Source organism: Rattus norvegicus, chromosome 8, assembly GCF_036323735.1.
Source record: "Rattus norvegicus strain BN/NHsdMcwi chromosome 8, GRCr8, whole genome shotgun sequence".
Taxonomy (NCBI): Eukaryota; Metazoa; Chordata; class Mammalia; order Rodentia; family Muridae; genus Rattus; species Rattus norvegicus.
Genome location: NC_086026.1, coordinates 4452430 through 4524518, shown reverse-complemented (window position 1 = coordinate 4524518; position 72089 = coordinate 4452430).

The following is a 72089-nucleotide window of genomic DNA, read 5'->3' as shown; positions in this document are numbered from 1 at the left end:
TTCATGATATAGAAAAATGTTCACGAATGGAATCAAAATTTCTAGGCAAAATCAGTGATTTCCCATGGGACATGCTTGTATGAGTGTGCTTTTCAATATATAGCAACAATTTAAGAAACGGAATATAAGTATCATGGTGAATTCAGTAGGTTCCCAATGAGATTCGCATGTAATAAGATTGTTATTCAAGATAGAGCAACGTTTAACGAACTGAAACACTGTTTCTTTGTGAATTCAGTTAGTTCCCAGTAGCAGGCTCTTGTAATATGTGTACTTTTAAAGATTTATCAAAATTTCCTGAGCACAATCTCAGTAACTGGGTGAATTCGGTTAGTCCCAATAGGCCGCAGTAGTAATAATTGGACTGTTCGGGATATAGAAAAATTTTCACAAATGGAATCAAAATTTCTAGTCAAATTCAGTGAGTTCCCAATTGGACATGCTTGTATGAGTGTGCTTTTCAATATATAGCAACATTTTAAGGAACGGAATCTAAGTATCATGGTGAATTCAGTAGGTTCCCAGTAGGATTCGTCTGTAATAAGCTTGTTATTCAAGATAGAGCAACGATTTAACGAGCTGAAACACTGTTTCTTTGTGAATTCAGTTAGTTGCCAGTAGCAGGCTCTTGTAATATGTGTCCTTTTCAAGATTTATCAAAATTTGGTGAGCCGAATCTGAGAAACTTATTGAATTCGGTTAGTTCCCTGTAGGCCGCAGTAGTAATAAGTTAACAGGTCGAGATATAGAAAAATTTTCAAGAATGGATTGAAAATTTCTAGGCGAATTCCGTGAGTTCCCAAAGGGACATGCTTGTAAGAGTGTGCTTTTCAATATATAGCCACATTTTAAGGAACGGAATCTAAGTATCATGGTGAATTCAGGAGTTTCCCAAGAGGATTCATATGTAATATGATTGTTATTCAAGATAGAGCAACGTTTTAACGAACTGAAACACTGTTTCTTTGTGAATTCCGTTAGTTCCCAGTAGGAGGCTCTTGTAATATGTGTACTTTTAAAGATTTATCAAAATTGGTGAGCCGAGTCTGAGTAACTTTTTCAATTCAGTTAGTTCCCTATAGGCCGCAGTAGTAATATGTGGAATTTTCGGCTTATAGAAAAATTTTCACGAATGGAATCAAAATTTCTAGGCGAATTCAGTGAGTTCCCAATGGGACATGCTTGTATGAGTGTGCTTTTCAATATACAGCAACATTTTAAGGAACGGAATCTGAGTATCATGGTGAATTCAGTAGGTTCCCAATAGGATTCGCATGTAATAAGCTGGTTATTCAATATAGAGCAAGGTTTTAACGAACTGAAACACTGTTTCTTTGTGAATTCAGTTAGTTGCCAGTAGCAGGCTCTTGAAATATGTGTACTTTTAATGATTTATCAAAATTTGGTGAGCCGATTCTCAGTAAGTTGGTGAATTCGGTTACTTCCCAATAGGCCGCAGTAGTAATAAGTGAACTGTTCATGATATAGAAAAATGTTCACGAATGGAATCAAAATTTCTAGGCAAAATCAGTGATTTCCCATGGGACATGCTTGTATGAGTGTGCTTTTCAATATATAGCAACAATTTAAGAAACGGAATATAAGTATCATGGTGAATTCAGTAGGTTCCCAATGAGATTCGCATGTAATAAGATTGTTATTCAAGATAGAGCAACGTTTAACGAACTGAAACACTGTTTCTTTGTGAATTCAGTTAGTTCCCAGTAGCAGGCTCTTGTAATATGTGTACTTTTAAAGATTTATCAAAATTTCCTGAGCACAATCTCAGTAACTTGGTGAATTCGGTTAGTCCCAATAGGCCGCAGTAGTAATAATTGGACTGTTCGGGATATAGAAAAATTTTCACAAATGGAATCAAAATTTCTAGTCAAATTCAGTGAGTTCCCAATTGGACATGCTTGTATGAGTGTGCTTTTCAATATATAGCAACATTTTAAGGAACGGAATCTAAGTATCATGGTGAATTCAGTAGGTTCCCAGTAGGATTCGCATGTAATAAGCTTGTTATTCAAGATAGAGCAACGATTTAACGAGCTGAAACACTGTTTCTTTGTGAATTCAGTTAGTTGCCAGTAGCAGGCTCTTGTAATATGTGTCCTTTTCAAGATTTATCAAAATTTGGTGAGCCGAATCTGAGAAACTTATTGAATTCGGTTAGTTCCCTGTAGGCCGCTGTAGTAATAAGTTAACAGGTCGAGATATAGAAAAATTTTCAAGAATGGATTGAAAATTTCTAGGCGAATTCCGTGAGTTCCCTAAGGGACATGCTTGTAAGAGTGTGCTTTTCAATATATAGCCACATTTTAAGGAACGGAATCTAAGTATCATGGTGAATTCAGGAGTTTCCCAAGAGGATTCATATGTAATATGATTGTTATTCAAGATAGAGCAACGTTTTAACGAACTGAAACACTGTTTCTTTGTGAATTCCGTTAGTTCCCAGTAGGAGGCTCTTGTAATATGTGTACTTTTAAAGATTTATCAAAATTGGTGAGCCGAGTCTGAGTAACTTTTTCAATTCAGTTAGTTCCCTATAGGCCGCAGTAGTAATATGTGGAATTTTCGGCTTATAGAAAAATTTTCACGAATGGAATCAAAATTTCTAGGCGAATTCAGTGAGTTCCCAATGGGACATGCTTGTATGAGTGTGCTTTTCAATATACAGCAACATTTTAAGGAACGGAATCTGAGTATCATGGTGAATTCAGTAGGTTCCCAATAGGATTCGCATGTAATAAGCTGGTTATTCAATATAGAGCAAGGTTTTAACGAACTGAAACACTGTTTCTTTGTGAATTCAGTTAGTTGCCAGTAGCAGGCTCTTGAAATATGTGTACTTTTAAAGAATTATCAAAATTTGGTGAACCGAATCTCAGGAACTTGGTGAATTCCGTTAGTTCCCAAAAGGCCGCAGTCGTAATAAGTGGTCTGTTCGGGATATAGAAAAATTTTCACGAATGGAATCAAAATTTCTAGGCAAATTCAGTGAGTTCCCAATGGTACATGCTTGTATGAGTGTTCTTTTCAATATATAGCAACATTTGAAGGAACGGAATCTAACTATCATGGTGAATTCAGTAGGTTCCCAATAGGATTCGCATGTAATAAGCTTGTAATTCATGATAGAGCAACGTTTTAATGACCTGAAACACTGTTTCATTGTGAATTCAGTTAGTTCCCAGTACCAGGCTCTAGTAACATGTGTACTCTTAAAGATTTATCAAAATTTCCTGAGCCGAATCTCAGTAACTTGGCGAATTCGATTAGTTCCCAGTAGGCCGCAGTAGTAATAAGTGGACTGTTCAGGATATAGAAAAATTTTCACAAATGGAATCAAAATTTCTAGGCGAATTCAGTGAGTTCCCAATGGGACATGCTTGTATTAGTGTGCTTTGCAATATATAGCAACAATTTAAGGAACGATATCTATGTATCATGGTGAATTCAGTAGTTCCCAATAGGATTCGAATGTAATAAGCTTGTAATTCAAGATAGAGCAACGTTTTAACGAACTGAAACAGTGTTTCATTGTGAATTCAGTAAGTTCCCAGTACCAGGCTCTTGTAATATGTGTACTTTTAAAGATTTATCAAAATTTCCTGAGCCGAATCTCAGTAACTTGGTGAATTTTAGTTCCCAACAGGCCGCAATAGTAATAATTGGACTGTTCGGGATATAGAAAAATTTTCACAAATGGAATCAAAATTTCTAGGCAAATTCAGTGAGCTCCCAATGGGACATGCTTGTATGAGTGTGCTTTGCAATATATAGCAACATTTTAAGGAACGGAATCTGAGTATCATGGTGAATTCAGTAGGTTCCCAGTAGGATTCGAATGTAATAGGCTGATAATTCAATATAGAGCAAGGATTTAACGAACTGAAACACAGTTTCATTGTGAATTCAGTTAGTTCCCAGTACCTGCTCTTGTAATATGTGTACTTTGAAGATTTATCAAAATTTCCTGAGCCTAATCTGAGTAACTTGGTGAATTCTGTTAGTTCCCAATAGGTCACAGTAGTAATAAGTGGACTGTTCCGGATATAGAAAAATTTTCACGAATGGAATCAACATTTCTAGTCGAATTCAGTGACTTCCCATGGGACATGCTTGTATGAGTGTGCTTTTCAATTTATAGCAACATTTAAGGAACGGAATCTAAGTATCATGGTGAATTCAGTAGGTTCCCAATAGGATTCGCATGTAATAAGATTGTTATTCAAGATAGAGTAACGTTTTAACGAACTGAAACACTGTTTCTTTGTGAATTCAGTTAGTTGCCAGAAGCAGGCTCTTGTAATATGTGTCCTTTTCAAGATATATCAAAATTTGGTGAGCCGAATCTGTGTAACTTATTCAATTCGGTTAGTTCCCTATAGGCCGCAGTAGTAATAAGTGGATTTTTCGGGCTATAGAAAAATTTTCATAGAGAATCAAAATTTCTAGGCGAATTCAGTGAGTTCCCAATGGGACATGCTTGTACGAGTGTGCTTTTCAATATACAGCAACATTTTAAGGAACGGAATCTAAGTATCATTGTGAATTCAGTAGGTTCCCAATAGGATTCGCATGTAATAAGATTGTTATTCAAGATAGTGTAACGTTTTAACGAACTGAAACACTGTTTCTTTGTGAATTCAGTTAGTTGCCAGAAGCAGGCTCTTGTAATATGTGTCCTTTTCAAGATTTATCAAAATTTGTAGAGCCGAATCACAGGAACTTTGTGAATTCGGTTAGTTCCCAATAGGCCGCAGTAGTAATAAGTGGCCTGTTCGGGATATAGAAAAATTTTCACGAATGGAATCAAAATTTCTAGGCGAATTCAGTGAGTTCCCAATGGTACATGCATGTATGAGTGTGCTTTTCAATATATAGCAACATTTGAAGGAACGGAATCTAAGTAGCACGGTGAAATCAGTAGGTTCCCAATAGGATTCGAATGTAATAAGCTTGTAATTCATGATAGAGCAACGTTTTAACGACCTGAAACACTGTTTCATTGTGAATTCAGTTAGTTCCCAGTAGCAGGCTCTTGTAATATGTGTACTTTTAAATATATATCAAAATTTGGTGAGCCGAATCTGGGTAAGTTATTCAATTCGGTTAGTTCCCTATAGGCCGCAGTAGTAATAAGTGGAATTTTCGGGTTATAGAAAAATTTTCATGAATGGAATCAAAATTTCTAGGCGAATTCAGTGAGTTCCCAATGGGACATGCTTGTACGAGTGTGCTTTTCAATATATAGCAACATTTTAAGGAACGGAATCTAAGTATCGTGGTGAAATCAGTAGCTACCCAATAGTATTCGCATGTAATAAGCTAGTTATTCAAGAGAGAGCAACGTGTTAATGAACTGAAACACTGTTTCTTAGTGAATTCAGTTAGTTCCCAGTAGCAGGCTCTTGAAATATGTGTACTTTAAAAGATTTATCAAAATTTGGTGAACCGAATCTGAGTAACTTATTGAATTCGGTTAGTTCCCTGTAGGCCGCAGTAGTAATAAGTTAACAGGTCGAGATATAGAAAAATTTTCACGAACGGAATGAAAATTTCTAGGCGAATTCCGTGAGTTCCCAAAGGGACATGCTTGTATGAGTGTGCTTTTCAATATATAGCAACATTTTAAGGAACGGAATCTAAGTTTCATGGTGAATTCAGGAGGTTCCCAAGAGGATTCATATGTAATATGATTGTTATTCAAGATAGAGCAACGTTTTAACGAACTGAAACACTGTTTCTTTGTGAATTCCGTTAGTTCCCAGTAGGAGGCTCTTGTAATATGTGTACTTTTAAAGATTTATCAAAATTGGTGAGCCGAATCTGAGTAACTTATTCAATTCAGTTAGTTCCCTATAGGCCGCAGTAGTAATAAGTGGAATTTTCGGCTTATAGAAAATTTTTCACGAATGAATGAAAATATCTAGGCGTATTCAGTGAGTTCCCAATGGGACATGCTTGAATGAGTGTGCTTTTCAATATATAGCAACATTTGAAGGAACGGATTATAAGTATCATGGTGAATTCAGTAGGTTCCCAATAGGATTCGCATGTATTAAGCTTCTTATTCAATATAGAGCAAAGTTTTAACGAACTGAAACACTGTTTCTTTGTGAATTCAGGTAGTTCCCAGTAGCAGGCTCTTGTAATATGTGTACTTTTAAAGATTTATCAAAATTTCCTGAGCCTAATCTGAGTATTTTATTCAATTCGGTTAGTTCCCTATATGCCGCTGTTGTAATAAGTGGAATTTTCGGGTTATAGAAAAATTGTCAAGAATGTAATGAACATTTCTAGGCGAATTCAGTGAATTTCCAATGGGACATGCTTGTATGAGTTTGCTTTTCAATATATAGCAACATTTTAAGGGACGGAGTCTAAGTATTATGGTGAATTCAGTAGGTTCCCAATAGGTTTCGCATGTAATAAGCTTGTTATTCAAGATAGAGCATAGTTTTAACGAACTGAAACACTGTTTCATTGTCAATTCAGTTAGTTCCAGTAGCAGGCTCGTGTAATATGTGTACTTTTAAAGATTTATCAAAATTTGTTGAGCCGAATATCAGTAACTTGGTGAATTCGGTTAGTTCCCAATAGGCCACAGAAGTAATAAGTGGACTCTTCGGAATATTGAAAAATTTTCACGAATGGAATCAAAATTTATATACGATTTCAGTGAGTTCCCAATGGGAAATGTTTGTTTGAGTGTGCTTTTCAATATATAGCATCATTTTAAGGAACGGAATCTAAGTATCATGGTGAATTCAGTAGGTTCCCAATAGGATTCGCATGTAGTAACCTTGTTATTCAAGATAGAGCAACGTTTTAACGAAGTGAAACACTGTTTCTTTGTGAATTCCGTTAGTTCCCAGTAGCAGGCTCTTGTAATGTGTGTACTTTTAATGATTTATCAAAATTTGGTGAGCCGATTCTCAGTAAGTTGGTGAATTCGGTTACTTCCCAATAGGCCGCAGTAGTAATAAGTGAACTGTTCATGATATAGAAAAATGTTCACGAATGGAATCAAAATTTCTAGGCAAAATCAGTGATTTCCCATGGGACATGCTTGTATGAGTGTGCTTTTCAATATATAGCAACAATTTAAGAAACGGAATATAAGTATCATGGTGAATTCAGTAGGTTCCCAATGAGATTCGCATGTAATAAGATTGTTATTCAAGATAGAGCAACGTTTAACGAACTGAAACACTGTTTCTTTGTGAATTCAGTTAGTTCCCAGTAGCAGGCTCTTGTAATATGTGTACTTTTAAAGATTTATCAAAATTTCCTGAGCACAATCTCAGTAACTTGGTGAATTCGGTTAGTCCCAATAGGCCGCAGTAGTAATAATTGGACTGTTCGGGATATAGAAAAATTTTCACAAATGGAATCAAAATTTCTAGTCAAATTCAGTGAGTTCCCAATTGGACATGCTTGTATGAGTGTGCTTTTCAATATATAGCAACATTTTAAGGAACGGAATCTAAGTATCATGGTGAATTCAGTAGGTTCCCAGTAGGATTCGCATGTAATAAGCTTGTTATTCAAGATAGAGCAACGATTTAACGAGCTGAAACACTGTTTCTTTGTGAATTCAGTTAGTTGCCAGTAGCAGGCTCTTGTAATATGTGTCCTTTTCAAGATTTATCAAAATTTGGTGAGCCGAATCTGAGAAACTTATTGAATTCGGTTAGTTCCCTGTAGGCCGCTGTAGTAATAAGTTAACAGGTCGAGATATAGAAAAATTTTCAAGAATGGATTGAAAATTTCTAGGCGAATTCCGTGAGTTCCCAAAGGGACATGCTTGTAAGAGTGTGCTTTTCAATATATAGCCACATTTTAAGGAACGGAATCTAAGTATCATGGTGAATTCAGGAGTTTCCCAAGAGGATTCATATGTAATATGATTGTTATTCAAGATAGAGCAACGTTTTAACGAACTGAAACACAGTTTCTTTGTGAATTCCGTTAGTTCCCAGTAGGAGGCTCTTGTAATATGTGTACTTTTAAAGATTTATCAAAATTGGTGAGCCGAGTCTGAGTAACTTTTTCAATTCAGTTAGTTCCCTATAGGCCGCAGTAGTAATATGTGGAATTTTCGGCTTATAGAAAAATTTTCACGAATGGAATCAAAATTTCTAGGCGAATTCAGTGAGTTCCCAATGGGACATGCTTGTATGAGTGTGCTTTTCAATATACAGCAACATTTTAAGGAACGGAATCTGAGTATCATGGTGAATTCAGTAGGTTCCCAATAGGATTCGCATGTAATGAGCTGGTTATTCAATATAGAGCAAGGTTTTAACGAACTGAAACACTGTTTCTTTGTGAATTCAGTTAGTTGCCAGTAGCAGGCTCTTGAAATATGTGTACTTTTAAAGAATTATCAAAATTTGGTGAACCGAATCTCAGGAACTTGGTGAATTCCGTTAGTTCCCAAAAGGCCGCAGTCGTAATAAGTGGTCTGTTCGGGATATAGAAAAATTTTCACGAATGGAATCAAAATTTCTAGGCAAATTCAGTGAGTTCCCAATGGTACATGCTTGTATGAGTGTTCTTTTCAATATATAGCAACATTTGAAGGAACGGAATCTAACTATCATGGTGAATTCAGTAGGTTCCCAATAGGATTCGCATGTAATAAGCTTGTAATTCAAGATAGAGCAACGTTTTAACGAACTGAAACAGTGTTTCATTGTGAATTCAGTAAGTTCCCAGTACCAGGCTCTTGTAATATGTGTACTTTTAAAGATTTATCAAAATTTCCTGAGCCGAATCTCAGTAACTTGGTGAATTTTAGTTCCCAACAGGCCGCAATAGTAATAATTGGACTGTTCGGGATATAGAAAAATTTTCACAAATGGAATCAAAATTTCTAGGCAAATTCAGTGAGCTCCCAATGGGACATGCTTGTATGAGTGTGCTTTGCAATATATAGCAACATTTTAAGGAACGGAATCTGAGTATCATGGTGAATTCAGTAGGTTCCCAGTAGGATTCGAATGTAATAGGCTGATAATTCAATATAGAGCAAGGATTTAACGAACTGAAACACAGTTTCATTGTGAATTCAGTTAGTTCCCAGTACCTGCTCTTGTAATATGTGTACTTTGAAGATTTATCAAAATTTCCTGAGCCTAATCTGAGTAACTTGGTGAATTCTGTTAGTTCCCAATAGGTCACAGTAGTAATAAGTGGACTGTTCCGGATATAGAAAAATTTTCACGAATGGAATCAACATTTCTAGTCGAATTCAGTGACTTCCCATGGGACATGCTTGTATGAGTGTGCTTTTCAATTTATAGCAACATTTAAGGAACGGAATCTAAGTATCATGGTGAATTCAGTAGGTTCCCAATAGGATTCGCATGTAATAAGATTGTTATTCAAGATAGAGTAACGTTTTAACGAACTGAAACACTGTTTCTTTGTGAATTCAGTTAGTTGCCAGAAGCAGGCTCTTGTAATATGTGTCCTTTTCAAGATATATCAAAATTTGGTGAGCCGAATCTGTGTAACTTATTCAATTCGGTTAGTTCCCTATAGGCCGCAGTAGTAATAAGTGGATTTTTCGGGCTATAGAAAAATTTTCATGAATGGAATCAAAATTTCTAGGCGAATTCAGTGAGTTCCCAATGGGACATGCTTGTACGAGTGTGCTTTTCAATATACAGCAACATTTTAAGGAACGGAATCTAAGTATCATGGTGAATTCAGTAGCTACCCAATAGGATTCGCATGTAATAAGCTTGTTATTCAAGATAGAACAACGTGTTAACGAACTGAAACACTGTTTCTTAGTGAATTCAGTTAGTTCCCAGTAGCAGGCTTTTGAAATATGTGTACTTTAAAAGATTTATCAAAATTTGGTGAACCGAATCTGAGTAACTTATTGAATTCGGTTAGTTCCCTGTAGGCCGCAGTAGTAATAAGTTAACAGGTCGAGATATAGAAAAATTTTCACGAACGGAATGAAAATTTCTAGGCGAATTCCGTGAGTTCCCAAAGGGACATGCTTGTATGAGTGTGCTTTTCAATATATAGCAACATTTTAAGGAACGGAATCTAAGTTTCATGGTGAATTCAGGAGGTTCCCAAGAGGATTCATATGTAATATGATTGTTATTCAAGATAGAGCAACGATTTAACGAACTGAAACACTGTTTCTTTGTGAATTCCGTTAGTTCCCAGTAGGAGGCTCTTGTAATATGTGTACTTTTAAAGATTTATCAAAATTGGTGAGCCGAATCTGAGTAACTTATTCAATTCAGTTAGTTCCCTATAGGCCGCAGTAGTAATAAGTGGAATTTTCGGCTTATAGAAAATTTTTCACGAATGAATGAAAATATCTAGGCGTATTCAGTGAGTTCCCAATGGGTCATGCTTGAATGAGTGTGCTTTTCAATATATAGCAACATTTGAAGGAACGGATTATAAGTATCATGGTGAATTCAGTAGGTTCCCAATAGGATTCGCATGTATTAAGCTTCTTATTCAAGATAGAGCAAAGTTTTAACGAACTGAAACACTGTTTCTTTGTGAATTCAGGTAGTTCCCAGTAGCAGGCTCTTGTAATATGTGTACTTTTAAAGATTTATCAAAATTTCCTGAGCCTAATCTGAGTATTTTATTTAATTCGGTTAGTTCCCTATATGCCGCTGTTGTAATAAGTGTAATTTTCGGGTTATAGAAAAATTGTCAAGAATGTAATGAACATTTCTAGGCGAATTCAGTGAGTTTCCAATGGGACATGCTTGTATGAGTTTGCTTTTCAATATATAGCAACATTTTAAGGGAAGGAGTCTAAGTATTATGGTGAATTCAGTAGGTTCCCAATAGGTTTCGCATGTAATAAGCTTGTTATTCAAGATAGAGCATAGTTTTAACGAACTGGAACACTGTTTCTTTGTCAATTCAGTTAGTTCCAGTAGCAGGCTCGTGTAATATGTGTACTTTTAAAGATTTATCAAAATTTGTTGAGCCGAATATCAGTAACTTGGTGAATTCGGTTAGTTCCCAATAGGCCACAGAAGTAATAAGTGGACTCTTCGGAATATTGAAAAATTTTCACGAATGGAATCAAAATTTATATACGATTTCAGTGAGTTCCCAATGGGAAATGTTTGTTTGAGTGTGCTTTTCAATATATAGCATCATTTTAAGGAACGGAATCTAAGTATCATGGTGAATTCAGTAGGTTCCCAATAGGATTCGCATGTAGTAACCTTGTTATTCAAGATAGAGCAACGTTTTAACGAAGTGAAACACTGTTTCTTTGTGAATTCCGTTAGTTCCCAGTAGCAGGCTCTTGTAATGTGTGTACTTTTAATGATTTATCAAAATTTGGTGAGCCGATTCTCAGTAAGTTGGTGAATTCAGCTAGTTCCCAATAGGCCGCAGTAGTAATAAGTGGACTGTTCGGGATATAGAAAAATTTTTATGAATGGAATCAGAATTTCTAGGCGAATTCAGTAAGTTCCCAATGGGACATGCTTGCATAAGTGTGCTTTTCAATATATAGCAACATTTCAAGGAAGGGAATCTAAGTATCATCGTGAGTTCATTAGGGTCCCAATAGGATTCGCATGTATTAAGCTTGTTATTCAATTTAGAGCAACGTTTTAACGAAGTGAAACACTGTCTCTTTGTGAATTTTTGTATTTCCCAGTAGCAGGCTCTTGTAATATGTGTACTTTTATAGATTTATCAAAATATCCTGAGCCGAATCTCAGTAACTTGGTGAATTCGGTTACTTCCCAATAGGCCGCAGTAGTAATAAGTGAACTGTTCATGATATAGAAAAATGTTCACGAATGGAATCAAAATTTCTAGGCAAAATCAGTGATTTCCCATGGGACATGCTTGTATGAGTGTGCTTTTCAATATATAGCAACAATTTAAGAAACGGAATATAAGTATCATGGTGAATTCAGTAGGTTCCCAATGAGATTCGCATGTAATAAGATTGTTATTCAAGAAAGAGCAAAGTTTAACGAACTGAAACACTGTTTCTTTGTGAATTCAGTTAGTTCCCAGTAGCAGGCTCTTGTAATATGTGTACTTTTAAAGATTTATCAAAATTTCCTGAGCACAATCTCAGTAACTGGGTGAATTCGGTTAGTCCCAATAGGCCGCAGTAGTAATAATTGGACTGTTCGGGATATAGAAAAATTTTCACAAATGGAATCAAAATTTCTAGTCAAATTCAGTGAGTTCCCAATTGGACATGCTTGTATGAGTGTGCTTTTCAATATATAGCAACATTTTAAGGAACGGAATCTAAGTATCATGGTGAATTCAGTAGGTTCCCAGTAGGATTCGCCTGTAATAAGCTTGTTATTCAAGATAGAGCAACGATTTAACGAGCTGAAACACTGTTTCTTTGTGAATTCAGTTAGTTGCCAGTAGCAGGCTCTTGTAATATGTGTCCTTTTCAAGATTTATCAAAATTTGGTGAGCCGAATCTGAGAAACTTATTGAATTCGGTTAGTTCCCTGTAGGCCGCAGTAGTAATAAGTTAACAGGTCGAGATATAGAAAAATTTTCAAGAATGGATTGAAAATTTCTAGGCGAATTCCGTGAGTTCCCAAAGGGACATGCTTGTAAGAGTGTGCTTTTCAATATATAGCCACATTTTAAGGAACGGAATCTAAGTATCATGGTGAATTCAGGAGTTTCCCAAGAGGATTCATATGTAATATGATTGTTATTCAAGATAGAGCAACGTTTTAACGAACTGAAACACTGTTTCTTTGTGAATTCCGTTAGTTCCCAGTAGGAGGCTCTTGTAATATGTGTACTTTTAAAGATTTATCAAAATTGGTGAGCCGAGTCTGAGTAACTTTTTCAATTCAGTTAGTTCCCTATAGGCCGCAGTAGTAATATGTGGAATTTTCGGCTTATAGAAAAATTTTCACGAATGGAATCAAAATTTCTAGGCGAATTCAGTGAGTTCCCAATGGGACATGCTTGTATGAGTGTGCTTTTCAATATACAGCAACATTTTAAGGAACGGAATCTGAGTATCATGGTGAATTCAGTAGGTTCCCAATAGGATTCGCATGTAATAAGCTGGTTATTCAATATAGAGCAAGGTTTTAACGAACTGAAACACTGTTTCTTTGTGAATTCAGTTAGGTGCCAGTAGCAGACTCTTGAAATATGTGTACTTTTAAAGAATTATCAAAATTTGGTGAACCGAATCTCAGGAACTTGGTGAATTCCGTTAGTTCCCAAAAGGCCGCAGTCGTAATAAGTGGTTTGTTCGGGATATAGAAAAATTTTCACGAATGGAATCAAAATTTCTAGGCGAATTCAGTGAGTTCCCAATGGTACATGCTTGTATGAGTGTTCTTTTCAATATATAGCAACATTTGAAGGAACGGAATCTAACTATCATGGTGAATTCAGTAGGTTCCCAATAGGATTCGCATGTAATAAGCTTGTAATTCATGATAGAGCAACGTTTTAATGACCTGAAACACTGTTTCATTGTGAATTCAGTTAGTTCCCAGTACCAGGCTCTAGTAACATGTGTACTCTTAAAGATTTATCAAAATTTCCTGAGCCGAATCTCAGTAACTTGGCGAATTCGATTAGTTCCCAGTAGGCCGCAGTAGTAATAAGTGGACTGTTCAGGATATAGAAAAATTTTCACAAATGGAATCAAAATTTCTAGGCGAATTCAGTGAGTTCCCAATGGGACATGCTTGTATTAGTGTGCTTTGCAATATATAGCAACAATTTAAGGAACGATATCTATGTATCATGGTGAATTCAGTAGTTCCCAATAGGATTCGAATGTAATAAGCTTGTAATTCAAGATAGAGCAACGTTTTAACGAACTGAAACAGTGTTTCATTGTGAATTCAGTAAGTTCCCAGTACCAGGCTCTTGTAATATGTGTACTTTTAAAGATTTATCAAAATTTCCTGAGCCGAATCTCAGTAACTTGGTGAATTTTAGTTCCCAACAGGCCGCAATAGTAATAATTGGACTGTTCGGGATATAGAAAAATTTTCACAAATGGAATCAAAATTTCTAGGCAAATTCAGTGAGCTCCCAATGGGACATGCTTGTATGAGTGTGCTTTGCAATATATAGCAACATTTTAAGGAACGGAATCTGAGTATCATGGTGAATTCAGTAGGTTCCCAGTAGGATTCGAATGTAATAGGCTGATAATTCAATATAGAGCAAGGATTTAACGAACTGAAACACAGTTTCATTGTGAATTCAGTTAGTTCCCAGTACCTGCTCTTGTAATATGTGTACTTTGAAGATTTATCAAAATTTCCTGAGCCTAATCTGAGTAACTTGGTGAATTCTGTTAGTTCCCAATAGGTCACAGTAGTAATAAGTGGACTGTTCCGGATATAGAAAAATTTTCACGAATGGAATCAACATTTCTAGTCGAATTCAGTGACTTCCCATGGGACATGCTTGTATGAGTGTGCTTTTCAATTTATAGCAACATTTAAGGAACGGAATCTAAGTATCATGGTGAATTCAGTAGGTTCCCAATAGGATTCGCATGTAATAAGATTGTTATTCAAGATAGAGTAACGTTTTAACGAACTGAAACACTGTTTCTTTGTGAATTCAGTTAGTTGCCAGAAGCAGGCTCTTGTAATATGTGTCCTTTTCAAGATATATCAAAATTTGGTGAGCCGAATCTGTGTAACTTATTCAATTCGGTTAGTTCCCTATAGGCCGCAGTAGTAATAAGTGGATTTTTCGGGCTATAGAAAAATTTTCATGAATGGAATCAAAATTTCTAGGCGAATTCAGTGAGTTCCCAATGGGACATGCTTGTACGAGTGTGCTTTTCAATATACAGCAACATTTTAAGGAACGGAATCTAAGTATCATGGTGAATTCAGTAGCTACCCAATAGGATTCGCATGTAATAAGCTTGTTATTCAAGATAGAACAACGTGTTAACGAACTGAAACACTGTTTCTTTGTGAATTCAGTTAGTTCCCAGTAGCAGGCTTTTGAAATATGTGTACTTTAAAAGATTTATCAAAATTTGGTGAACCGAATCTGAGTAACTTATTGAATTCGGTTAGTTCCCTGTAGGCCGCAGTAGTAATAAGTTAACAGGTCGAGATATAGAAAAATTTTCACGAACGGAATGAAAATTTCTAGGCGAATTCCGTGAGTTCCCAAAGGGACATGCTTGTATGAGTGTGCTTTTCAATATATAGCAACATTTTAAGGAACGGAATCTAAGTTTCATGGTGAATTCAGGAGGTTCCCAAGAGGATTCATATGTAATATGATTGTTATTCAAGATAGAGCAACGATTTAACGAACTGAAACACTGTTTCTTTGTGAATTCCGTTAGTTCCCAGTAGGAGGCTCTTGTAATATGTGTACTTTTAAAGATTTATCAAAATTGGTGAGCCGAATCTGAGTAACTTATTCAATTCAGTTAGTTCCCTATAGGCCGCAGTAGTAATAAGTGGAATTTTCGGCTTATAGAAAATTTTTCACGAATGAATGAAAATATCTAGGCGTATTCAGTGAGTTCCCAATGGGTCATGCTTGAATGAGTGTGCTTTTCAATATATAGCAACATTTGAAGGAACGGATTATAAGTATCATGGTGAATTCAGTAGGTTCCCAATAGGATTCGCATGTATTAAGCTTCTTATTCAATATAGAGCAAAGTTTTAACGAACTGAAACACTGTTTCTTTGTGAATTCAGGTAGTTCCCAGTAGCAGGCTCTTGTAATATGTGTACTTTTAAAGATTTATCAAAATTTCCTGAGCCTAATCTGAGTATTTTATTCAATTCGGTTAGTTCCCTATATGCCGCTGTTGTAATAAGTGGAATTTTCGGGTTATAGAAAAATTGTCAAGAATGTAATGAACATTTCTAGGCGAATTCAGTGAGTTTCCAATGGGACATGCTTGTATGAGTTTGCTTTTCAATATATAGCAACATTTTAAGGGACGGAGTCTAAGTATTATGGTGAATTCAGTAGGTTCCCAATAGGTTTCGCATGTAATAAGCTTGTTATTCAAGATAGAGCATAGTTTTAACGAACTGGAACACTGTTTCTTTGTCAATTCAGTTAGTTCCAGTAGCAGGCTCGTGTAATATGTGTACTTTTAAAGATTTATCAAAATTTGTTGAGCCGAATATCAGTAACTTGGTGAATTCGGTTAGTTCCCAATAGGCCACAGAAGTAATAAGTGGACTCTTCGGAATATTGAAAAATTTTCACGAATGGAATCAAAATTTATATACGATTTCAGTGAGTTCCCAATGGGAAATGTTTGTTTGAGTGTGCTTTTCAATATATAGCATCATTTTAAGGAACGGAATCTAAGTATCATGGTGAATTCAGTAGGTTCCCAATAGGATTCGCATGTAGTAACCTTGTTATTCAAGATAGAGCAACGTTTTAACGAAGTGAAACACTGTTTCTTTGTGAATTCCGTTAGTTCCCAGTAGCAGGCTCTTGTAATGTGTGTACTTTTAATGATTTATCAAAATTTGGTGAGCCGATTCTCAGTAAGTTGGTGAATTCAGCTAGTTCCCAATAGGCCGCAGTAGTAATAAGTGGACTGTTCGGGATATAGAAAAATTTTTATGAATGGAATCAGAATTTCTAGGCGAATTCAGTAAGTTCCCAATGGGACATGCTTGCATAAGTGTGCTTTTCAATATATAGCAACATTTCAAGGAAGGGAATCTAAGTATCATCGTGAGTTCATTAGGGTCCCAATAGGATTCGCATGTATTAAGCTTGTTATTCAATTTAGAGCAACGTTTTAACGAAGTGAAACACTGTTTCTTTGTGAATTTTTGTATTTCCCAGTAGCAGGCTCTTGTAATATGTGTACTTTTATAGATTTATCAAAATATCCTGAGCCGAATCTCAGTAACTTGGTGAATTCGGTTACTTCCCAATAGGCCGCAGTAGTAATAAGTGAACTGTTCATGATATAGAAAAATGTTCACGAATGGAATCAAAATTTCTAGGCAAAATCAGTGATTTCCCATGGGACATGCTTGTATGAGTGTGCTTTTCAATATATAGCAACAATTTAAGAAACGGAATATAAGTATCATGGTGAATTCAGTAGGTTCCCAATGAGATTCGCATGTAATAAGATTGTTATTCAAGATAGAGCAACGTTTAACGAACTGAAACACTGTTTCTTTGTGAATTCAGTTAGTTCCCAGTAGCAGGCTCTTGTAATATGTGTACTTTTAAAGATTTATCAAAATTTCCTGAGCACAATCTCAGTAACTGGGTGAATTCGGTTAGTCCCAATAGGCCGCAGTAGTAATAATTGGACTGTTCGGGATATAGAAAAATTTTCACAAATGGAATCAAAATTTCTAGTCAAATTCAGTGAGTTCCCAATTGGACATGCTTGTATGAGTGTGCTTTTCAATATATAGCAACATTTTAAGGAACGGAATCTAAGTATCATGGTGAATTCAGTAGGTTCCCAGTAGGATTCGCCTGTAATAAGCTTGTTATTCAAGATAGAGCAACGATTTAACGAGCTGAAACACTGTTTCTTTGTGAATTCAGTTAGTTGCCAGTAGCAGGCTCTTGTAATATGTGTCCTTTTCAAGATTTATCAAAATTTGGTGAGCCGAATCTGAGAAACTTATTGAATTCGGTTAGTTCCCTGTAGGCCGCAGTAGTAATAAGTTAACAGGTCGAGATATAGAAAAATTTTCAAGAATGGATTGAAAATTTCTAGGCGAATTCCGTGAGTTCCCAAAGGGACATGCTTGTAAGAGTGTGCTTTTCAATATATAGCCACATTTTAAGGAACGGAATCTAAGTATCATGGTGAATTCAGGAGTTTCCCAAGAGGATTCATATGTAATATGATTGTTATTCAAGATAGAGCAACGTTTAACGAACTGAAACACTGTTTCTTTGTGAATTCCGTTAGTTCCCAGTAGGAGGCTCTTGTAATATGTGTACTTTTAAAGATTTATCAAAATTGGTGAGCCGAGTCTGAGTAACTTTTTCAATTCAGTTAGTTCCCTATAGGCCGCAGTAGTAATATGTGGAATTTTCGGCTTATAGAAAAATTTTCACGAATGGAATCAAAATTTCTAGGCGAATTCAGTGAGTTCCCAATGGGACATGCTTGTATGAGTGTGCTTTTCAATATACAGCAACATTTTAAGGAACGGAATCTGAGTATCATGGTGAATTCAGTAGGTTCCCAATAGGATTCGCATGTAATAAGCTGGTTATTCAATATAGAGCAAGGTTTTAACGAACTGAAACACTGTTTCTTTGTGAATTCAGTTAGTTGCCAGTAGCAGGCTCTTGAAATATGTGTACTTTTAATGAATTATCAAAATTTGGTGAACCGAATCTCAGGAACTTGGTGAATTCCGTTAGTTCCCAAAAGGCCGCAGTCGTAATAAGTGGTCTGTTCGGGATATAGAAAAATTTTCACGAATGGAATCAAAATTTCTAGGCGAATTCAGTGAGTTCCCAATGGTACATGCTTGTATGAGTGTTCTTTTCAATATATAGCAACATTTGAAGGAACGGAATCTAACTATCATGGTGAATTCAGTAGGTTCCCAATAGGATTCGCATGTAATAAGCTTGTAATTCATGATAGAGCAACGTTTTAATGACCTGAAACACTGTTTCATTGTGAATTCAGTTAGTTCCCAGTACCAGGCTCTAGTAATATGTGTACTCTTAAAGATTTATCAAAATTTCCTGAGCCGAATCTCAGTAACTTGGCGAATTCGATTAGTTCCCAGTAGGCCGCAGTAGTAATAAGTGGACTGTTCAGGATATAGAAAAATTTTCACAAATGGAATCAAAATTTCTAGGCGAATTCAGTGAGTTCCCAATGGGACATGCTTGTATTAGTGTGCTTTGCAATATATAGCAACAATTTAAGGAACGATATCTATGTATCATGGTGAATTCAGTAGTTCCCAATAGGATTCGAATGTAATAAGCTTGTAATTCAAGATAGAGCAACGTTTTAACGAACTGAAACAGTGTTTCATTATGAATTCAGTAAGTTCCCAGTACCAGGCTCTTGTAATATGTGTACTTTTAAAGATTTATCAAAATTTCCTGAGCCGAATCTCAGTAACTTGGTGAATTTTAGTTCCCAACAGGCCGCAATAGTAATAATTGGACTGTTCGGGATATAGAAAAATTTTCACAAATGGAATCAAAATTTCTAGGCAAATTCAGTGAGCTCCCAATGGGACATGCTTGTATGAGTGTGCTTTGCAATATATAGCAACATTTTAAGGAACGGAATCTGAGTATCATGGTGAATTCAGTAGGTTCCCAGTAGGATTCGAATGTAATAGGCTGGTAATTCAATATAGAGCAAGGATTTAACGAACTGAAACACAGTTTCATTGTGAATTCAGTTAGTTCCCAGAACCTGCTCTTGTAATATGTGTACTTTGAAGATTTATCAAAATTTCCTGAGCCTAATCTGAGTAACTTGGAGAATTCTGTTAGTTCCCAATAGGTCACAGTAGTAATAAGTGGACTGTTCCGGATATAGAAAAATTTTCACGAATGGAATCAACATTTCTAGGCGAATTCAGTGACTTCCCATGGGACATGCTTGTATGAGTGTGCTTTTCAATTTATAGCAACATTTAAGGAACGGAATCTAAGTATCATGGTGAATTCAGTAGGTTCCCAATAGGATTCGCATGTAATAAGATTGTTATTCAAGATAGAGTAACGTTTTAACGAACTGAAACACTGTTTCTTTGTGAATTCAGTTAGTTGCCAGAAGCAGGCTCTTGTAATATGTGTCCTTTTCAAGATATATCAAAATTTGGTGAGCCGAATCTGTGTAACTTATTCAATTCGGTTAGTTCCCTATAGGCCGCAGTAGTAATAAGTGGAATTTTCGGGCTATAGAAAAATTTTCATGAATGGAATCAAAATTTCTAGGCGAATTCAGTGAGTTCCCAATGGGACATGCTTGTACGAGTGTGCTTTTCAATATACAGCAACATTTTAAGGAACGGAATCTAAGTATCATTGTGAATTCAGTAGCTACGCAATAGGATTCGCATGTAATAAGCTTGTTATTCAAGATAGAACAACGTGTTAACGAACTGAAACACTGTTTCTTAGTGAATTCAGTTAGTTCCCAGTAGCAGGCTTTTGAAATATGTGTACTTTAAAAGATTTATCAAAATTTGGTGAACCGAATCTGAGTAACTTATTGAATTCTGTTAGTTCCCTGTAGGCCGCAGTAGTAATAAGTTAACAGGTCGAGATATAGAAAAATTTTCACGAACGGAATGAAAATTTCTAGGCGAATTCCGTGAGTTCCCAAAGGGACATGCTTGTATGAGTGTGCTTTTCAATATATAGCAACATTTTAAGGAACGGAATCTAAGTATCATGGTGAATTCATGAGGTTCCCAAGAGGATTCAGATGTAATATGATTGTTATTCAAGATTGAGCAACGTTTTAACGAACTGAAACACTGTTTCTTTGTGAATTCTGCTAGTTCCCAGTAAGAGGCTCTTGTAATATGTGTACTTTTAAAGATTTATCAAAATTGGTGAGCCGAGTCTGAGTAACTTTTTCAATTCAGTTAGTTCCCTATAGGCCGCAGTAGTAATATGTGGAATTTTCGGCTTATAGAAAAATTTTCACGAATGGAATCAAAATTTCTAGGCGAATTCAGTAAGTTCCCAATGGGACATGCTTGCATAAGTGTGCTTTTCAATATATAGCAACATTTCAAGGAAGGGAATCTAAGTATCATCGTGAGTTCATTAGGGTCCCAATAGGATTCGCATGTATTAAGCTTGTTATTCAATTTAGAGCAACGTTTTAACGAAGTGAAACACTGTTTCTTTGTGAATTTTTGTATTTCCCAGTAGCAGGCTCTTGTAATATGTGTACTTTTATAGATTTATCAAAATATCCTGAGCCGAATCTCAGTAACTTGGTGAATTCGGTTACTTCCCAATAGGCCGCAGTAGTAATAAGTGAACTGTTCATGATATAGAAAAATGTTCACGAATGGAATCAAAATTTCTAGGCAAAATCAGTGATTTCCCATGGGACATGCTTGTATGAGTGTGCTTTTCAATATATAGCAACAATTTAAGAAACGGAATATAAGTATCATGGTGAATTCAGTAGGTTCCCAATGAGATTCGCATGTAATAAGATTGTTATTCAAGATAGAGCAACGTTTAACGAACTGAAACACTGTTTCTTTGTGAATTCAGTTAGTTCCCAGTAGCAGGCTCTTGTAATATGTGTACTTTTAAAGATTTATCAAAATTTCCTGAGCACAATCTCAGTAACTGGGTGAATTCGGTTAGTCCCAATAGGCCGCAGTAGTAATAATTGGACTGTTCGGGATATAGAAAAATTTTCCCAAATGGAATCAAAATTTCTATTCAAATTCAGTGAGTTCCCAATTGGACATGCTTGTATGAGTGTGCTTTTCAATATATAGCAACATTTTAAGGAACGGAATCTAAGTATCATGGTGAATTCAGTAGGTTCCCAGTAGGATTCGCCTGTAATAAGCTTGTTATTCAAGATAGAGCAACGATTTAACGAGCTGAAACACTGTTTCTTTGTGAATTCAGTTAGTTGCCAGTAGCAGGCTCTTGTAATATGTGTCCTTTTCAAGATTTATCAAAATTTGGTGAGCCGAATCTGAGAAACTTATTGAATTCGGTTAGTTCCCTGTAGGCCGCAGTAGTAATAAGTTAACAGGTCGAGATATAGAAAAATTTTCAAGAATGGATTGAAAATTTCTAGGCGAATTCCGTGAGTTCCCAAAGGGACATGCTTGTAAGAGTGTGCTTTTCAATATATAGCCACATTTTAAGGAACGGAATCTAAGTATCATGGTGAATTCAGGAGTTTCCCAAGAGGATTCATATGTAATATGATTGTTATTCAAGATAGAGCAACGTTTTAACGAACTGAAACACTGTTTCTTTGTGAATTTCGTTAGTTCCCAGTAGGAGGCTCTTGTAATATGTGTACTTTTAAAGATTTATCAAAATTGGTGAGCCGAGTCTGAGTAACTTTTTCAATTCAGTTAGTTCCCTATAGGCCGCAGTAGTAATATGTGGAATTTTCGGCTTATAGAAAAATTTTCACGAATGGAATCAAAATTTCTAGGCGAATTCAGTGAGTTCCCAATGGGACATGCTTGTATGAGTGTGCTTTTCAATATACAGCAACATTTTAAGGAACGGAATCTGAGTATCATGGTGAATTCAGTAGGTTCCCAATAGGATTCGCATGTAATAAGCTGGTTATTCAATATAGAGCAAGGTTTTAACGAACTGAAACACTGTTTCTTTGTGAATTCAGTTAGTTGCCAGTAGCAGGCTCTTGAAATATGTGTACTTTTAATGAATTATCAAAATTTGGTGAACCGAATCTCAGGAACTTGGTGAATTCCGTTAGTTCCCAAAAGGCCGCAGTCGTAATAAGTGGTCTGTTCGGGATATAGAAAAATTTTCACGAATGGAATCAAAATTTCTAGGCGAATTCAGTGAGTTCCCAATGGTACATGCTTGTATGAGTGTTCTTTTCAATATATAGCAACATTTGAAGGAACGGAATCTAACTATCATGGTGAATTCAGTAGGTTCCCAATAGGATTCGCATGTAATAAGCTTGTAATTCATGATAGAGCAACGTTTTAATGACCTGAAACACTGTTTCATTGTGAATTCAGTTAGTTCCCAGTACCAGGCTCTAGTAATATGTGTACTCTTAAAGATTTATCAAAATTTCCTGAGCCGAATCTCAGTAACTTGGCGAATTCGATTAGTTCCCAGTAGGCCGCAGTAGTAATAAGTGGACTGTTCAGGATATAGAAAAATTTTCACAAATGGAATCAAAATTTCTAGGCGAATTCAGTGAGTTCCCAATGGGACATGCTTGTATTAGTGTGCTTTGCAATATATAGCAACAATTTAAGGAACGATATCTATGTATCATGGTGAATTCAGTAGTTCCCAATAGGATTCGAATGTAATAAGCTTGTAATTCAAGATAGAGCAACGTTTTAACGAACTGAAACAGTGTTTCATTGTGAATTCAGTAAGTTCCCAGTACCAGGCTCTTGTAATATGTGTACTTTTAAAGATTTATCAAAATTTCCTGAGCCGAATCTCAGTAACTTGGTGAATTTTAGTTCCCAACAGGCCGCAATAGTAATAATTGGACTGTTCGGGATATAGAAAAATTTTCACAAATGGAATCAAAATTTCTAGGCAAATTCAGTGAGCTCCCAATGGGACATGCTTGTATGAGTGTGCTTTGCAATATATAGCAACATTTTAAGGAACGGAATCTGAGTATCATGGTGAATTCAGTAGGTTCCCAGTAGGATTCGAATGTAATAGGCTGGTAATTCAATATAGAGCAAGGATTTAACGAACTGAAACACAGTTTCATTGTGAATTCAGTTAGTTCCCAGAACCTGCTCTTGTAATATGTGTACTTTGAAGATTTATCAAAATTTCCTGAGCCTAATCTGAGTAACTTGGAGAATTCTGTTAGTTCCCAATAGGTCACAGTAGTAATAAGTGGACTGTTCCGGATATAGAAAAATTTTCACGAATGGAATCAACATTTCTAGGCGAATTCAGTGACTTCCCATGGGACATGCTTGTATGAGTGTGCTTTTCAATTTATAGCAACATTTAAGGAACGGAATCTAAGTATCATGGTGAATTCAGTAGGTTCCCAATAGGATTCGCATGTAATAAGATTGTTATTCAAGATAGAGTAACGTTTTAAAAAACTGAAACACTGTTTCTTTGTGAATTCAGTTAGTTGCCAGAAGCAGGCTCTTGTAATATGTGTCCTTTTCAAGATATATCAAAATTTGGTGAGCCGAATCTGTGTAACTTATTCAATTCGGTTAGTTCCCTATAGGCCGCAGTAGTAATAAGTGGAATTTTCGGGCTATAGAAAAATTTTCATGAATGGAATCAAAATTTCTAGGCGAATTCAGTGAGTTCCCAATGGGACATGCTTGTACGAGTGTGCTTTTCAATATACAGCAACATTTTAAGGAACGGAATCTAAGTATCATTGTGAATTCAGTAGCTACCCAATAGGATTCGCATGTAATAAGCTTGTTATTCAAGATAGAACAACGTGTTAACGAACTGAAACACTGTTTCTTAGTGAATTCAGTTAGTTCCCAGTAGCAGGCTTTTGAAATATGTGTACTTTAAAAGATTTATCAAAATTTGGTGAACCGAATCTGAGTAACTTATTGAATTCTGTTAGTTCCCTGTAGGCCGCAGTAGTAATAAGTTAACAGGTCGAGATATAGAAAAATTTTCACGAACGGAATGAAAATTTCTAGGCGAATTCCGTGAGTTCCCAAAGGGACATGCTTGTATGAGTGTGCTTTTCAATATATAGCAACATTTTAAGGAACGGAATCTAAGTATCATGGTGAATTCATGAGGTTCCCAAGAGGATTCAGATGTAATATGATTGTTATTCAAGATTGAGCAACGTTTTAACGAACTGAAACACTGTTTCTTTGTGAATTCCGCTAGTTCCCAGTAAGAGGCTCTTGTAATATGTGTACTTTTAAAGATTTATCAAAATTGGTGAGCCGAATCTGAGTAACTTATTCAATTCAGTTCGTTCCCTATAGGCCGCAGAAGTAATAAGTGGATTTTTCGGCTTATAGAAAAATTTTCACGAATGAATGAAAATTTCTAGGCGTATTCAGTGAGTTCCCAATGGGACATGCTTGTATGAGTGTGCTTTTCAATATATAGCAACATTTGAAGGAACAGAATCTAAGTATCATGGTGAATTCAGTAGGTTCCCAATAGGATTCGCATGTATTAAGTTTGTTATTCAATATAGAGCAAAGTTTTAACGAACTGAAACACTGTTTCTTTGTGAATTCAGGTAGTTCCCAGTAGCAGGCTCTTGTAATATGTGTACTTTTAAAGATTTATCAAAATATCCTGAGCCGAATCTCAGTAACTTCGTGAATTCGGTTACTTCCCAATAGGCCGCTGTAGTAATAAGTGGACTGTTTGTGATATAGAAAAATGTTCACGAATGGAATCAAATTTCTAGGCAAAATCAGTGATTTCCCATGGGACATGCTTGTATGAGTATGCTTTTCAATATATAGCAACTATTTAAGGAACGGAATATAAGTATCATGGTGAATTCAGTAGGTTCCCAATAGGATTCGCATGTAATAAGATTGTTATTGAAGATAGAGCAACGTTTTAACGAACTGAAACACTGTTTCTTTGTGAATTCAGTTAGTTCCCAGTAGCAGGCTCTTGTAATATGTGTACTTTTAAAGATTTATCAAAATTTCCTGAGCCTAATCTGAATAAATTATTCAATTCGGTTAGTTCCCTATATGCCGCTGTTTTAGTAAGTGGAATTTTTGGGTTATAGAAAAATTGTCAAGAATGTAATGAAAATTTCTAGGCGAATTCAGTGAGTTTCCAATGGGACATGCTTGTATGAGTTTGCTTTTCAATATATAGCAACATTTTAAGGGACGGAATCTAAGTATTATGGTGAATTCAGTAGGTTCCCAAAAGGATTCGCATGTAATAAGCTTGTTTTTCAAGATAGAGCATAGTTTTAACGAACTGAAACACTGTTTCTTTGTGAATTCAGTTAGTTCCAGTAGCAGGCTCATGTAATATGTGTACTTTTAAAGATTTATCAAAATTTGTTGAGCCGAATCTCAGTAATTTGGTGAATTCGGTTACTTCCCAGTAGGCCACAGAAGTAATAAGTGGACTCTACGGAATATTGAATAATTTACACGAATCGAATCAAAATTTCTAGACGAAATCTGTGAGTTCCCATGGGATAGGCTTGTATGATTGTGCTTTTCAATAGGTAGCAACATTTTAAGGAACGGAATCAAAGTATCATGGTGAATTCAGTAGGTTCCAAATAGGATTTGCATGTAATAAGGTTGTTATACAACATAGAGCAACGTTTTAACGAACTGAAACACTGTTTCTTTGTGAACTCAGTTAGTTTCCAGTAGCAAGCTCTTGTAATATGTGTATTTTTAATGATTTATCAAAATTTGGTGAGCCGAATCTGAGTAACTTATTGAATTCGGTTAGTTCCCTATAGGCCGCAGTAGTAATAAGTGGACTGTTCGGGGTATAGAAATATTTTCACGAATGGAATGAAAATTTCTAGGCGAATTCAATGAGTTCCCAATGGGACATGCTTGTATGAGTTTGCTTTTAATATAGAACAACATTTTAAGGAACGGAATCTAAGTATCATGGTGAATTCAGTAGGTTCCCAATAGGATTCGCATGTAATAAGCTTGTTATTCAAAAAGAGCAACGTTTAAAGGAACTGAAATCCTGTTTCTTTGTGAATTCAGTTAGTTCCCAGTAGCAGGCTCGTGTAATATGTGTACTTTTAAAGATTTATCAAAATTTGGTGAGCTGAATCTCAGTAACTTGGTGAAATCGGTTAGTTCCAAATAGGCCACAGAGGTAATAAGTGGAGTGTTCGTGATATAGAAAAATTTACACGAATGGAATCAAAATTTCTAGGCAAAATCAGTGAATTCCCAATGGGACATGCTTGTATGAGTGTGCTTTTCAATACATGGCAACATTTTAAGGAACGGAATCTAAGTAACCTGGTGAATTCTGTACGTTCCCAATAGGATTTGCATGTAATAAGCTTGTTATTCAACATAGAGCAAGGTTTTAACGAACTGAAACACTTTTTCTTTGTGAATTCCGTTAGTTCCCAGAAGCAGGCTCTTGTAATATGTGTACTTTTAAAGATTTATCAAAATTTCCCGAGCCGAATCTGAGTAACTTGTTGAATTCGGTTAGTTCCCAGTAGGCCGCAGTAGTAATAAGTGGACTCTTCGGGATATAGATAATTTGTCACGAATGGAATAAAAATTTCTAGGCGAATTCAGTGAGTTCCCAATGGGACAAGCTTGTATAAGTGTGCTTTTCAATATATAACATTTGTATATATAAAATATTTATAGATATATAATATATATATATATATATATCTGTATCCGTATTAATTTGCCAATGACTGACAGAGGCATAAGCAGTGGGATAGAGTGAATACCATGATTTTAGATAATGGTGCTGCAACACCTGGACATCCATGTACAAATAGAGAAACCGAGATACAGGTCTTGTTATAATCATCACCGAAGTTAACTCAGACCAACTATAAGGCTCTAAGAAGCTAAAAGAGAAAGCCATGACCTTCGATAGCTGATGACCTTTCAGCTGTGTAACACTAAGGCAAGATATGTACAAGAATTAATAAGCTGGAGTTTATTGAAATGAGAGCTGTGCTCTGCAGAGGATGTCACTAAAGGAATGAGTAGACAAACCACGGAATTTGTATATATATATAAAATATATATACAAATATATAACATTTGTATATATAAAATATGAACATTTTAAGGAACGGAATCTAAGTATCATGGTGAATTCAGTAGGTTTCCAATAGGATTCGCACGTATTAAGCTTTTTATTCAAGATAGAGCAACGTTTTAACGAACTGAAACACTGTTTCTTTGTGAACTCAGTTAGTTCCCAGTAGCAGGCTCTTGTAATATGTGTACTTTTAAAGATTTATAATAATTTCCTGAGCCGAATCTCAGTAACTTTGTGAATTCGGTTAGTTCCCAATAGGCCGCAGTAGTAATAAGTGGACTGTTCGGGATATAGAAAAATTTTCACGAATGGAATCAAAATTTCTAGGCGAATTCAGTGAGTTCCCAATGGGACATGCTTGAATGAGTGTGCTTTGCAATATATAGCAACATTTTAAGGAACGGAATCTGAGTGCCATTGTGATTTAGTAGGTTCCCAGTAGGATTCGCATATAATAAGGTGGTTATTCAATATAGAGCAAGGTTATAACGAACTGAAACACTGTTTCTTTGTGAATTCATTATTTCCCAGTAGCCTGCTCTTGTAATATGTGTACTTTTAAAGATTTATCAAAATTTCCTGAGCCTAATCTGAGTAACTTGGTGAATTCGGTTAGTTCCCAATAGGCAGCAGTAGTAATAAATGGACTGTTCGGGATATAGAAAAATTTTCACGAATGGAATCAAAATTTCTAGGCGAATTCAGTGAGTTCCCATGGGACATGCTTGTATGAGTGTGCTTTTCAATTCATAGCAACATTTAAGGAACGGAATCTAAGTATCATGGTGAATTCAGTAGGTTCCCAGTAGGATTCGCTTGTAATAAGCTTGTTATTACAGATAGAGCAACGTTTTGACGAACTGAAACACTGTTTCTTTGTGAATTCAGTTAGTTGCCAGTAGCAGGCTCTTGTAATATATGTCCTTTTCAAGATTTATCAAAATTTGTTGAGCCGAATCTCAGGAACTTGGTGAATTCGGTTAGTTCCCAATAGGCCACAGTCGTAATAAGTGGACTGTTCGGGATATAGAAAAATTTTCACGAATGGAATCAAAATTTCTAGGCGAATTCAGTGAGTTCCCAATGGGACATGCTTGTATGAGTGTGCTTTTCATTATATAGCAACATTTTAAGGAACGGAATCTAAGTATCATGGTGAATTCAGTAGGTTCCCCATAGGATTCGCATGTAATAAGCTTGTAATTCATGATAGAGCAACGTTTTAACGAACTGAAACACTGTTTCATTGTGAATTCAGTTAGTTGCCAGTAGCAGGCTCTTGAAATATGTGTACTTTTAAAGATTTATCAAAATTTCCTGAGCCGAATCTCAGTAACTTTGTGAATTCGGTTAGTTCCCAGTAGGCGACAGTCGTAATAAGTGGACTGTCCGGGATATAGAAAAATTCTCACGAATGGAATCAAAATTTCTAGGCGAATTCAGTGAGTTCACAATGGGACATGCTTGTATGAGTGTGCTTTTCAATATATAGCAACATTTGAAGGAACGGTATCTAAGTATCATGGTGAATTCAGTAGGTTCCCAATTGGATTCGCATGTAATAAGCTTGTAATTCAAGATAGAGCAACGTTTTAACGAACTGAAACACTGTTTCTTTGTGAATTCAGTTAGTTCCCATTAGCCTGCTATTGTAATATGTGTACTTTTAAAGATTTATCAAAATTTCCTGAGCCTAATCTGAGTAACTTGGTGAATTCGGTTAGTTTCCAATAGGCCGCAGTAGTAATAAGTGGACTGTTCGGGTTATAGAAAAATTTTCAAGAATGGAATCAAAATTTCTAGGCGAATTCAGTGAGTTCCCAATGGGACATGCTTGAATGAGTGTGCTTTGCAATATATAGCAACATTTTAAGGAACGGATTCTGAGTGCCATTGTGATTTAGTAGGTTCCCAGTAGGATTCGCATATAATAAGGTGGTTATTCAATATAGAGCAAGGTTATAACGAACTGAAACACTGTTTCTTTGTGAATTCATTATTTCCCAGTAGCCTGCTCTTGTAATATGTGTACTTTTAAAGATTTATCAAAATTTCATGAGCCTAATCTGAGTAACTTGGTGAATTCGGTTAGTTCCCAATAGGCAGCAGTAGTAATAAATGGACTGTTCGGGATATAGAAAAATTTTCACGAATGGAATCAAAATTTCTAGGCGAATTCAGTGAGTTCCCATGGGACATGCTTGTATGAGTGTGCTTTTCAATTCATAGCAACATTTAAGGAACGGAATCTAAGTATCATGGTGAATTCAGTAGGTTCCCAGTAGGATTCGCTTGTAATAAGCTTGTTATTACAGATAGAGCAACGTTTTGACGAACTGAAACACTGTTTCTTTGTGAATTCAGTTAGTTGCCAGTAGCAGGCTCTTGTAATATATGTCCTTTTCAAGATTTATCAAAATTTGTTGAGCCGAATTTCAGGAACTTGGTGAATTCGGTTAGTTCCCAATAGGCCACAGTCGTAATAAGTGGACTGTTCGGGATATAAAAAAATTTTCACGAATGGAATCAAAATTTCTAGGCGAATTCAGTGAGTTCCCAATGGGACATGCTTGTATGAGTGTGCTTTTCAATATATAGCAACATTTGAAGGAACGGAATCTAAGTATCATGGTGAATTCAGTAGGTTCCCCTAGGATTCGCATGTAATAAGCTTGTAATTCATGATAGAGCAACGTTTTAACGAACTGAAACACTGTTTCATTGTGAATTCAGTTAGTTGCCAGTAGCAGGCTCTTGAAATATGTGTACTTTTAAAGATTTATCAAAATTTCCTGAGCCGAATCTCAGTAACTTTGTGAATTCGGTTAGTTCCCAGTAGGCGACAGTCGTAATAAGTGGACTGTCCGGGATATAGAAAAATTCTCACGAATGGAATCAAAATTTCTAGGCGAATTCAGTGAGTTCACAATGGGACATGCTTGTATGAGTGTGCTTTTCAATATATAGCAACATTTGAAGGAACGGTATCTAAGTATCATGGTGAATTCAGTAGGTTCCCAATAGGATTCGTATGTAATAAGCTTGTTATTCAAGATAGAGAAACGTTTTAACGAACTGAAACACTGTTTCTTTGTGAATTCAGTTAGTTCCCATTAGCCTGCTATTGTAATATGTGTACTTTTAAAGATTTATCAAAATTTCCTGAGCCTAATCTGAGTAACTTGGTGAATTCGGTTAGTTTCCAATAGGCCGCAGTAGTAATAAGTGGACTGTTCGGGTTATAGAAAAATTTTCACGAATGGAATCAAAATTTCTAGGCGAATTCAGTGAGTTCCCATAGGACATGCTTGTATGAGTGTGCTTTTCAATTTATAGCAACATTTAAGGAACGGAATCTAAGTATCATGGTGAATTCAGTAGGTTCCCAATAGGATTCGCACGTATTAAGCTTGTTATTCAAGATAGAGCAACGTTTTAACGAACTGAAACACTGTTTCTTTGTGAATTCAGTTAGTTCCCAGTAGCAGGCTCTAGGAATATGTGTACTTTTAAAGATTTATAATAATTTCCTGAGCCGAATCTCAGTAACTTTGTGAATTCGGTTAGTTCCCAATAGGCCGCAGTAGTAATAAGTGGACTGTTCGGGATATAGAAAAATTTTCACGAATGGAATCAAAATTTCTAGGCGAATTCAGTGAGTTCCCAATGGGACATGCTTGAATGAGTGTGCTTTGCAATATATAGCAACATTTTAAGGAACGGAATCTGAGTGCCATTGTGATTTAGTAGGTTCCCAGTAGGATTCGCATATAATAAGGTGGTTATTCAATATAGAGCAAGGTTATAACGAACTGAAACACTGTTTCTTTGTGAATTCATTATTTCCCAGTAGCCTGCTCTTGTAATATGTGTACTTTTAAAGATTTATCAAAATTTCCTGAGCCTAATCTGAGTAACTTGGTGAATTCGGTTAGTTCCCAATAGGCAGCAGTAGTAATAAATGGACTGTTCGGGATATAGAAAAATTTTCACGAATGGAATCAAAATTTCTAGGCGAATTCAGTGAGTTCCCATGGGACATGCTTGTATGAGTGTGCTTTTCAATTCATAGCAACATTTAAGGAACGGAATCTAAGTATCATGGTGAATTCAGTAGGTTCCCAGTAGGATTCGCTTGTAATAAGCTTGTTATTACAGATAGAGCAACGTTTTGACGAACTGAAACACTGTTTCTTTGTGAATTCAGTTAGTTGCCAGTAGCAGGCTCTTGTAATATATGTCCTTTTCAAGATTTATCAAAATTTGTTGAGCCGAATCTCAGGAACTTGGTGAATTCGGTTAGTTCCCTATAGGCCGCAGTATTAATAAGTGGACTGTTCGGGATATAGAAAAATTTTCACGAATGGAATCAAAATTTCTAGGCGAATTCAGTGAGTTCCCAATGGGACATGCTTGTACGAGTGTGCTTTTCAATATACAGCAACATTTTAAGGAACGGAATCTAAGTATCATGGTGAATTCAGTAGCTACCCAATAGGATTCGCATGTAATAAGCTTGTTATTCAAGATAGAACAACGTGTTAACGAACTGAAACACTGTTTCTTAGTGAATTCAGTTAGTTCCCAGTAGCAGGCTTTTGAAATATGTGTACTTTAAAAGATTTATCAAAATTTGGTGAACCGAATCTGAGTAACTTATTGAATTCGGTTAGTTCCCTGTAGGCCGCAGTAGTAATAAGTTAACAGGTCGAGATATAGAAAAATTTTCACGAACGGAATGAAAATTTCTAGGCGAATTCCGTGAGTTCCCAAAGGGACATGCTTGTATGAGTGTGCTTTTCAATATATAGCAACATTTTAAGGAACGGAATCTAAGTTTCATGGTGAATTCAGGAGGTTCCCAAGAGGATTCATATGTAATATGATTGTTATTCAAGATAGAGCAACGATTTAACGAACTGAAACACTGTTTCTTTGTGAATTCCGTTAGTTCCCAGTAGGAGGCTCTTGTAATATGTGTACTTTTAAAGATTTATCAAAATTGGTGAGCCGAATCTGAGTAACTTATTCAATTCAGTTAGTTCCCTATAGGCCGCAGTAGTAATAAGTGGAATTTTCGGCTTATAGAAAAATTTTCACGAATGAATGAAAATATCTAGGCGTATTCAGTGAGTTCCCAATGGGTCATGCTTGAATGAGTGTGCTTTTCAATATATAGCAACATTTGAAGGAACGGATTATAAGTATCATGGTGAATTCAGTAGGTTCCCAATAGGATTCGCATGTATTAAGCTTCTTATTCAATATAGAGCAAAGTTTTAACGAACTGAAACACTGTTTCTTTGTGAATTCAGGTAGTTCCCAGTAGCAGGCTCTTGTAATATGTGTACTTTTAAAGATTTATCAAAATTTCCTGAGCCTAATCTGAGTATTTTATTCAATTCGGTTAGTTCCCTATATGCCGCTGTTGTAATAAGTGGAATTTTCGGGTTATAGAAAAATTGTCAAGAATGTAATGAACATTTCTAGGCGAATTCAGTGAGTTTCCAATGGGACATGCTTGTATGAGTTTGCTTTTCAATATATAGCAACATTGTAAGGGACGGAGTCTAAGTATTATGGTGAATTCAGTAGGTTCCCAATAGGTTTCGCATGTAATAAGCTTGTTATTCAAGATAGAGCATAGTTTTAACGAACTGGAACACTGTTTCTTTGTCAATTCAGTTAGTTCCAGTAGCAGGCTCGTGTAATATGTGTACTTTTAAAGATTTATCAAAATTTGTTGAGCCGAATATCAGTAACTTGGTGAATTCGGTTAGTTCCCAATAGGCCACAGAAGTAATAAGTGGACTCTTCGGAATATTGAAAAATTTTCACGAATGGAATCAAAATTTATATACGATTTCAGTGAGTTCCCAATGGGAAATGTTTGTTTGAGTGTGCTTTTCAATATATAGCATCATTTTAAGGAACGGAATCTAAGTATCATGGTGAATTCAGTAGGTTCCCAATAGGATTCGCATGTAGTAACCTTGTTATTCAAGATAGAGCAACGTTTTAACGAAGTGAAACACTGTTTCTTTGTGAATTCCGTTAGTTCCCAGTAGCAGGCTCTTGTAATGTGTGTACTTTTAATGATTTATCAAAATTTGGTGAGCCGATTCTCAGTAAGTTGGTGAATTCAGCTAGTTCCCAATAGGCCGCAGTAGTAATAAGTGGACTGTTCGGGATATAGAAAAATTTTTATGAATGGAATCAGAATTTCTAGGCGAATTCAGTAAGTTCCCAATGGGACATGCTTGCATAAGTGTGCTTTTCAATATATAGCAACATTTCAAGGAAGGGAATCTAAGTATCATCGTGAGTTCATTAGGGTCCCAATAGGATTCGCATGTATTAAGCTTGTTATTCAATTTAGAGCAACGTTTTAACGAAGTGAAACACTGTTTCTTTGTGAATTTTTGTATTTCCCAGTAGCAGGCTCTTGTAATATGTGTACTTTTATAGATTTATCAAAATATCCTGAGCCGAATCTCAGTAACTTGGTGAATTCGGTTACTTCCCAATAGGCCGCAGTAGTAATAAGTGAACTGTTCATGATATAGAAAAATGTTCACGAATGGAATCAAAATTTCTAGGCAAAATCAGTGATTTCCCATGGGACATGCTTGTATGAGTGTGCTTTTCAATATATAGCAACAATTTAAGAAACGGAATATAAGTATCATGGTGAATTCAGTAGGTTCCCAATGAGATTCGCATGTAATAAGATTGTTATTCAAGATAGAGCAACGTTTAACGAACTGAAACACTGTTTCTTTGTGAATTCAGTTAGTTCCCAGTAGCAGGCTCTTGTAATATGTGTACTTTTAAAGATTTATCAAAATTTCCTGAGCACAATCTCAGTAACTGGGTGAATTCGGTTAGTCCCAATAGGCCGCAGTAGTAATAATTGGACTGTTCGGGATATAGAAAAATTTTCACGAATGGAATCAAAATTTCTAGTCAAATTCAGTGAGTTCCCAATTGGACATGCTTGTATGAGTGTGCTTTTCAATATATAGCAACATTTTAAGGATCGGAATCTAAGTATCATGGTGAATTCAGTAGGTTCCCAGTAGGATTCGCCTGTAATAAGCTTGTTATTCAAGATAGAGCAACGATTTAACGAGCTGAAACACTGTTTCTTTGTGAATTCAGTTAGTTGCCAGTAGCAGGCTCTTGTAATATGTGTCCTTTTCAAGATTTATCAAAATTTGGTGAGCCGAATCTGAGAAACTTATTGAATTCGGTTAGTTCCCTGTAGGCCGCAGTAGTAATAAGTTAACAGGTCGAGATATAGAAAAATTTTCAAGAATGGATTGAAAATTTCTAGGCGAATTCCGTGAGTTCCCAAAGGGACATGCTTGTAAGAGTGTGCTTTTCAATATATAGCCACATTTTAAGGAACGGAATCTAAGTATCATGGTGAATTCAGGAGTTTCCCAAGAGGATTCATATGTAATATGATTGTTATTCAAGATAGAGCAACGTTTTAACGAACTGAAACACTGTTTCTTTGTGAATTCCGTTAGTTCCCAGTAGGAGGCTCTTGTAATATGTGTACTTTTAAAGATTTATCAAAATTGGTGAGCCGAGTCTGAGTAACTTTTTCAATTCAGTTAGTTCCCTATAGGCCGCAGTAGTAATATGTGGAATTTTCGGCTTATAGAAAAATTTTCACGAATGGAATCAAAATTTCTAGGCGAATTCAGTGAGTTCCCAATGGGACATGCTTGTATGAGTGTGCTTTTCAATATACAGCAACATTTTAAGGAACGGAATCTGAGTATCATGGTGAATTCAGTAGGTTCCCAATAGGATTTGCATGTAATAAGCTGGTTATTCAATATAGAGCAAGGTTTTAACGAACTGAAACACTGTTTCTTTGTGAATTCAGTTAGTTGCCAGTAGCAGGCTCTTGAAATATGTGTACTTTTAATGAATTATCAAAATTTGGTGAACCGAATCTCAGGAACTTGGTGAATTCCGTTAGTTCCCAAAAGGCCGCAGTCGTAATAAGTGGTCTGTTCGGGATATAGAAAAATTTTCACGAATGGAATCAAAATTTCTAGGCGAATTCAGTGAGTTCCCAATGGTACATGCTTGTATGAGTGTTCTTTTCAATATATAGCAACATTTGAAGGAACGGAATCTAACTATCATGGTGAATTCAGTAGGTTCCCAATAGGATTCGCATGTAATAAGCTTGTAATTCATGATAGAGCAACGTTTTAACGAACTGAAACACTGTTTCATTGTGAATTCAGTTAGTTCCCAGTACCAGGCTCTAGTAATATGTGTACTCTTAAAGATTTATCAAAATTTCCTGAGCCGAATCTCAGTAACTTGGCCAATTCGATTAGTTCCCAGTAGGCCGCAGTAGTAATAAGTGGACTGTTCAGGATATAGAAAAATTTTCACAAATGGAATCAAAATTTCTAGGCGAATTCAGTGAGTTCCCAATGGGACATGCTTGTATTAGTGTGCTTTGCAATATATAGCAACAATTTAAGGAACGATATCTATGTATCATGGTGAATTCAGTAGTTCCCAATAGGATTCGAATGTAATAAGCTTGTAATTCAAGATAGAGCAACGTTTTAACGAACTGAAACAGTGTTTCATTGTGAATTCAGTAAGTTCCCAGTACCAGGCTCTTGTAATATGTGTACTTTTAAAGATTTATCAAAATTTCCTGAGCCGAATCTCAGTAACTTGGTGAATTTTAGTTCCCAACAGGCCGCAATAGTAATAATTGGACTGTTCGGGATATAGAAAAATTTTCACAAATGGAATCAAAATTTCTAGGCAAATTCAGTGAGCTCCCAATGGGACATGCTTGTATGAGTGTGCTTTGCAATATATAGCAACATTTTAAGGAACGGAATCTGAGTATCATGGTGAATTCAGTAGGTTCCCAGTAGGATTCGAATGTAATAGGCTGGTAATTCAATATAGAGCAAGGATTTAACGAACTGAAACACAGTTTCATTGTGAATTCAGTTAGTTCCCAGTACCTGCTCTTGTAATATGTGTACTTTGAAGATTTATCAAAATTTCCTGAGCCTAATCTGAGTAACTTGGAGAATTCTGTTAGTTCCCAATAGGTCACAGTAGTAATAAGTGGACTGTTCCGGATATAGAAAAATTTTCACGAATGGAATCAACATTTCTAGGCGAATTCAGTGACTTCCCATGGGACATGCTTGTATGAGTGTGCTTTTCAATTTATAGCAACATTTAAGGAACGGAATCTAAGTATCATGGTGAATTCAGTAGGTTCCCAATAGGATTCGCATGTAATAAGATTGTTATTCAAGATAGAGTAACGTTTTAACGAACTGAAACACTGTTTCTTTGTGAATTCAGTTAGTTGCCAGAAGCAGGCTCTTGTAATATGTGTCCTTTTCAAGATATATCAAAATTTGGTGAGCCGAATCTGTGTAACTTATTCAATTCGGTTAGTTCCCTATAGGCCGCAGTAGTAATAAGTGGAATTTTCGGGCTATAGAAAAATTTTCATGAATGGAATCAAAATTTCTAGGCGAATTCAGTGAGTTCCCAACGGGACATGCTTGTACGAGTGTGCTTTTCAATATACAGCAACATTTTAAGGAACTGAATCTAAGTATCATTGTGAATTCAGTAGCTACCCAATAGGATTCGCATGTAATAAGCTTGTTATTCAAGATAGAACAACGTGTTAACGAACTGAAACACTGTTTCTTAGTGAATTCAGTTAGTTCCCAGTAGCAGGCTTTTGAAATATGTGTACTTTAAAAGATTTATCAAAATTTGGTGAACCGAATCTGAGTAACTTATTGAATTCTGTTAGTTCCCTGTAGGCCGCAGTAGTAATAAGTTAACAGGTCGAGATATAGAAAAATTTTCACGAACGGAATGAAAATTTCTAGGCGAATTCCGTGAGTTCCCAAAGGGACATGCTTGTATGAGTGTGCTTTTCAATATATAGCAACATTTTAAGGAACGGAATCTAAGTTTCATGGTGAATTCATGAGGTTCCCAAGAGGATTCAGATGTAATATGATTGTTATTCAAGATTGAGCAACGTTTTAACGAACTGAAACACTGTTTCTTTGTGAATTCCGCTAGTTCCCAGTAAGAGGCTCTTGTAATATGTGTACTTTTAAAGATTTATCAAAATTGGTGAGCCGAATCTGAGTAACTTATTCAATTCAGTTCGTTCCCTATAGGCCGCAGAAGTAATAAGTGGATTTTTCGGCTTACAGAAAAATTTTCACGAATGAATGAAAATTTCTAGGCGTATTCAGTGAGTTCCCAATGGGACATGCTTGTATGAGTGTGCTTTTCAATATATAGCAACATTTGAAGGAACAGAATCTAAGTATCATGGTGAATTCAGTAGGTTCCCAATAGGATTCGCATGTATTAAGCTTTTTATTCAATATAGAGCAAAGTTTTAACGAACTGAAACACTGTTTCTTTGTGAATTCAGGTAGTTCCCAGTAGCAGGCTCTTGTAATATGTGTACTTTTAAAGATTTATCAAAATATCCTGAGCCGAATCTCAGTAACTTCGTGAATTCGGTTACTTCCCAATAGGCCGCAGTAGTAATAAGTGGACTGTTCTTGATATAGAAAAATGTTCACGAATGGAATCAAATTTCTAGGCAAAATCAGTGATTTCCCATGGGACATGCTTGTATGAGTATGCTTTTCAATATATAGCAACTATTTAAGGAACGGAATATAATTATCATGGTGAATTCAGTAGGTTCCCAATAGGATTCGCATGTAATAAGATTGTTATTGAAGATAGAGCAACGTTTTAACGAACTGAAACACTGTTTCTTTGTGAATTCAGTTAGTTCCCAGTAGCAGGCTCTTGTAATATGTGTACTTTTAAAGATTTATCAAAATTTCCTGAGCCTAATCTGAATAAATTATTCAATTCGGTTAGTTCCCTATATGCCGCTGTTTTAGTAAGTGGAATTTTTGGGTTATAGAAAAATTGTCAAGAATGTAATGAAAATTTCTAGGCGAATTCAGTGAGTTTCCAATGGGACATGCTTGTATGAGTTTGCTTTTCAATATATAGCAACATTTTAAGGGACGGAATATAAGTATTATGGTGAATTCAGTAGGTTCCCAAAAGGATTCGCATGTAATAAGCTTGTTTTTCAAGATAGAGCAACGTTTTAACGAACTGAAACACTGTTTCTTTGTGAATTCAGTTAGTTCCAGTAGCAGGCTCATGTAATATGTGTACTTTTAAAGATTTATCAAAATTTGTTGAGCCGAATCTCAGTAACTTGGTGAATTCGGTTACTTCCCAGTAGGCCACAGAAGTAATAAGTGGACTCTACGGAATATTGAATAATTTACACGAATCGAATCAAAATTTCTAGACGAAATCTGTGAGTTCCCATGGGATAGGCTTGTATGATTGTGCTTTTCAATAGGTAGCAACATTTTAAGGAACGGAATCAAAGAATCATGGTGAATTCAGTAGGTTCCAAATAGGATTTGCATGTAATAAGGTTGTTATACAACATAGAGCAACGTTTTAACGAACTGAAACACTGTTTCTTTGTGAACTCAGTTAGTTTCCAGTAGCAAGCTCTTGTAATATGTGTATTTTTAATGATTTATCAAAATTTGGTGAGCCGAATCTGAGTAACTTATTGAATTCGGTTAGTTCCCTATAGGCCGCAGTAGTAATAAGTGGACTGTTCGGGGTATAGAAATATTTTCACGAATGGAATGAAAATTTCTAGGCGAATTCAATGAGTTCCCAATGGGACATGCTTGTATGAGTTTGCTTTTAATATAGAACAACATTTTAAGGAACGGAATCTAAGTATCATGGTGAATTCAGTAGGTTCCCAATAGGATTCGCATGTAATAAGCTTGTTATTCAAGAAAGAGCAACGTTTAAAGGAACTGAAATCCTGTTTCTTTGTGAATTCAGTTAGTTCCCAGTAGCAGGCTCGTGTAATATGTGTACTTTTAAAGATTTATCAAAATTTGGTGAGCTGAATCTCAGTAACTTGGTGAAATCGGTTAGTTCCAAATAGGCCACAGAGGTAATAAGTGGAGTGTTCGTGATATAGAAAAATTTACACGAATGGAATCAAAATTTCTAGGCAAAATCAGTGAATTCCCAATGGGACATGCTTGTATGAGTGTGCTTTTCAATATATGGCAACATTTTAAGGAACGGAATCTAAGTAACCTGGTGAATTCTGTACGTTCCCAATAGGATTTGCATGTAATAAGCTTGTTATTCAACATAGAGCAAGGTTTTAACGAACTGAAACACTTTTTCTTTGTGAATTCCGTTAGTTCCCAGAAGCAGGCTCTTGTAATATGTGTACTTTTAAAGATTTATCAAAATTTCCCGAGCCGAATCTGAGTAACTTGTTGAATTCGGTTAGTTCCCAGTAGGCCGCAGTAGTAATAAGTGGACTCTTCGGGATATAGATAATTTGTCACGAATGGAATAAAAATTTCTAGGCGAATTCAGTGAGTTCCCAATGGGACAAGCTTGTATAAGTGTGCTTTTCAATATATAACATTTGTATATATAAAATATTTATAGATATATAATATATATATATATATATATATATCTGTATCCGTATTAATTTGCCAATGACTGACAGAGGCATAAGCAGTGGGATAGAGTGAAGACCATGATTTTAGATAATGGTGCTGCAACACCTGGACATCCATGTACAAATAGAGAAACCGAGATACAGGTCTTGTTATAATCATCACCGAAGTTAACTCAGACCAACTATAAGGCTCTAAGAAGCTAAAAGAGAAAGCCATGACCTTCGATAGCTGATGACCTTTCAGCTGTGTAACACTAAGGCAAGATATGTACAAGAATTAATAAGCTGGAGTTTATTGAAATGAGAGCTGTGCTCTGCAGAGGATGTCACTAAAGGAATGAGTAGACAAACCACGGAATTTGTATATATATATAAAATATATATACAAATATATAACATTTGTATATATAAAATATGAACATTTTAAGGAACGGAATCTAAGTATCATGGTGAATTCAGTAGGTTTCCAATAGGATTCGCACGTATTAAGCTTGTTATTCAAGATAGAGCAACGTTTTAACGAACTGAAACACTGTTTCTTTGTGAACTCAGTTCCCAGTAGCAGGCTCTTGTAATATGTGTACTTTTAAAGATTTATAATAATTTCCTGAGCCGAATCTCAGTAACTTTGTGAATTCGGTTAGTTCCCAATAGGCCGCAGTAGTAATAAGTGGACTGTTCGGGATATAGAAAAATTTTCACGAATGGAATCAAAATTTCTAGGCGAATTCAGTGAGTTCCCAATGGGACATGCTTGAATGAGTGTGCTTTGCAATATATAGCAACATTTTAAGGAACGGAATCTGAGTGCCATTGTGATTTAGTAGGTTCCCAGTAGGATTCGCATATAATAAGGTGGTTATTCAATATAGAGCAAGGTTATAACGAACTGAAACACTGTTTCTTTGTGAATTCATTATTTCCCAGTAGCCTGCTCTTGTAATATGTGTACTTTTAAAGATTTATCAAAATTTCCTGAGCCTAATCTGAGTAACTTGGTGAATTCGGTTAGTTCCCAATAGGCAGCAGTAGTAATAAATGGACTGTTCGGGATATAGAAAAATTTTCACGAATGGAATCAAAATTTCTAGGCGAATTCAGTGAGTTCCCATGGGACATGCTTGTATGAGTGTGCTTTTCAATTCATAGCAACATTTAAGGAACGGAATCTAAGTATCATGGTGAATTCAGTAGGTTCCCAGTAGGATTCGCTTGTAATAAGCTTGTTATTACAGATAGAGCAACGTTTTGACGAACTGAAACACTGTTTCTTTGTGAATTCAGTTAGTTGCCAGTAGCAGGCTCTTGTAATATATGTCCTTTTCAAGATTTATCAAAATTTGTTGAGCCGAATCTCAGGAACTTGGTGAATTCGGTTAGTTCCCAATAGGCCACAGTCGTAATAAGTGGACTGTTCGGGATATAGAAAAATTTTCACGAATGGAATCAAAATTTCTAGGCGAATTCAGTGAGTTCCCAATGGGACATGCTTGTATGAGTGTGCTTTTCATTATATAGCAACATTTTAAGGAACGGAATCTAAGTATCATGGTGAATTCAGTAGGTTCCCCATAGGATTCGCATGTAATAAGCTTGTAATTCATGATAGAGCAACGTTTTAACGAACTGAAACACTGTTTCATTGTGAATTCAGTTAGTTGCCAGTAGCAGGCTCTTGAAATATGTGTACTTTTAAAGATTTATCAAAATTTCCTGAGCCGAATCTCAGTAACTTTGTGAATTCGGTTAGTTCCCAGTAGGCGACAGTCGTAATAAGTGGACTGTCCGGGATATAGAAAAATTCTCACGAATGGAATCAAAATTTCTAGGCGAATTCAGTGAGTTCACAATGGGACATGCTTGTATGAGTGTGCTTTTCAATATATAGCAACATTTGAAGGAACGGTATCTAAGTATCATGGTGAATTCAGTAGGTTCCCAATTGGATTCGCATGTAATAAGCTTGTAATTCAAGATAGAGCAACGTTTTAACGAACTGAAACACTGTTTCTTTGTGAATTCAGTTAGTTCCCATTAGCCTGCTATTGTAATATGTGTACTTTTAAAGATTTATCAAAATTTCCTGAGCCTAATCTGAGTAACTTGGTGAATTCGGTTAGTTTCCAATAGGCCGCAGTAGTAATAAGTGGACTGTTCGGGTTATAGAAAAATTTTCAAGAATGGAATCAAAATTTCTAGGCGAATTCAGTGAGTTCCCAATGGGACATGCTTGAATGAGTGTGCTTTGCAATATATAGCAACATTTTAAGGAACGGATTCTGAGTGCCATTGTGATTTAGTAGGTTCCCAGTAGGATTCGCATATAATAAGGTGGTTATTCAATATAGAGCAAGGTTATAACGAACTGAAACACTGTTTCTTTGTGAATTCATTATTTCCCAGTAGCCTGCTCTTGTAATATGTGTACTTTTAAAGATTTATCAAAATTTCATGAGCCTAATCTGAGTAACTTGGTGAATTCGGTTAGTTCCCAATAGGCAGCAGTAGTAATAAATGGACTGTTCGGGATATAGAAAAATTTTCACGAATGGAATCAAAATTTCTAGGCGAATTCAGTGAGTTCCCATGGGACATGCTTGTATGAGTGTGCTTTTCAATTCATAGCAACATTTAAGGAACGGAATCTAAGTATCATGGTGAATTCAGTAGGTTCCCAGTAGGATTCGCTTGTAATAAGCTTGTTATTACAGATAGAGCAACGTTTTGACGAACTGAAACACTGTTTCTTTGTGAATTCAGTTAGTTGCCAGTAGCAGGCTCTTGTAATATATGTCCTTTTCAAGATTTATCAAAATTTGTTGAGCCGAATTTCAGGAACTTGGTGAATTCGGTTAGTTCCCAATAGGCCACAGTCGTAATAAGTGGACTGTTCGGGATATAAAAAAATTTTCACGAATGGAATCAAAATTTCTAGGCGAATTCAGTGAGTTCCCAATGGGACATGCTTGTATGAGTGTGCTTTTCAATATATAGCAACATTTGAAGGAACGGAATCTAAGTATCATGGTGAATTCAGTAGGTTCCCCTAGGATTCGCATGTAATAAGCTTGTAATTCATGATAGAGCAACGTTTTAACGAACTGAAACACTGTTTCATTGTGAATTCAGTTAGTTGCCAGTAGCAGGCTCTTGAAATATGTGTACTTTTAAAGATTTATCAAAATTTCCTGAGCCGAATCTCAGTAACTTTGTGAATTCGGTTAGTTCCCAGTAGGCGACAGTCGTAATAAGTGGACTGTCCGGGATATAGAAAAATTCTCACGAATGGAATCAAAATTTCTAGGCGAATTCAGTGAGTTCACAATGGGACATGCTTGTATGAGTGTGCTTTTCAATATATAGCAACATTTGAAGGAACGGTATCTAAGTATCATGGTGAATTCAGTAGGTTCCCAATAGGATTCGTATGTAATAAGCTTGTTATTCAAGATAGAGAAACGTTTTAACGAACTGAAACACTGTTTCTTTGTGAATTCAGTTAGTTCCCATTAGCCTGCTATTGTAATATGTGTACTTTTAAAGATTTATCAAAATTTCCTGAGCCTAATCTGAGTAACTTGGTGAATTCGGTTAGTTTCCAATAGGCCGCAGTAGTAATAAGTGGACTGTTCGGGTTATAGAAAAATTTTCACGAATGGAATCAAAATTTCTAGGCGAATTCAGTGAGTTCCCATAGGACATGCTTGTATGAGTGTGCTTTTCAATTTATAGCAACATTTAAGGAACGGAATCTAAGTATCATGGTGAATTCAGTAGGTTCCCAATAGGATTCGCACGTATTAAGCTTGTTATTCAAGATAGAGCAACGTTTTAACGAACTGAAACACTGTTTCTTTGTGAATTCAGTTAGTTCCCAGTAGCAGGCTCTAGGAATATGTGTACTTTTAAAGATTTATAATAATTTCCTGAGCCGAATCTCAGTAACTTTGTGAATTCGGTTAGTTCCCAATAGGCCGCAGTAGTAATAAGTGGACTGTTCGGGATATAGAAAAATTTTCACGAATGGAATCAAAATTTCTAGGCGAATTCAGTGAGTTCCCAATGGGACATGCTTGAATGAGTGTGCTTTGCAATATATAGCAACATTTTAAGGAACGGAATCTGAGTGCCATTGTGATTTAGTAGGTTCCCAGTAGGATTCGCATATAATAAGGTGGTTATTCAATATAGAGCAAGGTTATAACGAACTGAAACACTGTTTCTTTGTGAATTCATTATTTCCCAGTAGCCTGCTCTTGTAATATGTGTACTTTTAAAGATTTATCAAAATTTCCTGAGCCTAATCTGAGTAACTTGGTGAATTCGGTTAGTTCCCAATAGGCAGCAGTAGTAATAAATGGACTGTTCGGGATATAGAAAAATTTTCACGAATGGAATCAAAATTTCTAGGCGAATTCAGTGAGTTCCCATGGGACATGCTTGTATGAGTGTGCTTTTCAATTCATAGCAACATTTAAGGAACGGAATCTAAGTATCATGGTGAATTCAGTAGGTTCCCAGTAGGATTCGCTTGTAATAAGCTTGTTATTACAGATAGAGCAACGTTTTGACGAACTGAAACACTGTTTCTTTGTGAATTCAGTTAGTTGCCAGTAGCAGGCTCTTGTAATATATGTCCTTTTCAAGATTTATCAAAATTTGTTGAGCCGAATCTCAGGAACTTGGTGAATTCGGTTAGTTCCCTATAGGCCGCAGTATTAATAAGTGGACTGTTCGGGATATAGAAAAATTTTCACGAATGGAATCAAAATTTCTAGGCGAATTCAGTGAGTTCCCAATGGGACATGCTTGTACGAGTGTGCTTTTCAATATACAGCAACATTTTAAGGAACGGAATCTAAGTATCATGGTGAATTCAGTAGCTACCCAATAGGATTCGCATGTAATAAGCTTGTTATTCAAGATAGAACAACGTGTTAACGAACTGAAACACTGTTTCTTAGTGAATTCAGTTAGTTCCCAGTAGCAGGCTTTTGAAATATGTGTACTTTAAAAGATTTATCAAAATTTGGTGAACCGAATCTGAGTAACTTATTGAATTCGGTTAGTTCCCTGTAGGCCGCAGTAGTAATAAGTTAACAGGTCGAGATATAGAAAAATTTTCACGAACGGAATGAAAATTTCTAGGCGAATTCCGTGAGTTCCCAAAGGGACATGCTTGTATGAGTGTGCTTTTCAATATATAGCAACATTTTAAGGAACGGAATCTAAGTTTCATGGTGAATTCAGGAGGTTCCCAAGAGGATTCATATGTAATATGATTGTTATTCAAGATAGAGCAACGATTTAACGAACTGAAACACTGTTTCTTTGTGAATTCCGTTAGTTCCCAGTAGGAGGCTCTTGTAATATGTGTACTTTTAAAGATTTATCAAAATTGGTGAGCCGAATCTGAGTAACTTATTCAATTCAGTTAGTTCCCTATAGGCCGCAGTAGTAATAAGTGGAATTTTCGGCTTATAGAAAATTTTTCACGAATGAATGAAAATATCTAGGCGTATTCAGTGAGTTCCCAATGGGTCATGCTTGAATGAGTGTGCTTTTCAATATATAGCAACATTTGAAGGAACGGATTATAAGTATCATGGTGAATTCAGTAGGTTCCCAATAGGATTCGCATGTATTAAGCTTCTTATTCAATATAGAGCAAAGTTTTAACGAACTGAAACACTGTTTCTTTGTGAATTCAGGTAGTTCCCAGTAGCAGGCTCTTGTAATATGTGTACTTTTAAAGATTTATCAAAATTTCCTGAGCCTAATCTGAGTATTTTATTCAATTCGGTTAGTTCCCTATATGCCGCTGTTGTAATAAGTGGAATTTTCGGGTTATAGAAAAATTGTCAAGAATGTAATGAACATTTCTAGGCGAATTCAGTGAGTTTCCAATGGGACATGCTTGTATGAGTTTGCTTTTCAATATATAGCAACATTGTAAGGGACGGAGTCTAAGTATTATGGTGAATTCAGTAGGTTCCCAATAGGTTTCGCATGTAATAAGCTTGTTATTCAAGATAGAGCATAGTTTTAACGAACTGGAACACTGTTTCTTTGTCAATTCAGTTAGTTCCAGTAGCAGGCTCGTGTAATATGTGTACTTTTAAAGATTTATCAAAATTTGTTGAGCCGAATATCAGTAACTTGGTGAATTCGGTTAGTTCCCAATAGGCCACAGAAGTAATAAGTGGACTCTTCGGAATATTGAAAAATTTTCACGAATGGAATCAAAATTTATATACGATTTCAGTGAGTTCCCAATGGGAAATGTTTGTTTGAGTGTGCTTTTCAATATATAGCATCATTTTAAGGAACGGAATCTAAGTATCATGGTGAATTCAGTAGGTTCCCAATAGGATTCGCATGTAGTAACCTTGTTATTCAAGATAGAGCAACGTTTTAACGAAGTGAAACACTGTTTCTTTGTGAATTCCGTTAGTTCCCAGTAGCAGGCTCTTGTAATGTGTGTACTTTTAATGATTTATCAAAATTTGGTGAGCCGATTCTCAGTAAGTTGGTGAATTCAGCTAGTTCCCAATAGGCCGCAGTAGTAATAAGTGGACTGTTCGGGATATAGAAAAATTTTTATGAATGGAATCAGAATTTCTAGGCGAATTCAGTAAGTTCCCAATGGGACATGCTTGCATAAGTGTGCTTTTCAATATATAGCAACATTTCAAGGAAGGGAATCTAAGTATCATCGTGAGTTCATTAGGGTCCCAATAGGATTCGCATGTATTAAGCTTGTTATTCAATTTAGAGCAACGTTTTAACGAAGTGAAACACTGTTTCTTTGTGAATTTTTGTATTTCCCAGTAGCAGGCTCTTGTAATATGTGTACTTTTATAGATTTATCAAAATATCCTGAGCCGAATCTCAGTAACTTGGTGAATTCGGTTACTTCCCAATAGGCCGCAGTAGTAATAAGTGAACTGTTCATGATATAGAAAAATGTTCACGAATGGAATCAAAATTTCTAGGCAAAATCAGTGATTTCCCATGGGACATGCTTGTATGAGTGTGCTTTTCAATATATAGCAACAATTTAAGAAACGGAATATAAGTATCATGGTGAATTCAGTAGGTTCCCAATGAGATTCGCATGTAATAAGATTGTTATTCAAGATAGAGCAACGTTTAACGAACTGAAACACTGTTTCTTTGTGAATTCAGTTAGTTCCCAGTAGCAGGCTCTTGTAATATGTGTACTTTTAAAGATTTATCAAAATTTCCTGAGCACAATCTCAGTAACTGGGTGAATTCGGTTAGTCCCAATAGGCCGCAGTAGTAATAATTGGACTGTTCGGGATATAGAAAAATTTTCACGAATGGAATCAAAATTTCTAGTCAAATTCAGTGAGTTCCCAATTGGACATGCTTGTATGAGTGTGCTTTTCAATATATAGCAACATTTTAAGGATCGGAATCTAAGTATCATGGTGAATTCAGTAGGTTCCCAGTAGGATTCGCCTGTAATAAGCTTGTTATTCAAGATAGAGCAACGATTTAACGAGCTGAAACACTGTTTCTTTGTGAATTCAGTTAGTTGCCAGTAGCAGGCTCTTGTAATATGTGTCCTTTTCAAGATTTATCAAAATTTGGTGAGCCGAATCTGAGAAACTTATTGAATTCGGTTAGTTCCCTGTAGGCCGCAGTAGTAATAAGTTAACAGGTCGAGATATAGAAAAATTTTCAAGAATGGATTGAAAATTTCTAGGCGAATTCCGTGAGTTCCCAAAGGGACATGCTTGTAAGAGTGTGCTTTTCAATATATAGCCACATTTTAAGGAACGGAATCTAAGTATCATGGTGAATTCAGGAGTTTCCCAAGAGGATTCATATGTAATATGATTGTTATTCAAGATAGAGCAACGTTTTAACGAACTGAAACACTGTTTCTTTGTGAATTCCGTTAGTTCCCAGTAGGAGGCTCTTGTAATATGTGTACTTTTAAAGATTTATCAAAATTGGTGAGCCGAGTCTGAGTAACTTTTTCAATTCAGTTAGTTCCCTATAGGCCGCAGTAGTAATATGTGGAATTTTCGGCTTATAGAAAAATTTTCACGAATGGAATCAAAATTTCTAGGCGAATTCAGTGAGTTCCCAATGGGACATGCTTGTATGAGTGTGCTTTTCAATATACAGCAACATTTTAAGGAACGGAATCTGAGTATCATGGTGAATTCAGTAGGTTCCCAATAGGATTTGCATGTAATAAGCTGGTTATTCAATATAGAGCAAGGTTTTAACGAACTGAAACACTGTTTCTTTGTGAATTCAGTTAGTTGCCAGTAGCAGGCTCTTGAAATATGTGTACTTTTAATGAATTATCAAAATTTGGTGAACCGAATCTCAGGAACTTGGTGAATTCCGTTAGTTCCCAAAAGGCCGCAGTCGTAATAAGTGGTCTGTTCGGGATATAGAAAAATTTTCACGAATGGAATCAAAATTTCTAGGCGAATTCAGTGAGTTCCCAATGGTACATGCTTGTATGAGTGTTCTTTTCAATATATAGCAACATTTGAAGGAACGGAATCTAACTATCATGGTGAATTCAGTAGGTTCCCAATAGGATTCGCATGTAATAAGCTTGTAATTCATGATAGAGCAACGTTTTAACGAACTGAAACACTGTTTCATTGTGAATTCAGTTAGTTCCCAGTACCAGGCTCTAGTAATATGTGTACTCTTAAAGATTTATCAAAATTTCCTGAGCCGAATCTCAGTAACTTGGCCAATTCGATTAGTTCCCAGTAGGCCGCAGTAGTAATAAGTGGACTGTTCAGGATATAGAAAAATTTTCACAAATGGAATCAAAATTTCTAGGCGAATTCAGTGAGTTCCCAATGGGACATGCTTGTATTAGTGTGCTTTGCAATATATAGCAACAATTTAAGGAACGATATCTATGTATCATGGTGAATTCAGTAGTTCCCAATAGGATTCGAATGTAATAAGCTTGTAATTCAAGATAGAGCAACGTTTTAACGAACTGAAACAGTGTTTCATTGTGAATTCAGTAAGTTCCCAGTACCAGGCTCTTGTAATATGTGTACTTTTAAAGATTTATCAAAATTTCCTGAGCCGAATCTCAGTAACTTGGTGAATTTTAGTTCCCAACAGGCCGCAATAGTAATAATTGGACTGTTCGGGATATAGAAAAATTTTCACAAATGGAATCAAAATTTCTAGGCAAATTCAGTGAGCTCCCAATGGGACATGCTTGTATGAGTGTGCTTTGCAATATATAGCAACATTTTAAGGAACGGAATCTGAGTATCATGGTGAATTCAGTAGGTTCCCAGTAGGATTCGAATGTAATAGGCTGGTAATTCAATATAGAGCAAGGATTTAACGAACTGAAACACAGTTTCATTGTGAATTCAGTTAGTTCCCAGTACCTGCTCTTGTAATATGTGTACTTTGAAGATTTATCAAAATTTCCTGAGCCTAATCTGAGTAACTTGGAGAATTCTGTTAGTTCCCAATAGGTCACAGTAGTAATAAGTGGACTGTTCCGGATATAGAAAAATTTTCACGAATGGAATCAACATTTCTAGGCGAATTCAGTGACTTCCCATGGGACATGCTTGTATGAGTGTGCTTTTCAATTTATAGCAACATTTAAGGAACGGAATCTAAGTATCATGGTGAATTCAGTAGGTTCCCAATAGGATTCGCATGTAATAAGATTGTTATTCAAGATAGAGTAACGTTTTAACGAACTGAAACACTGTTTCTTTGTGAATTCAGTTAGTTGCCAGAAGCAGGCTCTTGTAATATGTGTCCTTTTCAAGATATATCAAAATTTGGTGAGCCGAATCTGTGTAACTTATTCAATTCGGTTAGTTCCCTATAGGCCGCAGTAGTAATAAGTGGAATTTTCGGGCTATAGAAAAATTTTCATGAATGGAATCAAAATTTCTAGGCGAATTCAGTGAGTTCCCAACGGGACATGCTTGTACGAGTGTGCTTTTCAATATACAGCAACATTTTAAGGAACTGAATCTAAGTATCATTGTGAATTCAGTAGCTACCCAATAGGATTCGCATGTAATAAGCTTGTTATTCAAGATAGAACAACGTGTTAACGAACTGAAACACTGTTTCTTAGTGAATTCAGTTAGTTCCCAGTAGCAGGCTTTTGAAATATGTGTACTTTAAAAGATTTATCAAAATTTGGTGAACCGAATCTGAGTAACTTATTGAATTCTGTTAGTTCCCTGTAGGCCGCAGTAGTAATAAGTTAACAGGTCGAGATATAGAAAAATTTTCACGAACGGAATGAAAATTTCTAGGCGAATTCCGTGAGTTCCCAAAGGGACATGCTTGTATGAGTGTGCTTTTCAATATATAGCAACATTTTAAGGAACGGAATCTAAGTTTCATGGTGAATTCATGAGGTTCCCAAGAGGATTCAGATGTAATATGATTGTTATTCAAGATTGAGCAACGTTTTAACGAACTGAAACACTGTTTCTTTGTGAATTCCGCTAGTTCCCAGTAAGAGGCTCTTGTAATATGTGTACTTTTAAAGATTTATCAAAATTGGTGAGCCGAATCTGAGTAACTTATTCAATTCAGTTCGTTCCCTATAGGCCGCAGAAGTAATAAGTGGATTTTTCGGCTTACAGAAAAATTTTCACGAATGAATGAAAATTTCTAGGCGTATTCAGTGAGTTCCCAATGGGACATGCTTGTATGAGTGTGCTTTTCAATATATAGCAACATTTGAAGGAACAGAATCTAAGTATCATGGTGAATTCAGTAGGTTCCCAATAGGATTCGCATGTATTAAGCTTTTTATTCAATATAGAGCAAAGTTTTAACGAACTGAAACACTGTTTCTTTGTGAATTCAGGTAGTTCCCAGTAGCAGGCTCTTGTAATATGTGTACTTTTAAAGATTTATCAAAATATCCTGAGCCGAATCTCAGTAACTTCGTGAATTCGGTTACTTCCCAATAGGCCGCAGTAGTAATAAGTGGACTGTTCTTGATATAGAAAAATGTTCACGAATGGAATCAAATTTCTAGGCAAAATCAGTGATTTCCCATGGGACATGCTTGTATGAGTATGCTTTTCAATATATAGCAACTATTTAAGGAACGGAATATAATTATCATGGTGAATTCAGTAGGTTCCCAATAGGATTCGCATGTAATAAGATTGTTATTGAAGATAGAGCAACGTTTTAACGAACTGAAACACTGTTTCTTTGTGAATTCAGTTAGTTCCCAGTAGCAGGCTCTTGTAATATGTGTACTTTTAAAGATTTATCAAAATTTCCTGAGCCTAATCTGAATAAATTATTCAATTCGGTTAGTTCCCTATATGCCGCTGTTTTAGTAAGTGGAATTTTTGGGTTATAGAAAAATTGTCAAGAATGTAATGAAAATTTCTAGGCGAATTCAGTGAGTTTCCAATGGGACATGCTTGTATGAGTTTGCTTTTCAATATATAGCAACATTTTAAGGGACGGAATCTAAGTATTATGGTGAATTCAGTAGGTTCCCAAAAGGATTCGCATGTAATAAGCTTGTTTTTCAAGATAGAGCATAGTTTTAACGAACTGAAACACTGTTTCTTTGTGAATTCAGTTAGTTCCAGTAGCAGGCTCATGTAATATGTGTACTTTTAAAGATTTATCAAAATTTGTTGAGCCGAATCTCAGTAACTTGGTGAATTCGGTTACTTCCCAGTAGGCCACAGAAGTAATAAGTGGACTCTACGGAATATTGAATAATTTACACGAATCGAATCAAAATTTCTAGACGAAATCTGTGAGTTCCCATGGGATAGGCTTGTATGATTGTGCTTTTCAATAGGTAGCAACATTTTAAGGAACGGAATCAAAGAATCATGGTGAATTCAGTAGGTTCCAAATAGGATTTGCATGTAATAAGGTTGTTATACAACATAGAGCAACGTTTTAACGAACTGAAACACTGTTTCTTTGTGAACTCAGTTAGTTTCCAGTAGCAAGCTCTTGTAATATGTGTATTTTTAATGATTTATCAAAATTTGGTGAGCCGAATCTGAGTAACTTATTGAATTCGGTTAGTTCCCTATAGGCCGCAGTAGTAATAAGTGGACTGTTCGGGGTATAGAAATATTTTCACGAATGGAATGAAAATTTCTAGGCGAATTCAATGAGTTCCCAATGGGACATGCTTGTATGAGTTTGCTTTTAATATAGAACAACATTTTAAGGAACGGAATCTAAGTATCATGGTGAATTCAGTAGGTTCCCAATAGGATTCGCATGTAATAAGCTTGTTATTCAAGAAAGAGCAACGTTTAAAGGAACTGAAATCCTGTTTCTTTGTGAATTCAGTTAGTTCCCAGTAGCAGGCTCGTGTAATATGTGTACTTTTAAAGATTTATCAAAATTTGGTGAGCTGAATCTCAGTAACTTGGTGAAATCGGTTAGTTCCAAATAGGCCACAGAGGTAATAAGTGGAGTGTTCGTGATATAGAAAAATTTACACGAATGGAATCAAAATTTCTAGGCAAAATCAGTGAATTCCCAATGGGACATGCTTGTATGAGTGTGCTTTTCAATATATGGCAACATTTTAAGGAACGGAATCTAAGTAACCTGGTGAATTCTGTACGTTCCCAATAGGATTTGCATGTAATAAGCTTGTTATTCAACATAGAGCAAGGTTTTAACGAACTGAAACACTTTTTCTTTGTGAATTCCGTTAGTTCCCAGAAGCAGGCTCTTGTAATATGTGTACTTTTAAAGATTTATCAAAATTTCCCGAGCCGAATCTGAGTAACTTGTTGAATTCGGTTAGTTCCCAGTAGGCCGCAGTAGTAATAAGTGGACTCTTCGGGATATAGATAATTTGTCACGAATGGAATAAAAATTTCTAGGCGAATTCAGTGAGTTCCCAATGGGACAAGCTTGTATAAGTGTGCTTTTCAATATATAACATTTGTATATATAAAATATTTATAGATATATAATATATATATATATATATATATATATCTGTATCCGTATTAATTTGCCAATGACTGACAGAGGCATAAGCAGTGGGATAGAGTGAAGACCATGATTTTAGATAATGGTGCTGCAACACCTGGACATCCATGTACAAATAGAGAAACCGAGATACAGGTCTTGTTATAATCATCACCGAAGTTAACTCAGACCAACTATAAGGCTCTAAGAAGCTAAAAGAGAAAGCCATGACCTTCGATAGCTGATGACCTTTCAGCTGTGTAACACTAAGGCAAGATATGTACAAGAATTAATAAGCTGGAGTTTATTGAAATGAGAGCTGTGCTCTGCAGAGGATGTCACTAAAGGAATGAGTAGACAAACCACGGAATTTGTATATATATATAAAATATATATACAAATATATAACATTTGTATATATAAAATATGAACATTTTAAGGAACGGAATCTAAGTATCATGGTGAATTCAGTAGGTTTCCAATAGGATTCGCACGTATTAAGCTTGTTATTCAAGATAGAGCAACGTTTTAACGAACTGAAACACTGTTTCTTTGTGAACTCAGTTCCCAGTAGCAGGCTCTTGTAATATGTGTACTTTTAAAGATTTATAATAATTTCCTGAGCCGAATCTCAGTAACTTTGTGAATTCGGTTAGTTCCCAATAGGCCGCAGTAGTAATAAGTGGACTGTTCGGGATATAGAAAAATTTTCACGAATGGAATCAAAATTTCTAGGCGAATTCAGTGAGTTCCCAATGGGACATGCTTGAATGAGTGTGCTTTGCAATATATAGCAACATTTTAAGGAACGGAATCTGAGTGCCATTGTGATTTAGTAGGTTCCCAGTAGGATTCGCATATAATAAGGTGGTTATTCAATATAGAGCAAGGTTATAACGAACTGAAACACTGTTTCTTTGTGAATTCATTATTTCCCAGTAGCCTGCTCTTGTAATATGTGTACTTTTAAAGATTTATCAAAATTTCCTGAGCCTAATCTGAGTAACTTGGTGAATTCGGTTAGTTCCCAATAGGCAGCAGTAGTAATAAATGGACTGTTCGGGATATAGAAAAATTTTCACGAATGGAATCAAAATTTCTAGGCGAATTCAGTGAGTTCCCATGGGACATGCTTGTATGAGTGTGCTTTTCAATATATAGCAACATTTTAAGGGACGGAATCTAAGTATTATGGTGAATTCAGTAGGTTCCCAAAAGGATTCGCATGTAATAAGCTTGTTTTTCAAGATAGAGCATAGTTTTAACGAACTGAAACACTGTTTCTTTGTGAATTCAGTTAGTTCCAGTAGCAGGCTCATGTAATATGTGTACTTTTAAAGATTTATCAAAATTTGTTGAGCCGAATCTCAGTAACTTGGTGAATTCGGTTACTTCCCAGTAGGCCACAGAAGTAATAAGTGGACTCTACGGAATATTGAATAATTTACACGAATCGAATCAAAATTTCTAGACGAAATCTGTGAGTTCCCATGGGATAGGCTTGTATGATTGTGCTTTTCAATAGGTAGCAACATTTTAAGGAACGGAATCAAAGTATCATGGTGAATTCAGTAGGTTCCAAATAGGATTTGCATGTAATAAGGTTGTTATACAACATAGAGCAACGTTTTAACGAACTGAAACACTGTTTCTTTGTGAACTCAGTTAGTTTCCAGTAGCAAGCTCTTGTAATATGTGTATTTTTAATGATTTATCAAAATTTGGTGAGCCGAATCTGAGTAACTTATTGAAATCGGTTAGTTCCCTATTGGCCGCAGTAGTAATAAGTGGACTGTTCGGGGTATAGAAATATTTTCACGAATGGAATGAAAATTTCTAGGCGAATTCAATGAGTTCCCAATGGGACATGCTTGTATGAGTTTGCTTTTAATATAGAACAACATTTTAAGGAACGGAATCTAAGTATCATGGTGAATTCAGTAGGTTCCCAATAGGATTCGCATGTAATAAGCTTGTTATTCAAGAAAGAGCAACGTTTAAAGGAACTGAAATCCTGTTTCTTTGTGAATTCAGTTAGTTCCCAGTAGCAGGCTCGTGTAATATGTGTACTTTTAAAGATTTATCAAAATTTGGTGAGCAGAATCTCAGTAACTTGGTGAAATCGGTTAGTTCCAAATAGGCCACAGAGGTAATAAGTGGAGTGTTCGTGATATAGAAAAATTTACACGAATGGAATCAAAATTTCTAGGCAAAATCAGTGAATTCCCAATGGGACATGCTTGTATGAGTGTGCTTTTCAATATATGGCAACATTTTAAGGAACGGAATCTAAGTAACCTGGTGAATTCTGTACGTTCCCAATAGGATTTGCATGTAATAAGCTTGTTATTCAACATAGAGCAAGGTTTTAACGAACTGAAACACTTTTTCTTTGTGAATTCCGTTAGTTCCCAGAAGCAGGCTCTTGTAATATGTGTACTTTTAAAGATTTATCAAAATTTCCCGAGCCGAATCTGAGTAACTTGTTGAATTCGGTTAGTTCCCAGTAGGCCGCAGTAGTAATAAGTGGACTCTTCGGGATATAGATAATTTGTCACGAATGGAATAAAAATTTCTAGGCGAATTCAGTGAGTTCCCAATGGGACAAGCTTGTATAAGTGTGCTTTTCAATATATAACATTTGTATATATAAAATATTTATAGATATATAATATATATATATATATATCTGTATCCGTATTAATTTGCCAATGACTGACAGAGGCATAAGCAGTGGGATAGAGTGAAGACCATGATTTTAGATAATGGTGCTGCAACACCTGGACATCCATGTACAAATAGAGAAACCGAGATACAGGTCTTGTTATAATCATCACCGAAGTTAACTCAGACCAACTATAAGGCTCTAAGAAGCTAAAAGAGAAAGCCATGACCTTCGATAGCTGATGACCTTTCAGCTGTGTAACACTAAGGCAAGATATGTACAAGAATTAATAAGCTGGAGTTTATTGAAATGAGAGCTGTGCTCTGCAGAGGATGTCACTAAAGGAATGAGTAGACAAACCACGGAATTTGTATATATATATAAAATATATATACAAATATATAACATTTGTATATATAAAATATGAACATTTTAAGGAACGGAATCTAAGTATCATGGTGAATTCAGTAGGTTTCCAATAGGATTCGCACGTATTAAGCTTGTTATTCAAGATAGAGCAACGTTTTAACGAACTGAAACACTGTTTCTTTGTGAACTCAGTTAGTTCCCAGTAGCAGGCTCTTGTAATATGTGTACTTTTAAAGATTTATAATAATTTCCTGAGCCGAATCTCAGTAACTTTGTGAATTCGGTTAGTTCCCAATAGGCCGCAGTAGTAATAAGTGGACTGTTCGGGATATAGAAAAATTTTCACGAATGGAATCAAAATTTCTAGGCGAATTCAGTGAGTTCCCAATGGGACATGCTTGAATGAGTGTGCTTTGCAATATATAGCAACATTTTAAGGAACGGAATCTGAGTGCCATTGTGATTTAGTAGGTTCCCAGTAGGATTCGCATATAATAAGGTGGTTATTCAATATAGAGCAAGGTTATAACGAACTGAAACACTGTTTCTTTGTGAATTCATTATTTCCCAGTAGCCTGCTCTTGTAATATGTGTACTTTTAAAGATTTATCAAAATTTCCTGAGCCTAATCTGAGTAACTTGGTGAATTCGGTTAGTTCCCAATAGGCAGCAGTAGTAATAAATGGACTGTTCGGGATATAGAAAAATTTTCACGAATGGAATCAAAATTTCTAGGCGAATTCAGTGAGTTCCCATGGGACATGCTTGTATGAGTGTGCTTTTCAATTCATAGCAACATTTAAGGAACGGAATCTAAGTATCATGGTGAATTCAGTAGGTTCCCAGTAGGATTCGCTTGTAATAAGCTTGTTATTACAGATAGAGCAACGTTTTGACGAACTGAAACACTGTTTCTTTGTGAATTCAGTTAGTTGCCAGTAGCAGGCTCTTGTAATATATGTCCTTTTCAAGATTTATCAAAATTTGTTGAGCCGAATCTCAGGAACTTGGTGAATTCGGTTAGTTCCCAATAGGCCACAGTCGTAATAAGTGGACTGTTCGGGATATAGAAAAATTTTCACGAATGGAATCAAAATTTCTAGGCGAATTCAGTGAGTTCCCAATGGGACATGCTTGTATGAGTGTGCTTTTCATTATATAGCAACATTTTAAGGAACGGAATCTAAGTATCATGGTGAATTCAGTAGGTTCCCCATAGGATTCGCATGTAATAAGCTTGTAATTCATGATAGAGCAACGTTTTAACGAACTGAAACACTGTTTCATTGTGAATTCAGTTAGTTGCCAGTAGCAGGCTCTTGAAATATGTGTACTTTTAAAGATTTATCAAAATTTCCTGAGCCGAATCTCAGTAACTTTGTGAATTCGGTTAGTTCCCAGTAGGCGACAGTCGTAATAAGTGGACTGTCCGGGATATAGAAAAATTCTCACGAATGGAATCAAAATTTCTAGGCGAATTCAGTGAGTTCACAATGGGACATGCTTGTATGAGTGTGCTTTTCAATATATAGCAACATTTGAAGGAACGGTATCTAAGTATCATGGTGAATTCAGTAGGTTCCCAATTGGATTCGCATGTAATAAGCTTGTAATTCAAGATAGAGCAACGTTTTAACGAACTGAAACACTGTTTCTTTGTGAATTCAGTTAGTTCCCATTAGCCTGCTATTGTAATATGTGTACTTTTAAAGATTTATCAAAATTTCCTGAGCCTAATCTGAGTAACTTGGTGAATTCGGTTAGTTTCCAATAGGCCGCAGTAGTAATAAGTGGACTGTTCGGGTTATAGAAAAATTTTCACGAATGGAATCAAAATTTCTAGGCGAATTCAGTGAGTTCCCAATGGGACATGCTTGAATGAGTGTGCTTTGCAATATATAGCAACATTTTAAGGAACGGAATCTGAGTGCCATTGTGATTTAGTAGGTTCCCAGTAGGATTCGCATATAATAAGGTGGTTATTCAATATAGAGCAAGGTTATAACGAACTGAAACACTGTTTCTTTGTGAATTCATTATTTCCCAGTAGCCTGCTCTTGTAATATGTGTACTTTTAAAGATTTATCAAAATTTCCTGAGCCTAATCTGAGTAACTTGGTGAATTCGGTTAGTTCCCAATAGGCAGCAGTAGTAATAAATGGACTGTTCGGGATATAGAAAAATTTTCACGAATGGAATCAAAATTTCTAGGCGAATTCAGTGAGTTCCCATGGGACATGCTTGTATGAGTGTGCTTTTCAATTCATAGCAACATTTAAGGAACGGAATCTAAGTATCATGGTGAATTCAGTAGGTTCCCAGTAGGATTCGCTTGTAATAAGCTTGTTATTACAGATAGAGCAACGTTTTGACGAACTGAAACACTGTTTCTTTGTGAATTCAGTTAGTTGCCAGTAGCAGGCTCTTGTAATATATGTCCTTTTCAAGATTTATCAAAATTTCCTGAGCCGAATCTCAGTAACTTTGTGAATTCGGTTAGTTCCCAGTAGGCGACAGTCGTAATAAGTGGACTGTCCGGGATATAGAAAAATTTTCACGAATGGAATCAAAATTTCTAGGCGAATTCAGTGAGTTCACAATGGGACATGCTTGTATGAGTGTGCTTTTCAATATATAGCAACATTTGAAGGAACGGTATCTAAGTATCATGGTGAATTCAGTAGGTTCCCAATAGGATTCGTATGTAATAAGCTTGTTATTCAAGATAGAGAAACGTTTTAACGAACTGAAACACTGTTTCTTTGTGAATTCAGTTAGTTCCCATTAGCCTGCTATTGTAATATGTGTACTTTTAAAGATTTATCAAAATTTCCTGAGCCTAATCTGAGTAACTTGGTGAATTCGGTTAGTTTCCAATAGGCCGCAGTAGTAATAAGTGGACTGTTCGGGTTATAGAAAAATTTTCACGAATGGAATCAAAATTTCTAGGCGAATTCAGTGAGTTCCCATAGGACATGCTTGTATGAGTGTGCTTTTCAATTTATAGCAACATTTAAGGAACGGAATCTAAGTATCATGGTGAATTCAGTAGGTTCCCAATAGGATTCGCACGTATGAAGCTTGTTATTCAAGATAGAGCAACGTTTTAACGAACTGAAACACTGTTTCTTTGTGAATTCAGTTAGTTCCCAGTAGCAGGCTCTTGGAATATGTGTACTTTTAAAGATTTATAATAATTTCCTGAGCCGAATCTCAGTAACTTTGTGAATTCGGTTAGTTCCCAATAGGCCGCAGTAGTAATAAGTGGACTGTTCGGGATATAGAAAAATTTTCACGAATGGAATCAAAATTTCTAGGCGAATTCAGTGAGTTCCCAATGGGACATGCTTGAATGAGTGTGCTTTGCAATATATAGCAACATTTTAAGGAACGGAATCTGAGTGCCATTGTGATTTAGTAGGTTCCCAGTAGGATTCGCATATAATAAGGTGGTTATTCAATATAGAGCAAGGTTATAACGAACTGAAACACTGTTTCTTTGTGAATTCATTATTTCCCAGTAGCCTGCTCTTGTAATATGTGTACTTTTAAAGATTTATCAAAATTTCCTGAGCCTAATCTGAGTAACTTGGTGAATTCGGTTAGTTCCCAATAGGCAGCAGTAGTAATAAATGGACTGTTCGGGATATAGAAAAATTTTCACGAATGGAATCAAAATTTCTAGGCGAATTCAGTGAGTTCCCATGGGACATGCTTGTATGAGTGTGCTTTTCAATTCATAGCAACATTTAAGGAACGGAATCTAAGTATCATGGTGAATTCAGTAGGTTCCCAGTAGGATTCGCTTGTAATAAGCTTGTTATTACAGATAGAGCAACGTTTTGACGAACTGAAACACTGTTTCTTTGTGAATTCAGTTAGTTGCCAGTAGCAGGCTCTTGTAATATATGTCCTTTTCAAGATTTATCAAAATTTGTTGAGCCGAATCTCAGGAACTTGGTGAATTCGGTTAGTTCCCAATAGGCCACAGTCGTAATAAGTGGACTGTTCGGGATATAGAAAAATTTTCACGAATGGAATCAAAATTTCTAGGCGAATTCAGTGAGTTCCCAATGGGACATGCTTGTATGAGTGTGCTTTTCATTATATAGCAACATTTTAAGGAACGGAATCTAAGTATCATGGTGAATTCAGTAGGTTCCCCATAGGATTCGCATGTAATAAGCTTGTAATTCATGATAGAGCAACGTTTTAACGAACTGAAACACTGTTTCATTGTGAATTCAGTTAGTTGCCAGTAGCAGGCTCTTGAAATATGTGTACTTTTAAAGATTTATCAAAATTTCCTGAGCCGAATCTCAGTAACTTTGTGAATTCGGTTAGTTCCCAGTAGGCGACAGTCGTAATAAGTGGACTGTCCGGGATATAGAAAAATTCTCACGAATGGAATCAAAATTTCTAGGCGAATTCAGTGAGTTCACAATGGGACATGCTTGTATGAGTGTGCTTTTCAATATATAGCAACATTTGAAGGAACGGTATCTAAGTATCATGGTGAATTCAGTAGGTTCCCAATTGGATTCGCATGTAATAAGCTTGTAATTCAAGATAGAGCAACGTTTTAACGAACTGAAACACTGTTTCTTTGTGAATTCAGTTAGTTCCCATTAGCCTGCTATTGTAATATGTGTACTTTTAAAGATTTATCAAAATTTCCTGAGCCTAATCTGAGTAACTTGGTGAATTCGGTTAGTTTCCAATAGGCCGCAGTAGTAATAAGTGGACTGTTCGGGTTATAGAAAAATTTTCACGAATGGAATCAAAATTTCTAGGCGAATTCAGTGAGTTCCCAATGGGACATGCTTGAATGAGTGTGCTTTGCAATATATAGCAACATTTTAAGGAACGGAATCTGAGTGCCATTGTGATTTAGTAGGTTCCCAGTAGGATTCGCATATAATAAGGTGGTTATTCAATATAGAGCAAGGTTATAACGAACTGAAACACTGTTTCTTTGTGAATTCATTATTTCCCAGTAGCCTGCTCTTGTAATATGTGTACTTTTAAAGATTTATCAAAATTTCCTGAGCCTAATCTGAGTAACTTGGTGAATTCGGTTAGTTCCCAATAGGCAGCAGTAGTAATAAATGGACTGTTCGGGATATAGAAAAATTTTCACGAATGGAATCAAAATTTCTAGGCGAATTCAGTGAGTTCCCATGGGACATGCTTGTATGAGTGTGCTTTTCAATTCATAGCAACATTTAAGGAACGGAATCTAAGTATCATGGTGAATTCAGTAGGTTCCCAGTAGGATTCGCTTGTAATAAGCTTGTTATTACAGATAGAGCAACGTTTTGACGAACTGAAACACTGTTTCTTTGTGAATTCAGTTAGTTGCCAGTAGCAGGCTCTTGTAATATATGTCCTTTTCAAGATTTATCAAAATTTGTTGAGCCGAATCTCAGGAACTTGGTGAATTCGGTTAGTTCCCAATAGGCCACAGTCGTAATAAGTGGACTGTTCGGGATATAGAAAAATTTTCACGAATGGAATCAAAATTTCTAGGCGAATTCAGTGAGTTCCCAATGGGACATGCTTGTATGAGTGTGCTTTTCATTATATAGCAACATTTTAAGGAACGGAATCTAAGTATCATGGTGAATTCAGTAGGTTCCCCATAGGATTCGCATGTAATAAGCTTGTAATTCAAGATAGAGCAACGTTTTAACGAACTGAAACACTGTTTCTTTGTGAATTCAGTTAGTTCCCATTAGCCTGCTATTGTAATATGTGTACTTTTAAAGATTTATCAAAATTTCCTGAGCCTAATCTGAGTAACTTGGTGAATTCGGTTAGTTTCCAATAGGCCGCAGTAGTAATAAGAGGACTGTTCGGGTTATAGAAAAATTTTCACGAATGGAATCAAAATTTCTAGGCGAATTCAGTGAGTTCCCATAGGACATGCTTGTATGAGTGTGCTTTTCAATTTATAGCAACATTTAAGGAACGGAATCTAAGTATCATGGTGAATTCAGTAGGTTCCCAATAGGATTCGTATGTAATAAGCTTGTTATTCAAGATAGAGAAACGTTTTAACGAACTGAAACACTGTTTCTTTGTGAATTCAGTTTGTTGCCAGTAGCAGGCTCTTGTAATATGTGTCCTTTTCAAGATTTATCAAAATTTGGTGAGCCGAATCTCAGGAACTTGGTGAATTCGGTTAGTTCCCAATAGACCGCAGTCGTAATAAGTGGACTGTTCGGGATATAGAAAAAATCTCACTAATGGAATCAAAATTTGTAGGCGAATTCAGTGAGTTCCCAATGGTACATGCTTGTATGATTGTGCTTTTCAATATATAGCAACATTTTATGGAACGGAATCTATGTATCATGGTGATTAGAGTAGGTTCCCAATAGGATTCGCATGTAATAAGCTTGTTATTCAAGATAGAGCAAAGTTTTAAGGAACTGAAATCCTGTTTCTTTGTGAATTCAGTTACTTCCCAGTAGCAGGCTCGTGTAATATGTGTACTTTTAAAGATTTATCAAAATTTGGTGAGCTAAACTCAGTAACTTGGTGAAATCGGTTAGTACCCAATAGGCCACAGAAGTAATAAGTGGACTCTTCGGGATATAGAAAAATTTTCACCGAATGGAATTAAAGTTCAGGTTGATTTCAGTGAATTCCCTATGGGACATGTTTGTTTGAGTGTGATTTTCAATATATAGCATGATTTTATGGAACGGAATCTAAGTATCATGGTGAATTCAGTAGGTTCCCAATAGGATTCGCATGTAATAAGCTTGTTATTCAAGATAGAGCACAGTTTTAACGAACTGAAACACTGTTTCTTTGTGACTTCAGTTAGTTCCCAGTAGCAGGCTCTTGTAATATGTGTACTGTTAAAGGTTTATCAAAATTTCCTGAGCCGAATCTCAGTAACTAGGTGAATTAGGTTAGTTCCCTATAGGCCGCTGTATTAATAAGTGGAGTGTTCGTGATATAGAAAAATTTACACGCATGGAATCAAAATTTCTACGCAAAATCAGTGAATTCCCAATGGGACATGCTTGTATGAGTGTGCTTTTCAATATATAGCAACATTTTAAGGAACGGAATCTGAGTATCATGGTGAATACTGTACGTTCCCAATAGGATTTGTGTTTAATAAGCTTGTTATTCAACATAGAGCAACGTTTTAACGAACTGACACACTGTTTCTTTGTGAATTCCGTTAGTTCCCAGTAGCAGGCTCTTGTAATATGTGTACTTTTAAAATTTATCAAAATTTCCTGAGCCTAATCTGAGTATCTTTTTGCATTCGGTTATTTCCCAGTAGGCCACAGTAGTAATAAGTGGACTTGTCAGGATATAGAAAAATTTTCACGAATGGAATCAAAATTTCTAGGCGAATTCAGTGACTTCCCATGGGATATGCTTGTATGGGCTTGCTTTTCAATATCTAGTAACATTTCAAGGAACGGAATCTAAGTATCATGGAAATTGAGTAGGTCCTCAATAGGATTCGCATGTAATAAGCTTGTTATTCAAGATAGAGCAACGTTTTAACGAACTGAAACACTGTTTCTTTGTGAATTCAGTTAGTTCCCAGTAGCAGGCTCTTGTAATATGTGTAATTTTACAGATTCATCAAAATTTGGTGAGCCGAATATCAGTAACTTGATGAATTCGGTTAGTTCCCTATAGGCCGCAATAGTAATAAGTGGACTGTTCGGGATATAGAAAAATTTTCACGAATGGAATCAAAATTTCTAGTCGAATTCAGTGAGTTCCCATGGGACATGCTTGTATGAGTGTGCTTTTCAATATATAGCAACATTTAAGGAACAGAGTCTAAGTATCATGGTGAATTCAATAGGTTCCCAGTAGGATTTGCATGTAATAAGCTGTTATTCAACATAGAGCAAGGTTTTAACGAACTGAAACACTTTTTCTTTGTGAATTCCGTTAGTTCCCAGTAGCACGCTCTTGTAATATGTGTACTTTTAAAGATTTATCAAAATTTCCTGAGCCGAATCTGAGTAACTTGTTGAATTCTGTTAGTTCCCAACAGGCCGCAGTAGTAATAAGTGGACTCTTCAGGATATAGATAATTTGTCACGAATGGAATCAAAATTTCAAGGCGAATTCAGTGAGTTCCCAATGGGACAAGCTTGTATGAGTGTGCTTTTCAATATATAACATTTGTATATATAAAATATATAGATATATAATGTATATATACATATATCTGTATCCGGATTAATTAGCCAATGACTGACAGAGGCATAAGCAGTGGGATAGAGTGAAGACCATGATTTTAGCTAATGGTGCTGCAACAACTGGACATCCATGTACAAATAGAGAAACCGAGATACAGATCTTGTTATAACCATCACAGAAGTTAACTCTGACCAACTATAAGGCTCTAAGAAGCTAAAAGAGAAAGCCATGACCTTCGATAGCTGATGACCTTTCAGCTGTGTAACAATAGGCAAGATTTGTACAAGAATTAATAAGCTGGATTTTATTGAAATGAGAGCTGTGCTATGCAGAGGATGTCACTAAAGGAATGAGTAGACAAACCACGGAATTTGTATATATATGTAAAATATATATACAAATATATAACATTTGTATATATAAAATATAAACATTTTAAGGAACTGAATCTAAGTATCATGGTGAATTCAGTAGGTTTCCAATAGGATTTGTGTCTAATAAGCTTGTTATTCAACATAGAGCAAGGTTTTAACGAACTGACACACTGTTTCTTTGTGAATTCCGTTAGTTCCCAGTAGCAGGCTCTTGTAATATGTGTACTTTTAAAGATTTATCAAAATTTGGTGAGCCGAATCTCTGTAACTTTGGGAATTCACTTAGTTCCCAATAGGCCGCAGTAGTAATAAGTGGCCTCTTCGGGACATAGAAAAATTTTCAAGAATGGAATCAAAATTTCTAGGCGAATTCAGGGAGTTCCCAATGGGACAAGCTTGTATGAGTGTGCTTTTCAATATATAGCAACATTTTAAGTAACAGAATCTAAGTGTCATGGTGAATTCAGTAGATCTCCAATAGGATTCGCATGTAATAAGCTTGTTATTCAAGATAGAGCAACGTTTTAACGAACTGAAACACTGTTTCGTTGTGAATTCAGTGAGTTCCCAGTAGCAGGCTCTTGTAATATGTGTACTTTTAATGATTATTCGGTTAGTTCCCAATAGGCCACAGTAGTAATAAGTGGACTGTTCGGGATATAGAAAAATTTGCACGAATGGAATCAAAATTTCTAGGCGAATTCAGTGAGTTCCTAATGGGACATGCTTGTATGAGTGTGCTTTTCTGTATATAGCAACATTTGAAGGAACGGAATCTAAGTATCATGGTGAATTCAGTAGGTTCCCAATAGGATTCGCATGTAATAAGCATGTGGTTCAAGATAGAGCAAAGTTTTAACGAACTAAAACACCGTTTCAGTGACTTCAGTGAGTTCCCAGTAGCAGGCTCTTGTAATATGTGTACTGATAAAGATTTATCAAAATTTGGTGAGCCGAATCTCAGTAACTTGGTGAATTCGATTAGTTCCCAATAGGCGGCAGTAGTAATAATTGGACAGTACGGGATGTAGAAAACTTTTCACGAATGGAATCAAAATTTCTAGGCGAATTCAGTGAGTTCCCAATATGATGTGCTTGTATGAGTGTGCTTTTCAATATATAGCAATATTTTAAGGAACGGAATCTAAGTATCATGGAGAATTCAGTAGGTTCCCAATAGGATTCGCATGTAATAAGCATGTTGTTCAAGATAGAGCAACGTTTAAAAGACTGAATAACTGTTTCTTTGTGAATTCAGTTAAATCCTCTTAACAGGCCCTTGTAATATGAGTACTTTTAAAGATTTATCAAAATTTGGTGTGCAGAATCTCAGTAACATGGTGAATTCGGTTAGTTCCAAATAGGCCGCAGTAGTAATAATTGAACTGTTCGGGATATAGAAAAATTTTTACGAATGGAATTAAAATTTTTTGGCGAATTCAGTCAGTTCGCAATGGGACATGCTTGTATGAGTGTGCTTTTCAATATATAGAAAAATTTTTAGGAATGGAATCTAAGTATCATGGTGAATTCAGTAGGTTGCCAATAGGATTCGCATGTAATAAGTTGTTATTCAAGATAGAGCAACGTTTTAACGAACTGAAACCCTGTTTCTTTGTGAATTCAGTTAGTTCCCAGTAGCAGGCTCTTGTAATATGTGTACTTTTAAAAATTTATCAAAATTTGGTGTGCCGAAACTCAGTAACTTTTTGAATTCGGTTAGTTCCCAATAGGCCACAGAAGTAATAAGTGGTCTGTTCCGGATATAGAAAAATTTTCACGAATGGAGTTCAAATTTTCTAGACAATTTCAGAGAGTTCCCAATGGGACATGCTTCTATGAGTATGCATTTCAATATATAGCAACATTTTAAAGAACGGAATCTAAGTATCATGGTGAATTCAGTAGGTCCCCAATAGGATTCGCATGTAATAAGCTTTTTATTCAAGGTAGAGCATCGTTTTAACGAAGTGAAACACTGTTTCTTTGTGAATTCAGTTAGATACCAGTAGCAGACTCTTGTAATATGTGTACTTTTAAATATTTATCAAAATTTGGTGAGCCGAATCTCAGTACCTTGGTGAATTCGATTAGTTCCCAATAGGCCGCAGTAGTAATAAGTGGACTGTTCGGGATATAGAAAAATTTGCACGAATGGAATCAAAATTTCTAGGCGAATTCAGTGAGTTCCTAATGGGACATGCTTGTATGAGTGTGCTTTTCTGTATATAGCAACATTTGAAGCAATGGAATCTAAGTATCATGGTGAATTCAGTAGGTTCCCAATAGGATTTGCATGTAATAAGATTGTTATTCAAGATAGAGCACCGTTTTAACGAACTGAAACACTGTTTCTTTGTGAATTCAGTTAGTTCCTAGTAGCAGGCCTTTGTAATATGAGTACTTTTAAAGATTTATCAAAATTTGGTGAGAAGAATCTCAGTAACATGGTGAATTCTGTTAGTTCCAAAGAGGCCGCAGTAGTAATAAATGGACTGTTCGGCGTACAGAAAAATTTTTACGAATGGAATCAAAATTCCTTGGCGAAATCAGTCAGCTCCCAATGGGACATCTTGTGTCAGTGTGCTTTTCAATATTTAGCAACATTTTAAGGAACGGATTCTAAGTATCATGGTGAATTCAGTAGGTTCCCAATAGGATTCGCATGTAATAAGCTTGTTATTCAAGATAGAGCAACGTTTTAACGAACTGAAACCATGTTTCTTTGTGAATTCAATTAGTTCCCAGTAGGAGGCTCTTGTAAAATGTGTACTTTTAAAGATTTATCAAAATTTGGTGAGCCGAATCTCAGTAAATTGTTGAATTCGGTTAGTTCCCAATAGGCCACAGAAGTAATAAATGGACTGTTCCGGATATAGAGATATTTTCACGAATGGAGTCAAAATTTCTAGACGATTTCAGAGAGTTCCCAATGGGACATGCTTGTATGAGTGTGCATTTCATTATATAGCAACATTTTGAGGAACGGAATCTAAGTATCATGGTGAATTCAGTAGGTCCCCAATAGGATTCGCATGTAATAAGCTTGTTATTCACGATAGAGCATCGTTTTAACGAACTGAAACACTGTTTCTTTGTGAATTCAGTTAGTTCCCAGTAGCAGGCTCTTGTAATATGTGTACTTTTAAAGATTTATCAAAATTTGGTGAGCCGAATCTGAGTAACATGGTGAATTCGATTAGTTCCCAATAGGCCGCAGTAGTAATAAGTGGACTGTTCGGGATATAGAAAAATTTTCACGAATGGAATCAAAATTTCAAGGCGAATTCAGTGAGTTCCCAAAGGGACATGATTGTATGAGTGTGCTTTTCAATATATCGCAACATTTTAGAAACTGAATCTAAGTATCATGGTGAATTCAGTAGGTTCCCAATAGTATCCGCACGTAATAAGCATGTTTTTCAAGATAGAGCAACGTTTTAAAGAACTGACACTGTTTCTTTGTGGATTCAGTTAGTTGTTAGTAGCAGGCTCTTGTAATATGTGTATTTTTAAAGATTTATCAAAAATTGGTGAGCCGAATCTGAGTAACATGGTGAATTCAGTTAGTTCCAAATAGGCCATAGTCGTAATAGTTGGACTGTTCGTTATATAGAAATTTTTAACGAATGGAATCAAAATTTCTAGGCGAATTCATTGAGTTCCTAATGGGACATGCTTGTATGAGTGTGCTTTTCCGTATATAGCAACATTTGAAGCAACGGAATCTAATATCATGGTGAATTCAGTAGGTTCCCAATAGGATTCGCATGTAATAAGTTTGTTATTCATGATAGAGCAACGTTTTAACGAACTGAAACACTGTTTCTTTGTGAATTCAGTTAGTTCCTAGTAGCAGGCCCTTGTAATATGAATACTTTTAAAAATTTATCAAAATTTGGTGAGCAGAATCTCAGTAACATGATGAATTCTGTTAGTTCCAAATAGGCCGCAGTAGTAATAAATGGACTGTTCGGTGTACAGAAAAATTTTATGAATGGAATCAAAATTTCTTTGCGAATTCAGTCAGTTCCCAATGGGACATGCTTGTATGAGTGTGATTTTAAATATATAACAATATTTTAAGGAACGGAATCTAAGTATCATGGTGAATTCAGTAGGTTCCCAATAGGATTCGCATGTAATAAGCTTGTTATTTAAGATAGAGCAACGTTTTAACGAACTGAAACACTGTTTCTTTGTGAATTCAGTTAGTTCCTAGTAGCAAGCCCTTGTAATATGAGTACTTTTAAAGATTTATCAAAATTTGGTGAGCAGAATCTCAGTAACATGGTGAATTCTGTTAGTTTTAAATAGGCCGAAGTAGTAATAAATGGACTCTTCGGGGTATAGAAAAATTTTTACGAATGGAATCAAAATTCCTTGGCGAAATCAGTCAGTTCCCAATGGGACATGCTTGTGTCAGTGTGCGTTTCAATATATAGCAACATTTTAAGGAACGGAATCTAAGTATCTTGGTGAAATCAGTATGTTTCCAATAGGATTCGCATGTAATAAGCTTGTTATTCAAGATAGAGCAACGTTTTAACGAACTGAAACCATGATTCTTTGTGAATTCAATTAGTTCCCAGTAGCAGGCTCTTGTGATATGTGTCCTTTTAAAGATTTATCAAAATTTGGTGAGCCGAATCTCAGTAAATTGTTGAATTCGGTTAGTTCCCAATAGGCCAGAGAAATAATAAGTGGACTGTTCCGTATAGAGAAAAATTTTCACGAATGGAGTCAAAATTTCTAGACGATTTCATAGAGTTCCCAATGGGACATGCTTGAATGAGTGTGCATTTCAATATATAGCAACATTTTAAAGAACGGAATCTAAGTATCACGGTGAGTTCAGTAGGTCCCCAATAGGATTCGCATGTAATAAGCTTGTTATTCACGATAGAGCAACGTTTTAACGAACTGACACTGTTTCTTTGTGAATTCAGTTAGTTGTTAGTAGCAGGCTCTTGTAATATGGGTATTTTTAAAGATTTATCAAAATTTAATGAGCCGAATCTGAGTAACATGGTGAATTCGGTTAGTTCCAAATAGGCCATAGTCGTAATAAGTGGACTGTTCGTGGTATAGAAAATTTTAACGACTGGAATCAAAATTTCTAGGTGAATTCAGTGAGTTCCCAATGGGACATGCTTGTATGAGTGTGCTTTTCCGTATATAGCAACATTTTAAGAAACGGAATCTAAGTATCATGGTGAATTCAGTAGGTTCCCAATAGGATTCGCATGTAATAAGCTTGTTATTCTAGATAGAGCAACGTTTTAACGAACTGAAACACTGTTTCTTTGTGAATTCATTAGTTCCCAGTAGGAGGTTCTTGTGATATGTGTCCTTTTAAAGATTTATCAAAATTTCCTGAGCCGAATCTCAGTAACTTGGTGAATTCGGTTAGTTCCCAATAGGCCGCAGTAGTAACAAGTGCACTGTTCGGGATATAGAAAAATTTTCACGAATGGAACGAAAATTTCTAGGCAAATTCAGTGATTGCCCATGGGACATGCTTGTATGAGTTTGCTTTTCAATATATAGCAACATTTTAAGGAACGGAATTTAAGTAACACGGTGAATTCAGTAGATCTCCAATAGGATTCGCATGTAATAAGCATGTTATTCAAGATAGAGCAACGTTTTAACGAACTGAAACACTGTTTCTTTGTGAATTCAGTTAGTTCCTAGTAGCAGGCCCTTGTAATATGAGTACTTTTAAAGATTTATCAAAATTTGGTGAGCAGAATCTCAGGAACTTGGTGAATTCGATTAGTTCCCAATAGGCCGCAGTAGTAATAAGTGGACTGTTCGGGATATAGAAAAATTATCACGAATGGAATCCAAATTTCTAGGAGAATTCAGTGAGTTCCCAATGGGACATGCATGTATGAGTGTGCTTTTCAATGGATAGAAACATTTTAAGGAACGGAATCTAAGTATCATAGTGAATTCAGTAGGTTCCCAATAGGATTCACATGTAATAAGTTGTTATTCAAGATAGAGCAACGTTTTAACGAACTGAAACCCTGTTTCTTTGTGAATTCAGTTAGTTCCCAGTAGCAGGTTCTTGTAATATGTGTACTTTTAACGATTTATCAAAATTTGGTGTGCAGAATCTCAGTAACTTTTTGAATTCGGTTAGTTCCCAATAGGCCACAGAAGTAATAAGTGGTCTGTTCCGGATATAGAATAATTTTCACGAATGGAGTCAAATTTTCTAGACGATTTCAGAGAGTTCCCAATGGGACATGCTTCTATGAGTATGCATTTCAATATATAGCAACATTTTAAAGAACGGAATCTAAGTATCATGGTGAATTCAGTAGGTTCCCAATAGGATTCGCATGTAATAAGCTTGTTATTCAATATAGAGCAACGTTTCAACGAACTCAAACCATGTTTCTTTGTGAATTCAATTAGTTCCCAGTAGCAGGCTCTTGTAATATGTGTACTTTTAAAGATTTATCAAAATTTGGTGAGCCGAATCTCAGTAAATTGTTGAATTCGGTTAGTTCCCAATACGCCACAGAAGTAATAAGTGGACTGTTCCGGATATAGAAAATTTTCACGAATGGAGTCAAAATTTCTAGATGATTTCAGAGAGTTCCCAATGGGACATGCTTGTATGAGTGTGCATTTCAATACATAGCAACATTTTAAAGAACGGAATCAAAGTATCACGGTGAATTCAGTAGGTCCCCAATAGGATTCGCATTTAATAAGCTTGATATTCACGATAGAGCATCGTTTTTCTAACTGAAACACTGTTTCTTTGTGAATTCAGTTAGTTCACAGTAGCAGGCTCGTGTAATATGTGTACTTTTAAAGATTTATCAAAATTTGGTGAGCCGAATCTCAGTAACTTGTGAATTCGGTTAGTTCCCAATAGGCCGCAGTAGTAATAAGTGGACTGTTCGGGATATAGAAAAATTTAAACGAATGGAATCAAAATTTCTAGGCGAATTCAGTGAGTTCCGAATGGGACATGCTTGTATGAGTGTGCTTTTCCGTATTTTGTAACATTTGAAGGAACGGAATGTAAGTATCATGGTGAATTCAATAGGTTCCCAATAGTATCCGCATGTAATAAGCATGTTGTTCAAGATAGAGCAACGTTTTAACGAACTGACACTGTTTCTTTGTGAATTCAGTTAGTTGTTAGTAGCAGGCTCTTGTAATATGTGTATTTTTAAAGATTTATCAAAATATGGTGAGCAGAATCTGAGTAACATGGTGAATTCGGTTAATTCCAAATAGGCCACAGTCGTAATAAGTGGACTGATCGTGGTATAGAAATATTTTAATGAAAGGAATCAAAATTTCTAGGTGAATTCAGTGAGTTCCCGATGGGACATGCTTGTATGAGTGTGCTTTTCCGTATATAGCAACATTTTAAGAAACGGAATCCAAGTATCATGGTGAATTC